General features: G+C 41.8%; 2 protein-coding genes across 5 annotated transcripts in view; one reads left to right on the forward strand and one right to left on the reverse strand.

The window, feature by feature from the left end:
* The first annotated feature begins 1962 nt into the window (after window positions 1-1962).
* LOC121185768 (nuclear factor of activated T-cells, cytoplasmic 3-like) lies at window positions 1963-57433 on the forward strand. The gene is given in 11 exon segments (XM_041044215.1): window positions 1963-2195; window positions 2198-2269; window positions 13116-14298; window positions 19079-19241; window positions 33054-33253; window positions 33776-33948; window positions 34479-34619; window positions 38944-38999; window positions 39180-39306; window positions 41523-42617; window positions 54080-57433. Coding segments are annotated over 11 exon segments (3405 nt in total). The 5' UTR covers window positions 1963-2077; the 3' UTR covers window positions 54157-57433.
* A 1752-nt stretch (window positions 57434-59185) lies between these two features.
* The window catches only part of esrp2 (epithelial splicing regulatory protein 2), a 24526-nt gene continuing 11622 nt past the window's right edge, over window positions 59186-72089 (reverse strand). For 3 of the 4 annotated variants that reach the window (XM_041031485.1, XM_041031561.1, XM_041031408.1), the window contains 9 exons: window positions 72024-72089; window positions 71610-71652; window positions 69596-69897; window positions 68467-68700; window positions 67646-67844; window positions 64851-65055; window positions 64477-64675; window positions 62841-62941; window positions 59186-60915 (listed from right to left, as the gene is read on the reverse strand). The exon at window positions 72024-72089 is cut by the window's right edge and continues 67 nt beyond it. In XM_041031485.1, coding sequence (XP_040887419.1) covers window positions 62855-62941; window positions 64477-64675; window positions 64851-65055; window positions 67646-67844; window positions 68467-68700; window positions 69596-69897; window positions 71610-71652; window positions 72024-72089 — 1335 coding nt within the window. In that variant the 3' untranslated portion in view covers window positions 59186-60915; window positions 62841-62854. The remainder of the gene's footprint in view (window positions 60916-62840; window positions 62942-64476; window positions 64676-64850; window positions 65056-67645; window positions 67845-68466; window positions 68701-69595; window positions 69898-71609; window positions 71653-72023) is intronic. The other variant, XM_041031642.1, reaches the window with a different exon arrangement.

Here is a 72089-nt window from a genome sequence, read left to right on the forward strand (position 1 = left end):
CAGGAACCATAAACTTTCAATCGAGTTTTGACATTTTCAACTAGAGTGGGTGTGTCTTCTCAGCTTGAGGTCCATAGAGAAAAATTATTCTAGTGTATTGGCAAATTTGAATTGAATGGCAGCAGTCATTACTTTGGAATTTTGGTTGACTCAGGTGGAAAAATCTTAGTTCTTTTGTTCCTGTCTATTTGTCCGTTTCCATTTGTTCTTTTCCGTTTACTCATTTCCATTTGTTATTTCCATTTCAAATTTAGAATACTTTCGGGTTTTGGTCGGTTGGTATGGCAAAATAGACTATTTGAAGATGTCATTTTGGGCTTTTTGGACAATTAAGAAGGGCACTTTTCACTATTTTCTGACGTATAGATGATGAGATGTAATAAATTATTAATCAATAAAATATGAATCAGTGAAAACGATTGCTTGTTGCAGCTATACTGTATCCCCATTGCATCCCCACTGTATCTTATTGTGGGGGCAGAATTCTGGGGCAGATATCTCAAAATCTATGCAGATGAATCAGAAGTGTTCGGCATGATTTTAAAAAAAATTGTATGATCTGACTCTTGAAAGAAACTATTATTTTTATTTTTTTTATTAAAAATTATAATTAAAATATTTAAAAACATAAGAGTCATCAAAGTGGAAACACTGCATACTTAATGTTAAGGAGGAATAAAATATATATATAGTTTTACTCTTGTCATACTTTGTGTTCAGTCAAACCTCGCAGTAACCATCCATACGAAATTATCTTTGCTAAAAGGTTTTTTGTTATGAAAAGTAGCTACATATCATGTTATATTTTTCAGTATTTTGTCATTATTAGTTGCGGAAAAATAAGCACTTAGGTGGTCTGCCGTAGATTTACATAGGCAGGGAAAACCATGTGTCAAGAGGTATAAGAGTCGTGCTCTGAGTAACCGTATGAATAACAGCCTTCGGTCCCAGACCTTTTCGCTTTGTACCTCTCAGCTAACTGTCATTGTGAAACAAATGGCACCGAACAAAGCAGTATTAGACTTCTGTGTGATGGTTTCGCTTGCTACGGAGTGTGTCCTCAAATTTGCTTTCATCTATAGTATCAAACGGGGTAAGCCTGTTTGTACATACTATTTATAGAGCATATTTCCCTTGACTGTTTTTGAATGTAGTTTCATATATGAAAATAACATAATAATAGTCCATCTTACACTGTGTTACAACATGTATTTGGGCTCATCCCTTCAAGCACCACTTAGCCCATTTGTGAAACAGTGCATTTTGTGAAGTGACTGTGTGAGTGGCAGAAATAGGTATTGGTGAGTATTGGGTTATGCAGGTCACGAGCAGTGGCCTCATTGGGTGTTGAAGGTGGTATGAGGCAGGGGGGCAGAAGTGCCCTTTATGGGTGGCAGAGTAGTAGATCCATAGCGGAGCTTACTGGCTCTCTGCCCAGACATGCCATGTGGGGTTCAGATGGCAGGGTGGAATAAAAGGAAAGGGGGGCACACTGCTCTCTAGCTGTTGGTAAGGGGAGCATGAACAGCATTTTTGTTCATCCGCCCACCTCGACAAGACCTTTCGTTTTTCTTCATATTCCATATAGGTTGACTTTTTTTTCTTATCTCACATACTGAAAGAAGTCTAATCTTGTGGTTTGTCGGTTGCTGCCATACCAGCACAGAGCGCTGCAGACCCGTCAACAGGACGACTGAGTCTTCTTTCTCTCTCACTGCTTTCTCAGGATATGAAAGAGACCACCAGTGACATCAGAAAGACTGATCTAGGCTAATGAAATCTCCAGATGCCAGCAGTCACCACAACCACTTAGTCACTAGTCAGGTTTGATCTTGCTCTGTTAATGTGCTGTGACATTTCTTCTACCTGTAGGGTTGACTTTGTCCGTCTTGGATATGAGGATATGTCAAGGCACATTTTTATCATAATGAAATAATAAAACTAAGAGCAGCTAGTGGGGAAAGCTATTTTGCCCTTGTCTGTGTTGTTGTCATTGCTCTGCTTCTCTGAACCGAGAGCACGATCCTCTCAGTCCTTGTCGTGGGAAAGACTGAAAGACTGAAATTACATCGCTCTCATGGTGGACTATTTTGAGCTCCCAAAGAGAGTGGCAGAGGGCAGACGGCAGGTTCTAGTGACTCGTTCGTACTTAGAGCAGGAGAACCCCTCTCGCCCCGGCACGTCTGCAGCCTTCAACTTTTTACTGCTGAAGCACTTTGCGATCGTAACGAGGAGAGGAGTGGAAGAATGCTGTGTGCCACATCGCCAGGTGAGTGTGTTGGCACTCCCAGACTCCAGCCAGGTGTGTTTTGTGTGTTCATGTGTGTGTTTGTCTAGACTTTTAGGTTTAGGGGTGGGAGCAACCACTCAGACAAACAGCTGTCATTAGAGTACAGGCTGTTCTAAAGCCTGCGAGATATAATATTAAAGCTTCCCTGAAATGACAACAGAAGATACTACATTTTTCATGGGAAAAAACAACAAAAGAAAAACAACCATAAAGCTAATTTAATTAGAGGTGTTACTCTAAGATTAAACGGTCCAACATTAAATCACTTGACTCAGTCTTTCACTTCCACTTTGCTAATTATTTAATTTTCCTAAAGTTATATTTATATTTATAAATATACTAAATATTTTTTATCATTTTAATTGTTAAGCTTGCTGATATTTGATGTCATGTTGTAAGATCTTGATAATTGTTGATATACATAGGGATTATTATTATAACTGACTTCACCACAAATTATATATAAAAAAAAAACTTGCAAAAAGGAAATAAAATAAGAGAAAACAAAATACATAGAAAATAAACCTTGGGTCATTTTTAAAGAAGAAAAGGACTGTGGAGTGTTTGACAGTCAGCAAATTTCTATAGATTTTGTTAAACTTCTATTTTAGATGAAAGGCTGTATGTGTGAGGAAAAAGATTGTTTATGCACCTACAAATTCTGATGTTTCTATGAAAATGTAAAAAACAAGAGAGAGGTCAAAGGTCAGACAGTCATGCATGAGGTCCACATGTGGGGCTAGATCACCATGTGGGTGCCCCCTAACCTTACTGAACTGAAGGGGTCCCCAGCACCCACTGTGATGAATGAGACGTTTGTTTCCCGGGGCGAGGCATGAGTAACTATGTGTGGCATCTGTCTAGTTTAAATTTAGTGTAACTGAAGCTACCGCTGGCTGCGCTGTATCAACATGTCAGAGGCTGCATTACACCAGAGAGAAAGCCGTTGAACTCCTGCATCTAGTTCTACTTTTTTCTCTCTCTCTCTCTGTGGTCCCCCTTTTACTATGAGGCGCGGCTTGCTACGCAGGGATTAGGGTGGTCTGAGTCCCATTTTATTTTAGGCTAAGCCTCAAAGCTATACTTCAGTCAGGCTAATGCATGGTATTGGCACCTCTGCCCCATACAGTTTTTCTTGTCCCACTCCTTCTATATGTCCAGTGATTGGGTGTGACGTATTCTAAAAAGAGTTATGAAGAAGCAGTGATTGTTGCAACGGCCTTTTATTGGAGGGGAACAATGATAGGAGGTTTGAGATGTAATAAATAGGAAAATGTTAAGTGTTCACACTTTTAAACTTGCGATGCACCAATTGGACTTTCAAGGGGCTGATGGTACACATTCCCACTGGGGCCCATGTGGTTGAGAGGACCCTACTACACGGGTCACAGTTGGAATGTGGACCACGTGGACTTTGACAGCTGTGTGAAAAGGGCATTACACGCCAATTGTAGATAGAGGTTTTAACCCTAACCATAACCATAACAGCTCATCAATTTATCCATATTACGCTCAACAGAGTAAAGCATGAATTGGGTCTCCGTGGTAAAGATACTCTATTTCGTGAAACATGTATAGACTTGCAGAGCTGTGAAAACGTCAAGGAAGGGTTTTCCTACTTCAGGTTTTTTTCTCTATGTGCATCTCTTCCTTTTTTTTTGTTGGAGGGGAAATTGGTGTTTTCCTGTTTTCTCCTTGATTGCTTCCTCCCAGTTTTTTCTGTTGTTTTTGTGTTGGTCTGATTTCAAGCATGATAAAGAGTAACAGGATTGTAAAGAGGTTCTCCCCCCAAGCAGATCAGATGGACCCTTTACTTGAGGACACTGCCTTTCTTTTTATTACCTCATTATATCCTCTTCATCTTTTCCGTTACTGCAAGCAGCATAGAAGATAGGAAGAGGTTCTGCTCGTACAGTTGTGTAGTTAATTTGTGGTTATGTTGTGAAGGTGGGTCAAGGCTAGGAGGTTTGGGTGGCCATTGTTAACATATGGAAATTAGGAAGATGAAAAACATGTCTAATATATACAATTTACAGATTTTTACTTTGTTGATGCTTTGATACAACAAAGAACATTGTACAACAAAGAACATAGCATGATAATCTATATGATTTGTTATGAAGTTTAGTTGGAGGATATTTGTTGACGCCCTTGTGCATTTATTAGTGGTGTCTACTCACCATACTGTAGTATACTTTCTCCGTTCTGTATTTCTTTCTCTTACACTCTGTCTCTCTCAATTTCTAACTTTTTCTCTCACACATGCAGGCACACAATAGCTCTGTTCCCCCTCTCTGTCCCTCTCCTTTGCTCCCTCCCTCTCTCTCTCTCTCTCTCTCTCTCTCTCCCCCGCCTGACTTTTTCAGGCACATGCACAGTCAGCCCTGACAGATTGTTTAAATGTCACCCCTGCTAGCAGTAGCCTCTGATGTTATCTGCTCTGGGTTATTGCAGGCCATCAAGCCGCTTGTGTTCGCCTTGGAGGCCAATATTCTAATGCACTGTGGCTCTCCTGCTTCACTGAAAACCAAAACATACATGAATGATCTGGCCAGTTGTGTGCTCAGATACATGCACGAGGAACCACGTTATCCATGCATTTTAATGCACTGAAATAACCGTTATTTTTAAACCAAGACTGGCATACTTGAAATATGTTTGTTGTGTGTGATGCTGCAGCTGAGAGGACACCTTGTTTAGTTTTTACAAAATCAGTGTGCATGTCTGAATTTTAAAAATAGCCTGCTGTTCAGCTGGAAACAGATTTTTTTTTTTTTTCTGACTATGTTATGTTACTTACATCTACAAGTTATAATCTTGGTCCTGGGTTTTATCATGCAAATGCGTGCATGAAAAAACTTAGAAACCAGGTTTCTTGTCTACATGACATTTAAGAAACCTGGTTACTACAAAAAGCAGACACTAACCCAGTTTCCTAAGTGTATGTAAACACGCTCACAGATACAACAAAGAGGAGGTTTTTTACTGGGCCATTAAATGTCAGACTTATCCGTGAATACAAAGGGCAAATGCAATAGCAACCATTAAATCATTTGGGCATACTTGTGTTAATTTTTGGAGCAGGCTCTTGATATGGTGGATCATCATGGTGCCAGGCAGTGTTGTGGCTCTACTTTGGTTTTGCTCATGGCTGTCAAATATGTGTGTCATTTGCTGTCATGGCAGAAGGAGCATCCTTCTCATCTATCTTACTTTTTTGTGAGGTCTCCCAGGGGTCTGTCTTGAGTCAGTTTCTGTTTTCTAGTCATGTGCTCCTTGTGGGGCAAAGACACGTTATTGAGTTTCATTTCTGCCAACGTTCAGCGGTATGTCCTGATGAACCGTGCGTGACTGACGCGTTCTGTGTATTATCTGGTGTTTGTCTGATATTTTAACTGCTGGATGACAGATGCTTCCAGTGAAATGATTCCAAATCAGCAATCCTGTTTGAATTACTAAGCCTAGTTCTTGAAAATATACCTTTGCTATTTAAGACTTTCTCTCTCAAGAGAGAAGTCATCATTTTCTTCCGTGTTTATGCACATAATTAGAACGATTGTGTACTGAGCTCTGAGAGCTGCCAAACACGGCTGACCAGCGCAGCAACACAGTGCCTGAACATACCTTGCATTGACACTGACAAAGGATTGAGGCTGCTGTTGCTGCTTTCACTACACAATCTGTTTAGACAAAGTATAAGGCTGACTGGTGCTTTGGTGTCAGGACCCCACAACAGTGAAGCTTCAGGTCTAAGGATCTCAGGCATTCACAGTCAGGGCTCTCTTTTCAATGTGGTCCATTCTCATCTTAAGGCATTTTATTTGGTCTTATTTGGTATTCATTTTATGTTGTATTTCTTTTAACTCTTTTCTTCTTTCTTTTTTATAAATGTCATTTTAAATAAAGATTATTATGATTATGATTAAAACATAAGTATTAACCTTTAATGAGATCTTTTTTTTTTTTTTGTAGAGTATGAAATTAATAGATCCTAAACGTAATTAGTGATGTGTTTGAAAGGGATCTTCGTGCCTTGGTGGGTATTTAGTTCAGGTGGTTACTTGGCACTCTGCGTTTATCCCATAATGTTATCTCGGCATGAGATTGTTAATTAGGAGCTTAATTTAGCTGCCGGCATATGTTAACATTGGCTTAGGCTGCCATTGTTAAGCCTCTGCTGGCTGGTGAGTCTGCTGTGGCGGCACAGGAAGGCTTTTTGATGTAACCCTAACATAACATTACAGGATAAGACAATAACAAGCCGGTGCAGATGCCAGATTAAACTGAGACCCATACATCAGGATTCTGGTGTATGTGTGCTGTGTATCTTAGGACTCTACATAAATCCAGCCTTCCTTGTTCTTCCTCACATTTAGACTTTGCTCTTTCTCACTCTCACTAAATTTGATATGTACACAGACCTAGCCACCTACACATACAGGGATCACCAGTAGGTTTGGCAACAAACCCAGTCAGCGAGGTTTAGAGCCACAGGTGTAGGCCAACCCTTACAATACGTGTGTACATGTGCGTCACAGGCTTCGTGTTTAGAAATGTAGGCAACCAGCCAGCCACAGACTTCTTGGAAAACCCAGGGAGTAGGATTTACATTTGCTTTCGTGAGCTTTGCAGGGAATCACTGCAAATACCTATATGAACGCAAATGTTAAAATTACAAAAGAAAATTTGTCATTCTAAAAAAGCAGCATGGAGCATATTTAATGTGTTAATCAAAGTATATGCTCTTCACCAATGTCATGATAAATCTCGTGTTTTCACTCACTTCATTCATTGAGTCATAACAGACTGCCACTTAGTTTTTAGCGCCACAGCAATCCCTGCCCTGTTGGGACCTTCCTAACAAGTTCCACCCAGTGAAGTAAACTGATTTTAAATTTGGAAAAATGGATGTCTGATTGGTAAAATGTATTGGCACATACCATAAGTTAAGGTGTTGGAATTGGTGTTAGCAAAGAAAACATTAGTTCAGTGCGTCCCAACTCTGTGCATAAAAAGGATTGCATATTGTATCGTTGAGTTGACGTGGTATGATAAACAGATGTCTAAAATGCTCAAGAAAGATTTCCCAGTGTTTCATTAGCATTAGCAGGGTTTAGATCTTTCAGTTATTCTACAGACAACCGAATTAAAAAATATCACATTTACTATTTTAAAATGTGTTAATTGGTTATTTATCTGAGTTATGTGCCATTTATCCCATGAGGCTTATAGTACATGACTTGTTGGCACAGTTGTGTTGTGCTCTGTTGGTCAGGAGCTCTTTAGGAGAGCTGAAAGAGGAGACTTGGCTGAACACAAAGCCTTCTGTACAGGGGATGTAAGCAGAGCCGGTTCTAATCAACTTGCTTGCCCACCACAAAGGGAACCCTGGCTTAGGTTACCTTGTTGCTCCAGCACCGCATGGTGTTGGGGCAAGTGGGTAACCTAAGACAGTCATATGAATTGGGGTGCACACACACGAACCCTCACACACGCTAAGGTACACTTACATTTACCCATACAGTATGTGCAAAAAGACACAGGAAGGCACAGAGACACAACCACAGCCACACAGGAACATACACACATTCGTAACACCACCCACACTGTTATACATCCCACCATACACATGCACATATACACACAGAAAGAGTTAAGACAGAAAGATCGTGTGTGCACCAGCAGGAACCTGCAGCAGCAGAGAGCTTGTCATCCTCTCTGGGAGAGAAAAATCCTCCCCTCCCTCAGTAGTAAACTGGGCTTTCTCAGAATGTGGGCCTGTGTGTCACTGCCGGTCACAGGACCCTGACACGCTTTGTGTGCAGTGAGAGTAGGAGGAGGGAGGAACAAAGTCTCTATGGATTATCCCCCAAGTGAGAATCCCCAGGCAGAGTGACGGTCAGCCAGAGGCCTGTTGAGCTTTGTGTCGAGGAGCCAAAGTGAATGCCACCATCACCAGTGGGTCAGGCTGTTCCCAGTGGTTGCCTTGAGAACACACTAGTGTTTGTGGTGTGTCACAAACATCCAACAATCCGTGCTTCACCGAAAACATCTCCCAGTGAGGTAGAGCTATTATTAGCTTAGGTACAGCAAAGCCTCTTAGAGATCTTTATTTAACCGGATTGGCTGTCTGATGTATGGACACTTAAGGCGTGTGTGACGACCGAGGTTTCAGGAACAGTGCTGGGGCTTTGCAACCAAGGCCATTGATAAAACAACAGTACCACTACTTGCTCTCCTCCCCTCTCTTCTCATCTCCTCTCCTCTCCTCTCTTCTCCTCTCCTCTCCTCACCTCATCTCTCCTCTCCTCTCCTCTCCTCTCCTTTCGTCTTGACCTCCTTTCCTAAGGTGACTTGTGTTTGGCTCTGACAGGGGGGTTTCCCACCACCCAGCCCTTTCCCCACACTAGAGGGTTTTAGGTAGCAGGCTAATCTTATCTCAGGGCAGGGAGAGGGCTGTGGGCCAGGTAACATGGTCGTCCCCTGTATGACCCTCATCTGTGCAACACTGCCACTTAACTCTCTCCGCCACGTTATGATGGATACAACAAAAGTAGGAAAGTAGATGGACTGTTTGACTATTTTTTTAACTTTTAACTTTTTTTTCAAATAAGCCTGAAGCTACTATGGAACATTTATCAATTTGAACTGTGAGCATGTTAAATGAACATTATACCACTGGTACTGTAGGGCAACCCAGCAGAGGGATTTCTAATCTGTTACCTTAGGAGACTGGGAAACAGACAGTCCAGAGACAAGTTACTGCTCTCATTACCATCACCAGATCTGATGCATGACATGGCATCAAATTCAAAGTCCAAGACTCTTTCCCATAGCATAATATGTTCTTAAGATGTATATTTGTATGTATTACAAATCTTATCCAAACATAGTAATTATATGATATGCACACACATACACACACACATATACATGATTGAGCTGGTCAACCATTGCCACTGATACAACTTTATTTAAACATGGCAGCAAAAGGCTTCTTTGTTCTAAGTAGACCACTGGCTGATTGGTAGTCCCTTGATTAGCAGTGACTGGCATCAGGTATCTAGACATGAAGATCTGCTTGAAATTTAAATTCATGCCAAATCATATCAGTTTGGGACTACTTGTGGAGGAAATCTGTACGAGGCACAAATTGTGTACTACCATTTAGTCTTGATGTTTAAGAGCAGCGTTTGTTATTTATCACATCCATCTGCAATAAATAAACAAGTAAGTTTTACAACAAAACAATACCACATAAAAAGGAAAATAAAAACACAGTGCCAGATTTATAAACATTAAAGCCCAGGGTAAACTTCAGTGCAACTTGCATTCAATTTGCGCTCTCAATTTGTGTGTGATTAACACCTAATTTACTACGGCAGCGCCTCATTACTCCGTCAGCACCTGGGAATGCCCTGCCCTGCTCTGAATTATCAGTATTTAATGTCATTTTGGTGTGATTCAACAGAGCTAAAATTAGCGAATGACAGTTCATGTAATGTATATCATGGAAATATGCAGGACATTTCCATAGTAGTGAAGATTATGATATGAGTCGTAGGATTGTTTAACGAGGCAGTTGCCTGATCCATAAAAACTTATATTCAACTATTTAGTCTGTGAACTCCTTATTAATCCCTGCAGTTTCTACCTGCCACATGTTGTTGTTACTGGCTCTGCTGCTTCTGTCATGATGATGACTTATTGTGCTGTTGTGCACTTCCTCATCTGCCCCAGTCTTCTCGGAACTGCTTACTTTTTACTTGGAATATATTTTGTATAACAGTGTTGTCATATATGTCTTAAGGGTCCTGTTATTGCTGTTGAGTTTGATTAATCGTTTTTTGGATTTGTAGCTCTACATGTATGTTTGGGTATTAATTATAATGAATCAAATGTGGTGAGATATAGGTTTTGTTATACTCAGGAAAGTTTAACAACACTTCATGGATTTTTTTTTTTACGAAATCGGATAGTATAGTAATGTTGAATTCATTTGTGTGATTTTTTTTACGTGGGAGTTTGGAATAAGACCTCCCTACATTCATTGCATCTGTACAGAATATATGACAAGTTTATGCTGCTATCAATATGCTGGTACTAAGGAAATACCTTATTTCTTCTGGTAGTGTCATGCAATCATGATCACCTGGCTGTACCTCCTTGTGAATATTGTGTTTTGATATCTATTCTACCCTGGGATATCTGCTCTCAACTCACTCTTTTTCTCTGTGAATCAAATATTTTTAAAATGTTTCCCTAAATTAGTCTCTTGGATAAGGGCCATAAGAAGGAAAAATGAATGCAGGCAAAATTGTTTAATTGTGATTTATTTTTACTCTAAATTGATTTTTTCTTTTTTTTATTAGTTGATAGAGGAAGAAGGAATGACGCTTATGAAATGGATTTGCTGTATCATCATTACCACAGATAGGGAACATTTTGCAACCCTGGAAAAAAAAACAAAACAACAAAGGCCACAATGGAAGAAACACATGTCACTAAAGTTACAGGTGATGTTTGTGTTGTCTGTGAGCATGGTATAATGTACAATACAGTGTAGTTGGTGATAAATGGGTGGTGCTTTGGCAAGGCTCATGTGTGGCTCTCTCACTTAAGATGTACGTGTCTGTGTGTCTGTCTTTACTGCCCTGCCCTCTCTGTTTTGTTCTCACTTTTTCTTGCCTTCATTCTTCCTCTGTTCTTGTCATGGTACTGTATTTCCCAATTCAGACTATCAGTGAGTGAAAGGAAACAGCGTTTTTTTTTTTTTCTAATCTTCGCAGCCTCTTTCTCTTCCTCTTGACTCTTTTGTCCTTCTCTTGCTCCCTGTCAGTCAGTCAGAAGCTTTCGTCGCAGGATCCAGGGCTGGGTCTTGTGACAGGCAGGCAGGGCCAGTGCGAAGCCAAGCAGCTATAAATAAAGAGCTTGCTGCTACTGCTTCTGTTGCTGCTGTTGAATAGAGAGGGAGGGCAGAAGCATATCGTAGATACACACTTCATTCCCAAAACTTATTTCCTTTTTATGAACTTCTTAAAGACTAGTCTTAATGTCTGATTTGATAAAGCTGTTGTATTACTAGTATATGGTTATCACTCAGTGTGAGAGGAAACTAATATGGGAACTTATATTGACTTATGACAAAGTAATGACCTATTTAAGCAAAGACTTAATATTTACTCGGTTAAAATGTAACAAAACAGTCTCTTATTTTTATGCAGGTATATTTAAGGATTATGGGGAAGTGTTGTGTAATGATTTCACAACCTTATCCTGTGCAGGCTAGTCTGTGGTTTTAGCTACACTATATGTTTTATGAATGCTCATTGGCCTATATTTTTGCCCTGGCCACTTTGCAGTTTTCTGGAGGATATTAATCTTTTTCTTTTTTTTTGTTTTTCCCTTTCACAGTAAAGCAGAAGTTGTATTGTTGTATCATCATATCTTCAAAGGCCAAAGACAGGACATGGCAGGGAGGATAGTGTTGCATGATGTTTGCTTTGTTTTACTTTTTTGTTGTTTATTTGTGTCTCTTTTAAGGTTTTCGGATTTACTCTTGGTACAAAAATAATAGAAAAATAAAATATCGATTTCTAAATTTCTAATGTGAAAGTGTGTCTGCATGTGAAATTAACTTTTCACATCTGAAACACTCTGGGGGGAGGCGGGGTGGAGGGCTATTCCCAATGGGAGCAGCAGAGCATATCCAGTGGAAGTTTATCAATAACCTCTAACAGAGTAGTGCCAATGTGAACAATGGGCTTTTGTCTGTTTGTTTGTGTGTGGGTGTGTGTGCTTGTGTGTGTACATGCTGCCTGTGCCGGATGACCTTTGGTATAAATAGCCTGCCGGCGCTAGCTGTGATGACAGCCGACAGCACGCACCGTTGTGTGAATTTGTTTCCTGAGTAGTGCTGTTCATCGGTTATCCCTCTTGGAACAATGCCTGTATCACTGCCTGCTACCCAGCAACACTCTGGCCTCTAATTTCCTGAACCTGGGCTCAGTTGCAACCGCAAACTCAGGGTGCAACCGCACATGGGTCTGCAACCAAATAATTCTTGCAGTTTTGGCAACCAGAGGCTCAGGTGTTGTCCAGGTGTAGCTTGGTGTTGGGTGAAAACAAGGCAGGAGCAGGATGAATACATTACTAGTAGGAGGAACGGAGTATCAGCAAGTTGACTCAAGTAATGACCAATTGCATATTTTCTTTATATCCATTTTAAAAGTAGCAAACAGGCTAGGTACCTTTGTGGTTGGCAGTTTTGCCTCATAATTGCTGTTTTATTTTGAATCTGTTGTTTTGGATTGAAAAACCAACGCGAGCTAATCTTAAATGGAACTAAAGTCATTATTCCTTTCTCACAGTCTTGTTTTTGTCTGCTATACTTGTGACTTAGATTTTTGACTGTGATAGGAACGATAAAAGTGTGGTTTGAATTACGGGTGGTTGCTTACTGCTGTATTATCTTGATCTGCATAAACACAACCTTAGATGTGCCACTCTGCTCATAGGTACAGTACCAAAACTGATTACATGAATGTGGCTTGTGGAGCTGTGGTGCAACGGCTAAGGTGAAATCTTTATAGTTAGGACATTTTAACAGTTGGTTACCTTTGTCCAGTGTAACTCATGCAATGTTAATCTTGATCTCATCAAGAAGTGTGTTGTTGATCAGGATTTTGTTTTAAGAATGTATTTGCGCTTCTTCATGAATTCAGTAAAATCAAACTTAGAAACATGAAGAAAAAAACAACAATATTCAAATCATATATTCTCCAGATAGCTGTATCTTAATATTTCCTTCCTTTTCTTCTTCTAGAACTGGAGCCGGATGACAACACATCATTCTACATCCTAAATGTGGGCCAGCCCCAGTCTATGGTCACTAACCACCAGTCTATTAGCCTGCCTCGTCATGGCATGCAGTCTCACTCCCAGGTCATCAGCACTTCCCCACGCCTTCAGTCACACAAACTAGGATCTGAGCCTCCAAGCTATGAGGCACAAGACTCCAAGTATGGCACCTCCCCCCTGCTGCCCTCTGCTCCTGTGGAGGCACCGAAAGCCTTTGAGTGCCCCAGTATCCAGATCACCTCTATCTCCCCTAGTTGCCAGCAGGAGATGGATGCCAATGAGGAGGATCTGAGGGCCAATGGCCCCGATGGGGACTACCAAGGCGATAGGCGCCTGTCCAGAGACCACCTGTATTTGCGGCTGGACCACTCATACCGGGACTCTTCGCTCAGCCCTAGCCCATGCAGCAGCCTCTCCTCTAGGAGCTGGTTCTCTGATGCCTCCTCCTGTGAATCATTCTCACACATCTATGATGATGTTGAATCAGAGCTAAATGAAGCAGCTGCCCGGTTTACCCTGGGCTCTCCACTTACTTCCCCAGGCTGTGCCTCCCCTCAAACCGGTGGTGGAGTTCTGGAGGAGCAGCCCCATTGGCAGCACCACCACCCTGCCTTCGTGCACCACTCCCACTCTGTCAGCCTGTCACCACGACAGTCCCCCTGCCACTCGCCGCGCACCAGTGTCACTGATGAAAATTGGCTTAGCCCTCGGCCACCTTCCAGGCCCTCCTCACGTCCCACCTCACCCTGTGGGAAGAGGCGTCACTCTAGCGCAGACATCTGCTATCCCGGCTCATTGTCTCCACATCACTCACCCACACCCACGCCAGGACCTTCACCTAGGGGCAGCGTTACAGAGGACACCTGGGTTGGCAGTCCTTCAGTAGGCATGTCACCCTTCCAGTGCTGCCCGTCTGAAGCAGACATCCCATCCAAGACAAGGAAGACCTCACAGGATAGAACAGCTATGCAGTCTGGGAAAGGGGAGCTAGTGCTAGATGACCAAGGAAATATGTCTCCTAATCTAGACTCTCCCTCAGATGAGGCCATGCACAGCCTGAAGAAGGATGGGCCTGGGGAACAGTTCCTCTCAGTCCCCTCCCACTTCTCATGGAATAAACCCAAGCCCGGTCATACACCTATATTCAGGTAAATTAGCTGATGTTGAGGAGAATACAAAAAAAGTGGGGATTATCCTGATTAACAATCTTTTCCAAATTCAACTCCATCTCACAGATGTAATCCTGCAATTCTTTCCAGCTAGAGCAAATGATTTATGCAGATGTGGAAGACTCAGTAGGAGATAAAAAGGTTTTAATCTTTTCAGACGTCAGTGAGGACTAATTTCTCAACTGATTAAAGAACTTTCTGTGGCAATCCGCTTGTTTATTCTATTTCCTGTTTGTATTTGAGACAGACTGGGCGACAGTCGTGACTGTATTAGTGGTGAGGAATTGAATCTTGATGGATGACGTCCTAAAGCTTGAAGGTGTTTTTAACTTAGAGCCAAAAACAGAAGGTGGTGTGGCAATAACAGCTTCTTTATCAGTATTTTTGTGAATTATTAATGCAATCGCCGCTTGGCAAGACGGCACATGTTGTCAATCTTAAAAGCAATTAGTAGGTCAAGGCTGAACAATGGACCTCGGTGGTGAATGTTTTTATTGAGTGTTGTGAGCTGTCATAAATACTAAAAGCCCTTTTTGATCTAGGAGACAAGTGTAAACATTGCAGTGCAGTAAATTAGTATCAAATAGCATGTTAGGTGCATAATAAGCCTGTTGATGGAACTCGAACAGATCAATGTTCAGTAACAGGGAACTTTGAGCTTTATATCAGCAGCATAAATCTGACTTAGTTACAGCACAGAGTCATACAAGTTTATTAGTGTGTGGAGGGAAGCACACGGACGCACACCCCCTCCAACTCCTCCAAACACACATATGCATACAAACACACGGACACAATCTCCACATGAAAGAGTGACGGGTGCGATCAGAATCTCATAATGGAGTTTTTTTAGGAGGAGTCTGCTGTCTGTTCTCCAATGTGTGCAGCAGATGAAGACATGGCCTTGTTTGTGTGCACTGGCCCCTAGCGCTGTAAATCAGCACAGGGCACATATGGCAAGGGGGCCAACACACACACGCACACAAACACGTGTATAGACATAACACAAATGCTTGCTCACATAGACCTAACACTCTCCAGACATTAACAGGGGCAGCTCAGTGATGACTCACCATTTGATCTTTGCATCTTTGCCCTTGCAAGTGAAATTTCCAGGACTAAGGCAGTGACAGAACAATGTCTGCATTGTTGTAGAGTTAGTGCTGCAACAGGTACTTCTTTTTTTAACAGTGGTGTTTACTCTAATTTTGTCCTACAAGTATTTCCTTGTAGCCATCCCTGCTAAAGCTACTGTGCTATTGCCCAACCTGCCCTCAGTAGTCACTCACATAAAATACAGGTTAGAACTACATTTGCATTTTCACAGCAGAGTCAAGTGAGGTGGGTTCCTGTCTGCCATAGAAGGTTAAATTGCCTATGCGCATACATACATGTGCTAGTGGTGTTTTGAACAGATGGCCCAGGTGGAATGGGTGGGATTGGGTTAGAGTGGGTGGGATTAAAAATCGGTGGGGTTTTCAGACACTTGCTTTGACGAAGAGTCTGCCCACGCCTTAGCCTATAACGTCTAAGTCTATAATGAGGTATTAAGGGGACTCTTACGCGTTGGTTGCCAAAAGTTTTATTTAAATAAAAAGCCAGATTTAGTCATTGGGAAACACAGTTCATACAGCTCCAGTCAGTAAACAGAGCCTCAGCTGGAAAAAAAGAGAATAATCTAGCAAGCAACGTCAACATCATTGGAATGAATAAAACAACTGTTACTGCTTCGCTAATTTGCTGTGTTTTTTGGGTTTGGATGAAGCAGGATAACCTTTGGGATGAGAAATGCAGTTTCATTAGATGAATCAGCAGATGTATGGTGTCTCGATATAAAACTGCAAAAAACAATATAAACCTATGAGAAGAAAATTTGTTTACAAGGTGCCTTTCTTTGTGACCTAAAATAGGACGGGACCTCACATTCATCAATATGGGTAGATAGAAAATTACCTAATTGAGTGGATGGAAATGATGTTAGTAGAACAATGGAGATTATAGAGAAGACTAGGTTGTGGGAATGTGTTTGGACTTGGAGACACTACACTATGGCTTAGACATTTGAGAAAGGTTATGCTGTGTCAGGACATAGGCTGCTGCTCCTGCTCTGATCAGTCACAAAGCTCGTATTTCCTCTGTCCTCCTCTACTCCTGTTACGGTAGCAGCCATGCAAACCCACACTTCCTGGGTGGTTATGTCATGGCTGCTGGGAGGAAAACATAAGGGTGAAAAGGATGCCCCTGTTACACTGTGTAAGAGTGTTCAATCTTAAATAGAGCTGCTATCAGATTGAAAATTAAACTGAAAAGGGCTGAAAGTGACAGACTATATTACAGCACACTCTACATTCATTGTGGCACTTGCTCTGCACATTAATAACCATATAGTAAAGCAGAAAGAAAAAAAAAAAACAAAGCTAAAAGTGTAGCATCATGAAGACTGCTTGTGGTATATGTGCCTGTCGTCATGTGTGATTTCCTCAACCGGGCTAGTTAGTGTTTACGTAACAAGTTACAACCTCAAGTGGTTTTAGGTGACATTTCCATGTCATATGTGATAGCAGGATCTCCAGGATGTAGCTCAGTTAGATTTCTGACCACAAAGCTCCATTGAGCTGCGCAAAACTTCTACAAAAGATCAGACACATGCCTTTTCTTTCCAAAATGCAGCCTTTCCTTTTGATTTAGGGCAGTTTGCGTAGTTAAATGGCTCCACTCAAAGCCTGACTCACATGTCTTTAATTCAGTTTGATCAGATTGGTCTGCACGTAGCCAGCATTTGACCGGCATTTAGAAAGGGAAGAATTAGGGGAGTCAGCCATGCTGACTAGAACCTTACAAACTTTCACTTTTCAATTCTTGTTATTTTTATTTACATTCACTATGTTTGCATGCTAGGAGCCTGTACTCTTTTGGGTAGAGGCAAATAAATGCCTATGCCACCATGTGACAGGGTACAGAAAGAGCTTACAGTGGTTAATGCTGAGGCAGAGAGCCGTGTGGAGCATAGAGTGTCTGCCACTTAGTCCATGATACAGCACAGAGCCAATTCCCCGACTCAGGCTAAAACGCAGAGCCACAGACTTACAGACACACGTACATGGACAAAGTGGGATTGTACATGGATACATAGACACACATCCAGTTTAATTTATGATTGTGTATATTGCTGTCCTCAGTGGCAATGGCACAATGGCACATTGTAATTGCTGCCAGACAAAACACCTGGATGACACACATATAGCTTGTGCTGCCCTACAGTAGGCCCCCTGGATCATGAATAATGAATAAGATGTGACAAAGGTTTACATTGTCGCTTGTGCTACAACTCAAGTGCCTTGTCAAGTTAAACATATGTACTGTAGTGGTTTGGTACAAATATTACAGTAAAATAAAATAGGAGACTTGTGAAGAAGTAACCATGTGGGGAAAAATAAGCAAATAATAATAATTAAATTAAAAAATAATAATATAAGACAAGTAAATGATTAATCTAAACGACTTATTATTAATTTACATGACTGCAAAGTTTCGTGAGGGTGTGTTGCACAGTTTTGACGTCATTGTGGTGACAAAATCTGTCCACACACAGGCATATAAACCCCTGCCAAAGTACTCAAAACCACCTCTGTGGTAGTTCTTGCTACAGTAGGTGTCTCCAGGACCACATTTTGCCATGATGACACACACGCACACCCAGACTCACAAGGCGAAAAACAATACCAGCCCTGCTGTCGCAGCTGGTAACAAGAGGTTACAGCTAAGTTGATGCTAACGGCTAATGCCAGTGTTTACAAAATGTTGCAGGGGTAAACTGATCTAATGCACTAAGATGGAGAGACCCAGTTCCTCTGTTGAGAAGGCCATTGAGTGTTTTATTTTCGAGTGCAGCTGTTCAAATATGATTGTAGCCTACACAGATAAAAAAAAAAAAAAAAAAAGCCAGGGAGGAAAAACACACAATGCCAGCCACTGTGGTTCACTACACATAGAATATACACTAGTACAGCATGCAGACACACACTCACACACACACACACAGTAATTTACTCACTGTCTGACACACTCTCTCATCTTACCACCCATTCACTGACCCACACAGAAGACTCACAAAGAAAAGTCCCCCTTAGAATATGATTCACCCTTGAAGTCTTAAGTTGACCTATTACAAGTGCTGTGTTTAAGAACAGGACTAATGTATGTGGGCATTCCAGTGATTCACTGTCTGGTGGGGGCTAAGTACACTGTATGCTTACCCCCATTTTACACCTATTATACTGTCTCAGACCATGAAGGGGGGGAAAACCGCCTTTACAGCTTTTGAATGCTTTCAGACAGCCTCACGAAAGATTGCTGTCATCAGCCATGAAGTAGAGAGAGTGGTTGTCCTGCTTGACCTTACACTGTGGTGTCGCAGGTTTGACACATCTGTACAGAATAATTTGAAATATGGAAAATATGAGGGTGTGTGTACCTAAGCAGAGTTTCTGAGGGAAATTCTTACTGTTAAGGCTGTTACAGTGTCTTTTCTGCATCACAAGATTCTGTGCTGTCCCCGTCTTAAGCGTCAGGACAGATTGTTCATATTTACAGTCATAATTACAATAACCCCAACCATTTTGGGCTCAGATGTATTTCTGAGGAAATCTTTTACAGAACACTGTGTTTTGTTGCTGTATTTTAGTTTCATACCAAAGTTGTAATGTACTCTTCCTCTTTGTGTGGGTGTGTGTGCATGCTTGTGGTGTTCTCTCCCCAGAACGTCCTCACTGCCTCCCCTTGACTGGCCGCTGCCAAGCCAGTTTGGCCAGTATGAACTGAAGATAGAGGTGCAACCCAAAGCCCACCACCGAGCACACTATGAGACTGAGGGCAGCCGAGGAGCCGTCAAAGCAGCGTCCGGTGGCCACCCAATCGTCAAGGTAACATATTTGGGCATTTTCCTGCATGTTTGGGGCAGTGTACATGCTGCTGCTCAGCCATCAAATCTCTTTTTACAGAACATAAACTTGTTTTTTTTTGTTCCAAATTTGTTTGTTTTGTATCAAATTTCCCTCTGAGGTCAGGACTGATTTACTGTCTGTGTTAACCTGATGCTGGCCGTGCATTAGTTAAGTTAAACTCTACAGTTCCTTTGACCTCATGATTCTCATTTGCTCTCACATGCACTGTGAGCTTTAAGGTCTTATATAGACAGGTGTGTGGCCTTCCTAATCAAGTCCAATCAGTATAATCAAACACAGCTGGACTCCAATGAAGCTGTAGAACCATCTCAGGGATGATCAGAAGAAATGGACAGCACCCAAGTTAAATATATGAGGGTCACAGCAAAGGATCTGAATACTTATGGCCATGTGATATTTCAGTTTTTCTTTTTGAAGAAATCTGCAAAAATTTCAACAATTTCATGTTTCTCTGTCAATATGTTGTGCTGTGTGTACATTAATGAGGAAAAAAATGAACTTAAATGATTTTAGCAAATGGCTGCAATATAACAAAGAGTGAAAAATTTAAGGGGGTCTGAATACCTTCCGTACCCACTGTATGCACTGAGCACTCCCTCTGCGTTAGGTGCAGCTCTAAGATGTCAGCTCTTGCAGCCTTCAGTGATGAACTCAAAGATGAAAGAAAAGAATCAAGCTGAACCAAACGTATTTGCTGAATTTAGCAGTGGCTTCCCAGGAGCTGTTTTCCACTTTGCAGGGATTGCCCTCTGTATGTGAATGAAATATATTTTTAACTTCACAGTTTGTACTTGTAAACACCCATCATACTTGAAATACAGATGTCGGTATTTGAATGTTAAAAACCTACAGGATCCTGTTGAAGATTTTCTCATCTTCCGCTGTGACCTTAACATCCACCTTCAGTCTGTCGATAGCTGTTGTGACATTATTGAACTATGATTAAGCAATTGTGCACTCTTATAGCATCAGCAGCATCAGCTGGCTGTTGTGAATGAGCATTAGATTTAGGGTTTTATTTTACACATTTGCATGTGTGGATTGTCACATGGATCCTCTCCCACAGCAAGACTGTCAGTCAACCCGTTGAAGCAGGAAGACAAGCAGGCAGGCAAGAGAGCTGTCATTATAGTCCAGTCAGCTGCTCTGTCATTTGATAGCACCTGCGAGAGACTAGGTGAGCCTGCGAAGAGCTATGGCTGCTTTTCTCTGAGAACGAGTGAGAGAAAGAGAGAGAGAGAGAGAGAGAGCAATAGCAGAAGATTTCAGTCCCATTAATATTTCAAGAAGCCAGTGACAAGGTTCCTTTGTGTGTATGATTAAGGCAGGGCTTTAGAGCTGGGCCATGACCAGTGTTGTGGAACCTGACAATGGCTGAGTTCAGACTGACAGTTCGGTCAGCTGTCCAATCAGCCCAGTAGGATCGCCACGAACAGTCCACTCTCCTGAGGACATCTTGAACACTTGTATCAATTTCCTCTTATATTGGATTTATTTTGAAATGCAGAACTGAAAAAGCATTTTATCTAAAAACCAAAATATGGATAAATGCAATCTTAAGCCTGTGAAGTTTAATTTGCCTTCTATCTAAGGCCCTAAATACAGTTTATTATTGGTCCAACTGCACTACTGTGACACCACACATGAAAAGTTAGTAAAAACAAACTAGAAAAAAAGGGATAAAATTAAATAATATATAAATGCAAAATAGTGTATTCTCTCTGTGGTAACGTGTAAAATGCATTGAAAACACAGTGAATTTTTTGTGTAATTATCATTATTTTATTATTGCTGGTTGCAGGAAACATGTTGTCAAAGCTTGGAACTACATATGGGAAGTAGGTTAATCCTAAGGCTGACTCAGTCACCGCTCATTCTGCACAATATACACGAGATATAACAACTTAAAAAAATAAAACACTCAAACACACAGTTTCCTGAAACAACAATGGAGCCCAAATTACTGCCATTTGTTGCTTTAGGAACAGCCTATGTCCTCATACAATCAGTCATGCAGGCTCCCTCTAGGCCAATCATTAGCCATTTCAACCTCAGTTAGACCAAGATGCTATCCTGCCATATGTGACGATGCATAATTTAGCCGTCAGTTTTTTTCAACCAAGCGTTTGCCATGCTTGCCCTCATTCCTCATCCCCAGAGGGAACTGGTTGGTTGGTTGGTTTGGTTATAGCAGTTTCCTTGCAGTAGCTAGCTAGTAGAGGGCTTATATCTTAGGTCAGACAAGGTAATTTCAAAGTTGATTCCAAATCCAGCTGACCCTGACAGTCAGTTCAGTCAGTTCTCTTGTAGTCTGGAGACAGCAGACTCCAGACATATTTCATAGCTGTATTTTTTTTTTAATGTAATTTGTTTTATGTTAATATGGTTGTTACTTTTGTGGGCTAAATCTTGAACAAGACTTGAGTCTTAGAGAAACTCTAGAGTAAAGATCAAGGAGGCAAAACAGACATTTCATGAGAGAAATCAGGTTTTATCCCATTCATGCTTTTTTTTTTTTTTTTTAGATCAGCAAGGTTTAAAAATCACTTTGTTGTGTTCTTGATAAACTTCCAAATACATTACATAATTGCAAAAAGTGAAAGAAGTCTGTGTGTTGAAACTCCCAGTTCTGAAAATTAAAATCAAATGTATTGCTACTGGAATACACCTTCATGATCAAACTGACAAACAGCAATATGTTGTCACAGACAGCATTTGCTTGTCGCAAGCAGCGGTTTGCAGAGCTCTGTGCACAGAGAGAAAATGTGTGGGTGAATGAGTTTTATGAGGGAGAGAAGGAGGGAGGAGCAAGTGAGTCTGTTTTTTCATTTTGCATTTGATTATAGAGCAAAAGCAATATGAAATCTATAAATCATTCTATATTCAGCTATTCAGTTATAAATACAGAAACAGCAACAGTGGTATAGTAATATACAGCTGTAAATTGCTAATCAAAAAATTACTTCAAATTTCCTGTATGTTGAACTCAACAGTAACTCACCTCTCTTACCTTTTACGGAATTTGTTTATGCTCCAGAATAATTTCAAGACATACTCTACTTACACAAACCATTTTTGGTTCCCGACTTCCTGTGTAGACACTTAAAAACACTGACAGTCAACATAAAATTAACAGCTGTGGATAGATAGTATCAGCACTTGTCCAGCAGGTCTAACAGTCAGGCTTTGTTTACTAAATACTCACCCCTTTATTGCTGGTCTTCTTAGCCTCTTTTTGATGCCCTGTGCAAAAAGTACCACATTGAAAGGTCATTTCTTTACCCTGTGATTGTTGTTTTTATAGAAACACGTTTATTTAGTAAAACCAACACACACAGACACACACACACACACACACACAAACACGCACACACACACAGTGCTTTGCATTATTGTTTGAGGTTATCACAAGAGCACACAATGAGATGCTGGATTTGAGGTCAGACATGTTAAATGTAATGTTAAAAAAGCATGAGCAACAACAGCAACAAATAGTAGATATTAGTGGAGGGGAATCTCAAAGTCAGCCACTGCTTTGACCTGGTATACATTGGACATAAAGGGGTCAGACCACTTGAAACCGTTAACAAGCTTGCACATATTATGTTTCCAGGTGCACTGTAGGTGTGAAGCAAGCTATTCCCTGGAGGCAGAATGACACAAGTGCCGGAGTGTGTGAATATAGTTTCTCTGCCACAGACTTTGCATACACAGATTGGATATTTTGACTATATTTCAGATACTACCAACACTAATAGAAAGATTTGTTATGGCAGACTAAACAACAACATGGCATCTGTTTTTTTTTTCTGTATACTTTAACAGGATGTCATATCTTGTTCTAAAGTACAATGATACACAAGCAACTGCCCTTTCTACCGATTGCACTTCCTTTGGTCTCTGCGGGACCCCTTATTTTCCTTGGGTCTTGACTCTGGTGGCGTGACGTCACCAGATGACGCCATAGCTGCCATCTGGACATGGTGATGACTTCCTTTTGTGGCAATGCTGTTGCCCAGATCAATGCACCACTGAGCTGCAGTGTCAACGGAAAAACAAGAAGATATCTGAAGAGGGAGCCTTGGGACTGGTCTTTTACATGTTTACATATGTTAAAGATCTAAAATGACTGTGTCATTCTGTTAACGTTTATGATGAAGAAGAGTGAATTATTATGTCGTCTTCTCCTTGGCCTTTTAATGCCAAATTCTTCTGGCCTTGCATTTTTCATCAGGTGTCAGACGAAACACTGTTTGTATTTGGTGGGGTCAGGGTATTGTCTGTCAGTGTCTCTGGATCCATGTGACTTCTTCTTCCCGGCCTGTTTGATGTCTGCAGACTAGGATCTCTTGGCATAGATATTTGTATTTTGGGACAGGACTACAAAATGTTGGAGCAGGTGGAGCCAGCAGCAGGGAATACCACCCAGGATTATCCTGTATAGTAGTATAGTATAAAGCACACTTTAATCCAGAGGCATTACTGTTAGTAGTGAGCAGTCGAGCTGATAGTGATAGTCGAGAATAGTATTATGTAGTTATGTCCCTTACAAGCACTGAAATGCATGCCAGTATTTCTATGTCACTATTGTTTAAAAATAGGACGTTTGAGAATTTTCAACTGGGTATACTGCACTCTGAAGCTCAAACCACTCTCTTTTAGCTGGTAGTGTACTGGCTTCAAGTACTGTCTCACAGTAACATAACCTGAACCCCACAAGGTATTGGCAAACTCTTGCAGACAAGTCAGGGCCTTGTTTACAAACTCAAGGATGTCTCTGTCCTGCCATGCAGGCCTGTGATCCTGTGGTCAGCCAGCTATGGACTGTTGTTGCTCGATCACTCTGAGTCATCTTTAGGTGGGAGCCCCGACAGCTGTTTCACTCAACAGATTGCGGTGAGACAAACTGTGAGGCCATTGCAATATGGCTTTTTTTTTGTGTTGCCTCTCTGTGTGTAGACAAGATTTGAAACCGGAGTTTTTGGAATATTTTAAATGAAAAAGTTCGCTTTCAAATTAAAAGTGTAAAAAAGAAAATTTGAATAGTTTTGTCTGGTTAAGTCTTGAACGCTGACAGTTGGACACAAGGTTTTCTCTCGTGGTTTTCTCTTATTCTAACCCACATATACACACATCCGCAACACCTATTAGATAAACCTATTAGATAAATAACAATGTTCTATAAAAAATGGTTTCGTTTATATGGTGGTTTGGAGTGAAGAGGGTTCTAGCAGCTGTATTTTTCTGAAGAGCTTTAGGCAGAATTGTTGATTGGCAAGGTAGAGAACTCTCAAAAATTACTATTGCATGTGTGGATTTTAGATATAAATGAAAGAAAATGTTTAAGGCATCTTTCACCCAGTGACATTTCATCCAAAGGATATTGAGGATCTTGTAGGATAGCTATTTCCTCAGAGAGAATGGTTGTGTTAAATTTTCAGCGTGTCTGTGTAGAATTTAATGGCTCAGTTGAGGAGCAATTTTAAGTCAGTGATTTCTAGCCTGCGGTTTTGGGCCCCAGACACAGGATGTAGGAGCTGTAAAGATGTGTAGCCACAGAAAATATGAAGCAAGTGAACCACAGAGGAGAAACTAATGTGGAGTTATTCTAAAGTCAGAATTATTTAGATTTAGTTTAGTGACCTTATTACCATACTCCAGCTTGTTGATGTCGTGAGCTGGTGCTCTGTGTGTGTACTCTGCCACTTGTACTGTATCATTTTGTGACCTTGCAAGTAATAGAGTGCTCTGTGTGGTGTATTATAGTAAGCAGTAAACATGCCTGAATTTTATGTCACAGTAACTTGTGCTCTGGCAACACAAATACATCTCACTCACTCAGAGTGCAGCGACTGCAATGTGTTAGGAGTTTGACACCAGCTAATACTAATAAGAAAGATATGAGGGTGTTGACCAGCTGTTGATCAATGATCTAAAGAGAGACGGGGTGTCATATAACCTTGGCTGGCTGTGGTTGTAACAGTCAGCTCCTTTTCTGTCTGTATGTACGGTAGCCAGACAAACAAAGGCCAGAAAGCGTGACACTGTTTACATTGAATTGTTTTGACAGACGTGGTTTATAGCAGTGGGTTCTGTGAGGAATGTTGTGTATTTATGTGCAGAGACAGATACACTAAGCTAATGGTATTGTTAATAAGCCACAGTGTAGCCCTGTGGAACCATTAGTCAGTAGTATTTGTGGGGGTTTTTATCCATCAGAACAATTACCACTTTTTCACGTTAAGCACAACAAAATAGAAAACTTTTAACAGATGGCCACCCTCCTCATAATAAACTGGTTACCAGAGAAATCTTTGAACTTCCTGATGGTTGAAAGAAATAATTCACAAACTAAAAATTTGTAGAATGAAATATGCTTCATATACAAGTATATTGTATATACAATATACATTTTACTGACTTGAAAAGAAGTATTGTAGTTTTGTAAGTGATGTGCAGGTTATTTAAAAACTGTGCAGGATTCGGTCAGTTCTCAGTATGTTGCATTATTGTTGACCACCTGGCTTTTTAAAAATAATTGTACATTGCAGGATGGTTACGTTTGTGCCTGACTGACTGGCTGTTTTAGCCATTCCACTGGGGCTAGCTGCAGACCATAATTGGTGCACCTGTTGCTAGGAGACATATAAGTCCAAAGCCTCTCTGGCTGGCTGAGGTATCCTTGTGCGTATTTAACCAGCTTAATTGAGTGCTGCTGCACCCACACAAATATAAGGAGCCCCTCTGGTATTACCTGCTGGGATACAGATAGAGACAGGCAGGCACAACAGAAAAAGACTATCAGACACAGAGAAGAAACAATCACAATCACACACACATACACTACACAGTACGCAAACAAAGTGAGGCCATACACACACAGCGTAGGACTGTGCTTTATTACAACACAAGGCTGAAAAAGACAGACAGTTGGAAAAAATATTATGTCCATCTTTAAACCTGTTGCCACAGTTAATAAATCTAAATGAAGCTTTGGTGTCTGGTGACAAGGATTTGAAAGAGAATACGGCAGAAGCTGTCCAAGACGGCCTAATATTTCCACCAGCTTGGATGCATTAAATGATTTTGATCCCAGTGCTTGAATGCATGGCCATGACCTAATTACTGTCTGTCTCTGTCTCTGTCTCTGTCATTCACTCTCAAAATTTCAGTGTCTTTAACCCCTTTCCTTATTCTGTCCATCTCTCTATATATCTGTCCTAACAGCTTTATTTCTTCTTCTTACTTGCCCTCTTGCTTTGTGGCACAGTCAAGCTTTTGTTATACCTGGACAGGTCTCTCTCTCTCTCTCTCTCTCAGTAGACTAGCTGCTCTAATGCACACAGACAACAATGCAGAGCCATACGGTTTGCACTGTGTGGACTGGCTGGAGCCAGTGTAGCTTTGCCCCAGGGCTGTATTTGATGTAAACATGTTGGAAGCTTGGCTCTCATTTGTTGTAATCAGGCTTAGCGCACAGCGAGAAAACAGTCACTGAGAGGGGGAGAAAGAGGTGTGTGTGAGTGTGTGTGTGTGTCTTTGTGTGTGTGTGTGTGTGTGTGTGAGAGAGAGAGAGAGAGAGAGAGAGAGAGAGGGAAAGTGGGAGAAGATAGAATGGGGAATAAGAGGAATTGAGCTTGGACCAGTCTAGCAAGGCCATATACAGCCCTCATGCAGTATACAGTAAACGCTCCTGTGTGTGTGTATTTGTGAGCGCGTGCATGTGCATGTATTGACCTTGTTTAAACAAACAGTCAACCGGCCCCCTGGCTCTCTCTGCCCTCCCTAGTGTGCTGGGCAAACATCAAGCCTGTGTTAGCTGCACTGTGTGTGTGTGTGTGTGTGTGTGTGTGTGTGTGTGTCGATAGATCCCAGGTTGTGGTGCCACAGTGCCACAGTAGGGAAACCACTGCCAGATAAAATGGGCCCACTCGTGACCTTGACCACCATTGCTCCTGTTTTTACATCTGTTGCACACTCTCTCTCTCTGTCTCTCTCTCTCCCTCTCTCTCTCTCTGTCTCTCTCTCTCCCTCTCTCTCTCTCACACACACACACACACACACATCACAAACCTTTCCAACGACCACAGTTTACACCAAAGTCGGTGTGCTTAAATCCACACGTCCTAACTAGCACACACACTCTCCGACATGAGCTTCAGGGCTATAGTTTACACCAATGTGAGTGTACGTAGCTGCTCGCTCATACACAGACACATATACACACACGCGCTCCTGCATACACACGGTAAGGCTCACCATGGCAACAGTGGAGCAACACAGGGAAACAACTTGGCAGAGTCAGGCGCTGGCTGTGAGAAAGTGTCGAGTTACGGCAGAGGGCTGGGGCTGAGGTAGGAGAGAGGCGAGAGGCGAGGACAGGGACGAAGAGGAGAGGAGAGACTTGACAAAAGGGGAAAGAAGCAGGAAGAGCTCAGGGGAGGAAGGGAAGTCAGGAGGATATCAGATGGTGGGAGAGCTGTTAAAGAAAGTTAAAGAAATGAGGACAAGAGAGAGATAAACTGAAAAGGAATGGCAGGAGTGACACTTGCAGGTAGATGTTGATGAAGCACTGTATGTGAAGAGAGACAGTGTTTTGCATGGAGCAAGTGATGTTCTCCCATCAGCCTTGCCTATGTAAATATCTCATTATCAAAACTCTTGGCACTCAGATCATCTCTTACTACTGCTGTGTGTTTTCATTTTTAAATAAAGGTTACAGTGCTTTGGTGTGTGTGGGTGTATGCCTGGGTGCCTGTTGATGTGTGTATGCAGCGATGGGAGATGTTTTTCCCCTCAGCTTGCTAGCCTTATTACTGGATCAGTGGAACAGATGAAGGCCAAAAATAAGTGGGGACTTTATTTAGTGGGAGTTGAGTATGTAACCGTATCCAGCGGTTTTATTTTAGGGGAGAGAGTTCATCCTAAACTCGATCTACAGGCAGAAGCAGCAGCGGCAGCCGTAAGGTAGTTAGAGGCTTCAGGGAGCCCAAGCCCAGGGACATGTGACTGGTTTTAATGTCATTGTGGTTTAATATAAGAACTGATCTCTATCAGGCCTCATGTTACTTGCTGACTGACCAGCTGGGCTCAGTGCAGTCTGGACAGGCAGAAAGGTGAGGAGTTAAAAGTGCAGAGACCACCCTCCTGTGGTATTTCACACTCAAGCATAGATTTGGGGGGGTGGCGGAGGGGTGACTCAGGAATGTGAAACAAGTCAAGGGTGTGTGTTGTGTGCATTTCAATGTCGAGAAGCCTCCTTGGCCAGGACCATGGTACTATCCATGTGTCCATGTTTACGTCCTGCTGTTTGCAGGTGGTGCTTTACCCATTTTCTGAACTCAAGGTGCCAATAGTCCCCCTGAAGTGTACTTAGACTGGTATTTCAGGAGCTCATGATATCATTGTTTGGCAACATTTGTCACACAGTTTTAATGTTGTCTCAGGGATGTAAAAGGCAGTAGTTGCATTACTTTGAAAATTTGGGATCAATAAAAATCAATTAAAATGCACTAAAGTATTGGATAAAGAACTAACAACTTCCCACCTGCTATGACACGTTTCTTTTCCTGTTCAGCTTCCAGCATTTATGTAAATAAGTTTCATGTACTGGACCCTTGTTGCTCAAGTAAATGTTATTCTTTGAGTTAGTGCTATGTTGTAAAGCTTTTTAGTTATAGCTGAATTGGTTTTGTTACTTTTTTGTAAAGCCGCTCTCTGTCTTTTTGAATTAGCTAAATGAATCAAATTCAACTGAATGGATAAACAGAAAATAATTGTGTTTTTACTAACAGTTGTGTCGTGGCAGAGGGACTGAATTAGTCCAGCTGTGTGGTATGTTTCTGTTTGGCCGGGCGTGTTGATTCACTGGGACTGCTGAAGTGAGCCCTTTCTTTCTGGCCCTCTAATCAGGTTTTCCTGGTTGATTATTTGATTTGGAAAGAACTCCTGGCCTGCTAAGTGTATGTTTGTCAACACTCTGGCTCCACACCAAATCCCTCATATGCAGAGAAACTGAGAATATACAAGGGGACACAGAGGGAGGCAGAGATGAAGAGGGTACATGGAAGGAAAGAAAAAAAAAAAAATCTGGGGACTTTTTTTTTTGTTTCATGATGACAGTTCATAGTTTTTGGTAGAACTGACAAACTGGAAAAACAAAATCTTTCTGCTCTACTTTTAAATCACATGGCTGACTTTTTTTTTTTTTTGTTTTTAACGTCCGTTTATCCTCTCTCACAGATGCATTCCTCCAGACACTGTTAACTCATTTTATGCTGTCTGGAACACACATGGTGTTGCGAATAAACATGCCCTGATTTATGGACACACACGCGCACACACGTATACAATGTGCATTGCAGACATGTACACAGACACATGCGAACACTCGCTTTCCACAGTGTGCAGACATGATCATAAAACAAGCAACGCGACCCACAAGACTGTTGATTCCTGTGACTCCATGTTTCTTTGAATCCAGAATAATGGTGTCATTTATAGCCATGGATCCATTCAGGCAGGGGTGCATAATTACCTGTTAGCTTGTTACTAGCAAGATTTATACTTTCATGTGGCTCTTAAGATCTAGTGTGGTTTTCAAAGATGAACCCATTACTGGTTATTATAGGGGCCCCACGCTGTTCCGTTCGTGCAACTTCCTTCCGAATACACTTCATGTGCCACATAGAGTAGTTCTGAACGTTCGGTGGGTTCGTCCCAGTTGGACACGTATGATGGCCAGAAGGCAAAATGACAGTTTAGTTGTTTAGTTTGATTTCAGGCATACAAGCCTTCTCTGTGAATTTACATGTGTTTTTGTGTGAGTCAGTAGCTGCCTTCCCCGGGTTAGTGTCACAGAGATTTCATGTTGTCTCCTGCAGCAATTTCTGCACTATAAGAACCAACAGCGGTTCAAGCTAAGGTACAGCAGAGACAGACACACACCCATAAACATTGTGAATTACTGATCTGTTTAGTCATTCACTCCAATTCAGACATGCCTACATCACTGAGCCGTTAAAACACATTCAGAGGTTGTCGTCGAGGAGTAGAAACATACCTTGGGGCAGGGAGTTTTTGCTTCAAAACAACGCCTAGGGATTAAAAGTTCTATTTTAAAAGCCTAACCAAAAAAAAAGGAAGGAAACTCAGCAGTTGGCAAAGTAATCATTCTTTGGATGTGATGTGTTTACATTTACTTTGAAATTTCAGATCCTGTCGGGTGTAAAATAAATTGCTTGTTTCATTTCAGCGTACGGCTACTAATGTAGAGATTTACTGAAGATGAAAGATTTACTCCTTGTAGGCTGTGCCAGTGTTTTTTTCTTTGCATCTATAAAAGTTTCTTGAATTTCTCAACTGTAGATACTGATATCTGTACTCACTAGCTACATAAATGAACATCAAGTAGTACAGTATGATGACCTGTCTGAACCAGGCAGATTCAAAAGCTCTGTGTTTTTTCCCACAGTTCAGTCTGACACTTTAACCAGCCTGGACCTGCATTTCCCAGCCAGACTTGTGTGTCATCTTAAGCCTCTCCACTCCTAATCAGCCTAAGATACTGGAAGAGCCACAGGGTGAAACAAGTGTTCAGTATTGGATTTAAACAAACAAAGCTTTACATGTTGAAAGGGTTAGATTAAGGCAGCTGTGGCTCTGTTAACTAACTTGGTGTTAAGTAATGAGAAAAAGTGTAATTTTTATTTTTTTTTACTAGCCAGAAATAGATTTTTCATTATATTATTTTTATTTTCATTCAGCACTCTCTTGAGAACCAGTAGGTCTTTACAGAGTTCAGCAACAAAACCCTTCCTAGGGTTGAACGAAACAAGGGTTTTCATTCAGCTCAGAACAGTAAAGCATTATTAAGATTTAAGTTCCACTGCCCTGCCTGTCTAGTATCTGCCTCTGTAAGCTTGTCCTGTCACATATCCCGCTGTAAACACACCATATTTTAATTTCTCACAGCCCGGTACAACCAAGCTACCCCCATACCTTGACTTCTTTGACCACAGGGGACCATCTCAGCGAGAAAGAGAGGAAGATGTGAAAGAGAGCACATGATACCAGTAAATCCAATGACAGCGGTTCCCGTGAGCACCACCACGAATTCCAGTGCACTTTTTACCAGAGCTGGAAAATAAGTTGTGCTCAGTTATCCTGCTGTAAACCAGCATACTTTAATAATTTGCTTCAGAGAAAGTCAATATTTTGAAACCAAGCATGTATTTGTTTGGTAGTGCTTGTCCACTGTGTTTTTCTCGTACTGAATGTTTCCAGGGCTTAATTGTGACAAATCTAAGCCTTTTTATTTTAGCTGGTTTTGGAACAGCACATGACAAATCCAAAGCTACACCCACTTTCTCTCCTTCCACTCACCACACTTTTGTACCAAACATTGACACAGCGGTGTGTGACGCAAACCTGCAGGGAGGAAAGGGTCAGTAGCCAGCTGTGGTGGGGTTGGGACTTGGCAGTTCCTGAGGTGAACCAGCAATGAAAGACCTTGTTCTTTTCTGTTACCCTCAATGGGCTGCCCTCCATCTGAGCTGGAGGTGTGGGTTTGTGAGGGTGAGTAGGGTGGGAGTGTGTATGTGTATGTGTTTTGGGAGGCGGGGAGGGTGGGGGGGCAGGGGTGCCATCCTGCTGTCACAGAGTCTGCCAAGCACAACATTACAACAGTAGTGGCATTGTGTGGCCTGTGTGTTTGTTCTGATCCCCTGAGGAGGAAAGGTCCTGCTCTCCTTTCCATCTTCCTCTTGTCTCTCCCCGACGTGCAACACTTTTTGAACATCTCACCTGTCTGAGTGGAAACAGGGGGTGCCAGCACTCAGGGACTAATGGAGAGAGCAACTGCTGCTAGGTGCTGAATGCCAGCCAGGTTGGCACGCATGAACCACTGGATCTGAAAAGGCCGTTGACATTTTTACCAGCATTTTTTTTTTTTTCCTTTTAACCACAGTGTAACCATTAAAAGCCTTTTTATATGCATGAGACCTCACAGAAAGAGTTGAGTCATATGCATGATGCTATTTGTATAATTTATTGTTAAATTTAATATTTATTAAAGATCAGCTCGGCAGATATCACACTTCCACAGAGTTCTATGTTAGCTTTTCACACTGATGTCCTTTTTGCATTTTAACAACATAGGAACATGATGGAGATCAGTGTTTTTTTCTGTTAATAAGTTATTGCTTGGATTCATTGGCTTATAAATTAACATCATTGTCCTTGTCATCTTGGCAGTGACTTGTAAACTGTCGTTTATCCTTTTTTGGTTAATTGCTATGATGTTATATTATGACACCTTTCTGTGCTTAAAGCCTATTCAGTGTTCTTGCATGCTCTCATTTTTTTCTGTGATACCTAGTGCAGCTGCAATTCAACTAACGTTTTTTTTTTTTCTTGGAACAATTGACTAGACCCGGTTTCAAGGTTTTCTTAAGGTTTCTGGAGGTAACACTGTTCTGCACCGATTCCTGTTAATGGGCAGGCTTGCAAGGGGAAAAAATTATAAGACTATTAGAGGAAAACATCAGTGTCAAACTGGTTGGAGGCCAAAGCGCCAGATGAATCTCCAGTGGCCCTGCCAGAAATATCGCAACACCCTCGACCTGACATTTAGAATCCCTCCAAAAAAGGTGGCCTTCTGAAGGCAGTGGAAATGAAGAGAGTATTCCTTTGTTCACACCTCTCATCTGGACACTAAGAACTCACATCTGCTTTTATTCTGTTTTTCTGTCTTTATCTGTCATGTCTCAGCTCATTGGCTACAGCGAGAAGCCCGTCAACCTGCAGATGTTCATCGGAACAGCGGATGACCGTTACTTGAGGCCGCACGCCTTCTACCAGGTGCACCGGATCACCGGGAAAACCGTAGCCACGGCCAGCCAAGAAATTCTGGTCTCCAGCACCAAAGTTCTCGAAATTCCTCTCCTGCCTGAAAACAACATGTCAGCCAGGTAGGTGTCAGAAGCACTTCAGGGTTACATTACTCAGTTATGAGCTTACCACCGTGAAGGAAACCCTGTCCAATGAAGAAATAACCACTTTTATGATCATACAGGGTTGTAACATCTTCCAAAGGGGATTTTATAGATTTTCTTAATTTAAACCAACAGGAGAATCGGGCGCAGAAGAAAATTTTGAGGGTTTCCCATGGAGCAGAGAAACAAACTTTATTTGAGTATTTATGATTCTACATCACCCAAATGATTATATTTATATAAGGTCTGGTTTCATTTACACTGGAATTCATAGGAAGGGATTTGGTAGGGATTTTCTCATTTACAGTTGTCATAAATCATATTCACAGGTTTTTTTAATTTGTGATTCAACACTTAATTTGCCTCTAACTGCCAATCACCTGCTGAGCTTGTGGTTGGGTTTTATCACTCCCAGGCCTTCCCTACTTGAATATATCTTAGATGATTGCTATCCAAGTGGTGCCGTATGGGGCCAACTATTTTCCCTCTGCCTTGCAGTATCGACTGTGCTGGCATCCTTAAGCTGCGGAACTCAGACATTGAGCTGCGGAAGGGGGAGACGGATATAGGAAGAAAGAACACACGGGTCCGCGTGGTGTTCAGAGTGCACATCCCCCAACCCAACGGGAAGGTGCTGTCGCTGCAGGCTGCCTCCATCCCTGTGGAGTGCTGTGAGTGTCAACTTCCTAGCCAGAGTCTCACACACACACTCAAACATTTTCATTCAGAAAAACCACGTACAGGAAAAACACACACAGATAACCACACACATACAGGCCTTTCCACACACTTCTCTATTAAGCTTGCACTTGAACGATTTAGGATGGCGATGTAATCTGCTGTGTCCCCTCACCTAAAGTCACTTTAGATAAGAACGTCTGATAAAAGTTATAAATGTAAATGCCGTACCCTTCTAGCCTTGCAGTCACCTAATCTGCCTATTCCATTACCATAGCTCTGCGGTAAACACTGCCTTTTCTGTTCCGGCTGATGGAGAGTTGTTGATATGAATCTGCGGACATATTTTTTGACAGTTGTGTATTAAACTGAATGATTTTAGAAGTTCCTATTCATTTGTCTGCTTATACTGTATCACATCCACGCTTCACACAAAAGAAAAAAATTGACTGCAGTGTGAATGAACCCAGCTTAGCAAATGATCATTCTCTTTTCTCCTGAACGCCTGCCGTGTCTCTCCCAGCCCAGCGTTCAGCTCAAGAGCTGCCCCAGGTTGAGAAATCCAGCCTGACCAGTTGTTTGGTCAGCGGAGGAGAAGAGATGGTGATCACAGGCTCCAACTTCTTCCCAGAGTCCAAGGTCATCTTCCTGGAGAAAGGCCCCGGTAAGTGTTGTGTCCATACAGAGGCTTAGCCTTGAACCAGCACTGCAGAAACAGCATGTGCCAATTACATGTGACTTTAACAGAGGGGCCATTGAAAGTAAAACATTTCATGTGTCATTTATGTTGGTCTGTTAGGCAATTAAAAAAAAAAAGAAAACTTACTGAGTTGTTTGTGACTTTAACTTTACACAAGTACACAAACTTTGTAGGCCCTACAGATGTTGCAGGACTGAGCAGGAGGTTATGATTTTACAGGAGTCAGTTGATTGTGTCTGTTGTTTCTGTAATATGACCACTATTGTCAAAAGAAAATGATTTAAATCATAACTTTATTAAAATCAGCCCTGAATTCTACTAACAAAATTGTTTAATACATAGGCATATGTGTGTGTGTTGGTGTTTGTGTGTTTGTGTGTATCATTATCTTAGCCTCTGCAAGTCCTTTATTCCCTGAGGGCATTTTGTTAAATGCACTGTATGTCTGCTAGTAATGTTGTCCGTCAAGTCAGCACGAGACAAACACTCAGATCATGAGGCACTATACAGTCCTGATATGTCTTGATACAGACTTTACAGTACAGTGTAATAGTAAATATAATAATTTCATAATGAAATACACCAAACAGATGCATGCCATGACCATGAATATCAATACACCCATGTTTTGTCTCACGCTTACTAACACGCGTGAACTGCTAAAAGATCAGTGAGGGGGAGCATATGTGCTGCATTCACAGCAATCACAGTCAGTGGTGTTTGCTGTTAGGCAGCCAGTGAGGATCACTGTCACTGCACTCTACCAACTCCTGCTGGTTTCTTGCGCCACCTGTGTAGAGAGAGTGGGAGCTTGGGGGTCAGCATGAATGTAGAGTGAGTCTCTGTTGCCTAAAACCAGTATAGTTGACTTTTAAAGTTGCTGATATCTGCTGAACTAATGCCTAGGATGAAGAGATTACTTCGTTAAACTCCCTGTGCAATTTATCCTCTTTCTTTTAAGTCATTCATCTCTCTCTCTGCCTTATCTGTCTTTTCTGTTTTGTACACCACTCTGTAATCAAAACACATGTAATAGCTGTTCCCTGCGATGGAAATTTTAAATGGATAACATGCGTTGAGCCAGTCGCTGCCTGCCCGAGGTACCTTTGTGATGTCGAGCAACAGAATCAAGTTCACACATGGCAGAAAGTTGAGTGGTGATGTTTTTGTGAGTGAGAAGCCATTCTCTTAAGATTTTCTAGACAAAAAAAAAAAAAAAACAGCTCAAAGGAATGTCTTTAGCTCTTTGAGGTGTAGCAGGTGAAGCATGGCATAGAAAAGTAGCACGGTTGAAACAGCTCACTGATGGTCAAGTCTTTACAGCGCAGCAGCAAGTGGAAACCTTAGGGAGGTGCACCTCGGGTAGGAGAGGAGGGAGGAACGCTGGGCCCCATGGTGCATGAGGGCAGTGGACTGTGGAAGGAGACAGAAAGACTATGAAACGGGAGGGGAGAAGATGATGTTGATTAGGTTTGTGCAAATGATCCCCCTCATCATGACTAATCCGCCTGCTTTAGTGCAGAAAGGCACTGATTGGAGTAAGTACAGGAATGGAAGAAAAGAAAGAAAAAAGAGGCAATGACAGACATTTTTCCACCATCTCTCATAATTGAAAGACAACAGTAGGTTCATGAGGAACTGGAGAGACTGGCCCGTTGTTGCTAGTACACAGAGATTATGGGATGGTACTATAAATGACTTTACTGTTTACAGAAACAGAGATCCTAGCAGTTGTTGTTAATGTTAGACCCTGTTTTCAAGTAGATAAACATAAAACTGTAATAGAACAGTTTAGGTTTACTGTCTTTTGGCATGCCTTAGTGTTTAGTGTAGATCCCTGTGTTCTGCTTTCTTTTACTTGGGTTCTCAGTATTTATATAAGTTTTTTGGACGCTAAACAGTACAAAGAAGAAATTCAGATGGAAAATTGAAGTCAAAGGCCTTTACCTAAAGGAAATACTTTTTAAATCTCTTAATGTCTCTCGTTTCTTCCTGCTTTTACCAATGGTCTGATAATCATCTTTGAGAAAGAGAAAATGTATCTGTTGATTTATTAATTTATTTTATTTATTTATTTGTTTGTTTGTTTTAGGTTATTTGAAGTAGTATTCAGGGGATGAGAAAGTGTGAGAAAGAAGAAGAAGAAGAAAAAAGAAGACAGATAAAGGGGTAGGGTAGGGGCCTGAGGAATTGCCGGCGCTGTATTTATATATAAACTAAACCAAGAGTTATTTTTGTTTTTGGAAGGGGTGTAAAACAGTATAAGCAGTATGTATATTACTATAAATATGTTCTTTACTAAAACTGAGAATAGTATTTCGAGGTTTCCAGACCGCATCAAACATTAAAGTTAAATTTATGTCCATAATTGGTATAAGTATTTCAACTTTACAAGGATGAGTGTTTATAAAGGAGTGGACTTTAAAGGCTGTAACAGTGACTGCCTTGAATAGTGACTAATGCAGCGTGTGTACTCTGTAGTCACTGTGTTGTTTCTGTTGTAAAAGCTAAACAACGGTGGGCTTTTACAAAGATGTAAAAGCCAACTGTTGTAACATAAACAGTAATTACCTTCTTTATTTTTTGTTCAGTCTTCCGGCACGGTAGGTCCACGCTCTTTTCCCCACTGACTCGGGTGCGTAGTGTGTCTGGATGATCCGAGTCATTGTCTTAGTGTGGTATGAGGTTCCTGTCAGTACTTGTTGTCTGACAGAGCATGTGGGGCCCTTGCTCCTGCCTGTTGAATGTCAACAAGCTGCGCTGCAATAATGCACTGCTGTCAGCTGCAAAGACACCCAAGGTCATTTTGCTCATTGGAAATAAATACTCTGTCATCTACAATTTAAGCTCTTCCTTTACAATAAGGAGAATCTCTTTAGGGTTATGACTGCTTAATGTGCCAGTGGATCACTACAGCTAAAGCTACTGTTAGGGCGAGATCAGCTACAGCAGACTCTGGATTTTGGTTTTTAGTAGAAAGCTGAATACCCTAAATGTAACAGGGCTTACAGCTGAGCTCTTACTTAGTTAGAATCTACCTATAATCCAGTCCTCTCTGCAGACATGTTGCAGATGTCTGACGGTGGTATTTGGGGGAATCCTTTGGGTTTTGAGGAGGAGGCCATGCAGGTGCAGAGTATACTTGCACCATGTCAGCACCATGAAACAGACGACTGCAAATGAATTTGCTTCCACTGAGAGCTGACGCAGTCCTAAGTTAGTTGTCAACGTTTTTATTCTTCTCGATACCGTGATGACTGTGATTTCTTCCAACCACACGGCAAGCCTGTTAGTGTTTTCACCCCAACTGCTTCCCTTCAAGCAGCTGCCCCTAAGATGTCTGGCCAAATAATTAGATCCCTCATAGGAAAACTGGAAAGGATGTTTTCTAGCCAGAAACCTGGCAGTGTGTAAAGGCATTTTAAAAATAAATACAATTATTCCACTGCTCTCTCCATAATTTTAACCAGGCAAGACAAACAGCAGGATATTTGGACATTTGATTACTATTTAATCGCTGTTAAGATTTTCTCCATGGGGCTTCTGGGCCTTTAAAAATGACATCATTTTGATGTCTCTCGGTTCTCCAGAACAAAGTGAAATCGTGTGCTTTTCTGAAGCCTCATGTGGTTCTTAAGCCCTGTCTGGTTGAGAAAGCACTCTACTGACATCATCTTTAGGAAAATAGAAAATAGAGAAAAAGAGCTACTCCAGATGGGGAAAGCTACTTTGAAAAATATCACACTCTGCTTCAAAAGGGGTCTAAATTAAAAAGCTTAAATTAAAAGTGATCATGTGTGGCCTGGGCTTCTTAGTACTTCTGTTTTAGCTATTTATTTTCACTCCAGGAAAAAAAAAAAAAGTTTTTATGCTTATTTTATAGGTGTAGTTTCAAGTTCCATACCTGAACGATTTAGGCAGCTGTGTTGGTCTAAAAATTAGCAAGTGGGTGAGAATGTGATAAAAATATTGCTTCATCACAAGTTTGTCTTAGAGTTCTGCCTGTAGATCTCTCAGTCTCTTCCTCATTCAAAACTCATTACTCCTATGTCTTTAGCCAGGCCTGCACTCAAGAACTGTTTGTCTTTTCTCATATACTTGTCTGTGAAATGTAACTTTAAGGTTACTGATATGCTTTATGTAATGAAACAGAGTTGAGATTGACAGGAATGATGTGTGTGTGTGTGAACTTGTGTGTTGTGTCTTTTCCTGTTTGTGGCACTATGATTATTACTGGCTTAAACATTTAATCTTTTGGGGGGTTTTTTTTCCTCCTAATGCAAATTAGATGGACGACCACAATGGGAAGTTGAGGCAAAAATAATGCGTGAGAAAACTCAAGGGGTAAGTAGTAATTTGTTTACCTGCACTCTAAGTCTATAGCATTTTTTCTGTAATATTTGCAGTTAAACATACTTGTTTGTTTTAAGATTCTGCATCAGTATTTGTATTTTAATGTCTGTAAATTGCAAGATATTTTGTTGGCATTATGTGTATGTAAATGGTACCAAATGTTTTTTGTAGTCGTGCATCGTGGTGGAGGTTCCTCCCTACCACAGTAAGACTGTGGGTTCAGCTGTGCAGGTGCAGTTTTATGTCTGCAATGGCAAGCGGAAAAGGAGCCAATCGCAACGCTTCACTTATCTTTCAGGTGAGATGGCAGGTTCTAATGATTTTTTTTAGAAAGAAAAAATCATAAAAGTACGTTTTCTTTTTTTTGTTGTTCAATTTATAACTACAAAATTTAAAAAAAAAATCCCTGGGGAAAAAAACAAGTGAGGCAAGGTAGCACAGTCTTGCTAATCTTATGCTGTTTTTAGATGCTAAAGTATTTGAAACCCTGAGTAATTTCTCTGCAACTCAATTTACGGACATTGGCACGACAACATTCTCTGAAGCTTCACTTTGCATTCCTTGGGGTGTATTTCTTCCTGCTGTAGTGAATCTCCCTAGGCAATGACAAGAAGTTTGACTGACAGCAGAGACAGTTGTAAGATGCTTGTTGTGTTGCAGAATTCTCCACAGGGGCTTCACTAACCCAATTTCTCTTTCTCTCTCCAAAGAAAGCATTGCTGTGGTTTGAAGGGGGCTCTTCCACTAACAATAACACTAACACCTGCCAACTGCTTATTTTGTAAACCCTCCTCAAACTCCCAAGCCAACTTTTTCTTTTTCCTCACATGTACTGTATTTGCATGGGGTTCTCTCATGCAAATCTTTTGCTATCCAGGAAACTTTTACTACACTTAGCCCCTGAGTTGTGGTTTGATTTAATTACTTTAGCAATAAGGAAACTCAGTGTTCAAGATATTTTGATCTTAAAGTTTCCTTAACGGTTTTCATTAAAATCAAATTCCTACCTTGCTATTTGATATTAGTATTGTATTTTTTTTTCCCCTCCTCTTGAAGCCAGTCAAACTGAAAACACCGTTGGCGGAATATAATAACGTGAGCATTTGTGCTACATATCCAAAACCCTGAGTTTTACCGCAACAGTGTATATGCTTGTGTGTGTGTATACACATATAAGCGGCCTTGCCCCTCCACCCACCCAGCTTTTCTGTTTGCAAGCACGCCCACTCGGCACAAGCAGTTCCTGTTTTCCCCGTTTACAGATTAGGGCAGCCAATCAAAGCAGAGTAAAACAACCCTGCTCTGTCAGTCAGGCTGGGTCGCTGACACCACTAGTGTCACCACGGACACCGCCTGCTTTATTGTGGCGAGAAAGAAAAAAAATCTGCCAATCAGTCGTGTTTCATGTTTCATTTTTCATCGTGGGCTGAGCTGCAACGGCCCTGGCCCAATTTAAGGATGAATTCTGAGAAGATTGACTGGAATAAAGAAACATGTTTATACCAAAAATTGGGGATCAAAATACCCTTTGTTCCTGCTTTGTATTTTGAAATTGCTGCATTGTCAGACAGGCATTAGTATTTTTCAAACATAAGGAGAACACTGCTTCTTAAACCTCACAGTTATGCTCAATTTTGAGGCTGCATTAATGTTGGATAAAAAATGAAAAGACCCTGACTTCAATTATATACAAGGATGTTTAAATATACAGTATATTACCCTTCCCTTACCCTTGATGTCCCTTTGGCTCCATTTTCACCCTAAATAAACCCCATTTGGCCTTTTCGTGCCTTTTGCTTCTCAGTCCCAAAGGCATGACGGGGTGAGTAGAGGGCATGATCAGTGAACTCATTTGTTCTGTTGGTCTGATCTGGGCTGGGGGGCATTCAGCTCCTCTTCCCACACAGCATTTCACATGATGGCACCCAGACTGACAACATATGCTCTCCCTCTGATTCAGAGCCGGATAAAAATAAAACTCACTGTCACAAGGCACCAGATTGGGAAATAGGTTACCGATTGGCATAGCAGTGCTGTGAGCTCTCACAGTAAAAGGGAATGGCCCCATTTATTATCAAAATGTCACTCAGTGTTTGAGAGGCTTTTTTTTTCCAAGGAGGAGACCCATTTCACAATCTACACCGTTCAAAGACTGTTCACTTACTTTTACAGCTTTCATTCGACATATTACAAAATTAAAGCCAAAGATTGAGCTTGAATTAGTGGAAGTTAAGAATGTGGAAAAACTTGAAACATCTTCTTCCTTTTTTAGTGTGTTGAAGTCTCTGGACTACTGTACCTGAAGCAAAAATAGCAGCAACACAGTCAATGTTGCACTGCAGTGACTTGACAAATTCATACATTATGAGTCATTTCTTTCTCTCCTTTCTGTATTTGATTGATAGACATAACTGACAACGTGTTTTTTTTTCTCTTTCATCCTGCCTGTCTTTCCTCTTTCGTCACATCTTTCTTCCTGCCTCTCTCTCTGTATACCTCTCTCCCTCTCCGTAGTCATGGTGAAACAGGAGCACAGAGATGAGCTGGACCTTCCTGCAGTACCCCCTATGTCCATGCCCCTGGCACATGCTGCCAGTCTGGTGCGCACCCAGCTGCCCTCTCCTGAGCAGGGCCACCCATCGGACAACCTTCTGTCCAGCTCCCCTCACGGCCTGGCCACGGGCTCTGGACCCGGCCTGCTACCCCTGCAGGCCTCCTGCCCCTCCCTGGGCTCCCCATCTTTCCAGCACCTGCCTCACCTCCAGAGTCGCGGTTTGCATCACCCCCCTGCAGATTGCCACATGACATTCCACCCAAGCTCTGCTCCTGCTCCTCTTCCAGCTCCTCTTCCTGCTCCTCCCCGACCCTCTTACCAGCTTATGCAGCACAGCCACAATCATGGTCACAGCCTGCCCTTCAATGGCCAGTCCAGCCTTCCTCCTCAGGCCTATGAGAGGCTACCCTTTCAGCAGAGCCCCAACGCAGCATCACACCAAGTGGGTATGGGGATGGTGTACCCCTCCTCCCCTTGCTCCTCACCGTCAGCTCCCTCCTCTTCAACCACCAATCCCATTGCTGGGTCTCCTCAGAGCCAACAACCCCTACTCACCCCCTCATCCCCACACCTCCACACACTCGGTGGTTATCACTGCTCTCCAAATCCCACCCAGGTTCCCTCTCCCGGTGGCCACCCCCTGGTAGGGCAGCACTCCGCCCAGCTGCAGAGGGCTATGGGCTACCACCCGGTAGGTCAAAGGTCAGCCTCTTGCCCCACACCGTCCAGTGCCCCTGCGCCGCGGATGATCCCATCTCCACACTCCGGGCCTTCCTCCCCTCAGCTCCACTCGCTGCCCTACCAGTCTCCCACCTCCTCCTCCCCCACTTCTGGTGGCAGTCCTTTGGGGCCCCTTCAACAGCAGCCTTCTCCCCAGGCTACAAGTCCAGTCATGACCAGCCTGTCCCCTGCAGCAGCAGGCCCTCTGGTTCACCCTCTAAGCCCTCAGGGACCATTCCCTTTAGACGGGGAGAGGCTGAACATCAAGCAGGAGCCAGAGGACAGGGAGCCCACTTTTCGCTCTATCGGCCTGCAGGACATCACGCTGGATGATGGTAAGACTACAGCAAAAATCTTTTGCTTTTTTTGTCTAAGGGTCAATGTCCACCTGGTGTCTTTAATAAACCAGAGGTCACTGAGAGCTGTAGCATCAACCAGATTAGGATTTCCTCTACTGTGATTGTTCAGTGCATGAAAAGTGAAAAAGAAGAGACAGGATGCAAATTAAAACTTGAATCTCATGGAGGCAGTCACACACAAAGCCATCAGAAAGAGACAATCTAAAATAGTTAAAAACAAATAAAAGAGAAGGTGGACCTTCGTTCTTTTTTGCCCATCTACAGTATGTCTGTCTTGCTCTGTGCATAACTAAATGTCTCTTTTTTTCTTCAACTCTCATTCTCCAGTTTTCTGTCAGTCCAGTCTTTCTGCTTTCATTATCACATTTTCCTTCCTCACCCTGTCCTTTTACACGAGATATTTAGAGCGCACCCATCTGTGATCAATCTCATTTTCAGTCTAAAACAAGCGACCGCTGAGGGATTAAATTCACCCTACAATACGTGACTCGCAAGATAAATTTGTATCTGATGATGTAAAACAATACAGAGCACCAGTTGCTGTATTTTCAAGGGGCTGAAACCTTGATGCCTGATTACGGTGATAGCGTTTCATCTGTCATTGCAGTGCACAGTTGTGTACACAGGTTCATTACTGGGGGGGGGGGGGGGGGCGTCCTGTGACTTAGTATTGGGTAACATAGAGACAATAGGACTGATAACTATAGTATCATATTAAAGGGCCTAATTGTAAAGCGCTAAACCCCTATATCTCTGGCAGCAGTTTGGAGATTAATTACACTTTGTGTTTTTTGACTTCTTAGAACTGGGGAGAGGGAAAGGATTGCATCATTTTGTGCTACTTGCAAAGCCTGAACACAGAGGCTACAGTTGTGTGCTGCTGCAGTAATTATATCCTCTGTGTGTGTGTGTGTGTGTACAAGTACTAACAAGTCTAATTAGGATGCTCAGGAGAACTTGTTCACTTAACAATTGACCATAAAGTCAGTGCGTGCATTTAGCAGCTTTTCTCTCTTCCATGAACTCGACTTCTTTACTGAAAATATGTTCCTCCAAGCTGCTCTAAATCATCTACCTCCTTATCTACCATTCAGAGCCTCGCATGGTTTTGTTAACCCCAGTGCCACATTCAAATGAGGGTTCCAAAGGTTCGGGGTTAATAAATAGCCTGGTGAAGCCGTGTCAGGGAGGTGTGATATTGTGTGCTAGCAAGGGTCAGCCTAATTAACACAGGGCCACTGTCAATAAGTCACGTGTGAAAGACCAACAACCACTTCATTCATCAGTGCATAATACTGATGCATACACACGCTCTAATACACATTTAAGCATGTAACCTGGGGGAAAAAAAAAAGGCTGATGACAAAGCTTCTCTCAGCCTCATTTTTCACAGCCTCAGATGTGAACGCATGTATGCACACATCAAATGTGTTTACTCAGAAATTTTTCACATTTAACAGTAACTCCGATTTAGTCAGTCTCTCCCGCTGTCACACAGACAGACGCACCGCCGCTGTGAAAGTAGCTGCACTCGCACTCAAAAAGTGTGAGAAAAGTTTGTGAGTGACACGGTTCAGCCGGGAATGTAAGCTCTCCCTTTGAGCCTGTGGCTAAAAATAGCTTTCTGTGCCAGCCCAGCTCTGTAGGCCATATTTTGAAGTAGCAACGTGGAGCTTCACCCAGCTCTGAGTTTTAGGAGGTCGCAGCACACTCTCTTAAGTAGACCACATTCATCCCAGTTTGACAGACAGGCGGATCAGGATGGACAAACATACGTAAACGCTGAGTACCACAAGTGCACATAGATTCATGTAGCATTAAAGATGCACATGTATGCAGGCTATATAAAATTGTTATGCACACACAAATAATCCAGATTGATGCCTTAAAGCAGCTATGCATAATTAACATTTTAAGGCAGAATATATAACCACCAGGGCTGGCTGCTTGATTAGTTTTGCTAAAGTAGGGGATACCAACCTTCTGATTTACAGAGGCTTTTTGTTAAAAAGTAAAATATTCAAACAGCTTTCTGCCCTGTAGAAATCTCAGGCTGAATCATGCATGATATCATAGGTTCATCATACATGAAATAAACCACTGCAGTAGGACTGCAGACAGACTTGTGTCAGCGGCATGAGAGGGAATACGACTGTGAGTGTGTTGAAAACTGTTCTGGTTAACAAACAGATGGCCCTTGTGACGCACACCAGAGCATGCTTGAGATGTGTGCCTTGGTGTGTGCGTGTGTGTGTGTGTGACAGAAAGATGGTATATTGTGTTTGTGTGTATCTGTTTGATGTTGTGAGTGTATGTGTGCGCAAATCAGGAGACACAGGAGGTGAGAAGACAGACTGACAGACAGATGGACAGACAAGTTCAGGATCCAACCCCACTGCAGGGTCACTCGGCCGAGACATTCAAACTGAAATGTACTTGGCATTTGGGAGTAAAGTGAAGTGTACAGGGGATAATTTAATGTTCTTTACATTAAAATACAAAATACACAAAAAAAGTATACATATGTAAGATTCTCCTTTACAGTGTGACAGTTACAGTGATCGTCATATCTACTACATATAAAATAAATATAAAAGGACTGCTTTGAAATTACAGCTGGCAGCCAGCAAGGATTTATTTTTAGTAGGTTTCGCAATGAAAAAAAGAAAAAGAAAAAACGAAAGAAGGTGTTAACAAAGGCAGTGAACTGGAAAGCAAAGAAGGAACTTTCCAACAAAGCAGCATGAGATGTATCTCAATGTCACCAAAATGTGCAGCTTTGTGTATTTCTTCTGCTTTGATGTCTGAGTCAAAACAGATCAAAGTTGGACTGGGTGCTGCCGTCATGAAATATTATCAAAGACAGGTTTTTCATGGTCACTGTTTGGCACATTTGGTGTAGAGACCATGGTGTGTCAGCACCTCAACAACAACAACAACAAAAAACAAAACAAAACAAACAGAGGCTCTGTTCACTTCAGTCCTATTAAAGGATTTAGGATCAGTAGGTATAGATATTTGATAGAATATTATTGTTTTTATATTAATTAATGTTTACTGTCTATCCCCACTGTGATTGTCAGCCAGGCTTACTAAACCCCTGTAAACTTATGCATTTGACTCTTCCATGAACACAGTAGTGGACTGAAGACTGTGCCCTCCTGTGAGGATGATCAACAAGCAGCCATGGTGTCATAAGGGGGAGGCAAGGACTTGAACCCAAACGCAAAAACCCCAAAGACAGACAGAATGAGCGAACTAAAAGTCTTTCAATAAAGCAAAATCACTGGAAATGTCCAGGGCAAGGGAACAAAACAACCAAAAATCATCCACGAGGGAGAAAAAACACTTAGGAACGAAACTAAACAAAAATACAATAGTCCTTACTTAAAACGAAACCAAGATAAGTCCATGAGGGGGACAAACACAAGACACAGGAACTTGAACAAACACAAGGACTTGACGTGGTGCAAACTCGAGCATGGACACTGACATGGAAACAGACAAACAAGAACACAGGGAAACGACGAGACTTAAATACACAAGGCAATGGGCAACAGGTGAAACCAATTAGGGCAGGGCAGACAATCACAAATGGAGGGAAACAAGACAAAGACAGGAAGTAGAACAAGACAAGATACACAAGGGCAATGACTTCAAAATAAAACAGGAACTATAAACAAAACTTAACTAAACAAAACATAACAAAAGGGTTCCGAAAACAGCCCCCTTATATGACTCCTTAGTCATGACACATGGTGACAGAATCCGAAGTCCTTGTGCTGCTGACCCGTGCATTTAACTACGTGACGATGCCTTTGTTTACAGAGTATGGATGGGAAGGGATAGCATGTGTGTGTTATGTCTGTGCGTGCTTGTAAGCAGTTACTGTAGTGTCGCTAGTATGAGCAGAGTGTGTCCACAACAAAAGCTGGTCTTTTGTTGTCCCTGCCCTGCCCAAATACACAGCTGCCTCAAACTGCGAGCACAGCTTTTAGGGGTTAAGAATAGGCCGAGCCCTGCTGCCTGCACGCCTTGAGAGAGACACTGACACACTAATGGCCCAAATGCACATACACACACACACACACACACGCACACACAGGGAGCGACACACATTATCCTGTAGATGTAATCAAATATACGAGGCAGTGTCCATGCAGTGAACACATCTTTCAAGTATACTTTTTTTAATTGTTCTGTTTTTCTGTCTTTACAAGGTCACAGGCTGTGTAGAAATAGACTCTTGTCTGAAAGTTACATGTGAGGCTACATCCACGTTAGCCAGCTTAGCTTAGCACAAACACTAGACACAGTGGGAAAGAGCTAGACTGGCTCCCTCTAAAGGTAACAGAGACCACCTGCCACCACATTGAAAGCTTTCTATTTAACATGGTATGTGTTGTTTCTTAAATCCATACAAAAAAAAAACCTTTAAGTGTAAAAATGACACATTGTGGTTTTTCGGGGGTTACGTGCCAGATTATTTCTCGGTGGTAAGCAGTCACTTCATGAACTGATTGCCCTTGTAAAACCACAACTTGTTGTTTTAACAAGATATCACGTGTTAATTAGTGAGATGTAGAGGTGCCAGTATGCAGATTTTCTTCAGAGAGAACCAGGCCAGCTGTTCCCCCTGTTTCCAGTCACTATGCTAAGCTAAGCTAACTGCTGACTGTGGCTTTATATTTAGCAGACAGATATGAGGGTGGGCTTGATTTTCTCATGTGACTCCTGCAAAGTTGAACTGTTGATTTAACATCAAGACAAGCGGGTCTTTTTAGTGAGAAAGGTTTGCCAGCAGTGCCAGTCCCACTGAGAATCATCAGCAGCATCCCAGTCTTCACAGTTTTAAGTCTCCTTCAGCTCATGGGCAGCTGCTCTCTGAGCATCCGCTCCCTGAATGCTGCAAAATGACTCAGAGACGTAAATGAGTAAAACAAGTGAGCGACGAAGACGCCAAGTTCAAACAATCCATAAAAAGACTTTGATATTTTTCTCAGGAGTTGGACGAACAGTCCACAGAGAAAATGCCAGTGAATACTGGACTTACCTTTGACAGGTGGTGAGAAATATGACTCCAGGTGTATCTCAAATGAAATTAAACATGAAATTAGACTTGGAAATGACCTTTTATTGTTGGCTACCTTTATAAATTATCTCCATTCACATTTTTTCCTTTGGAAAGACCTGAAAAGGTGGTTTGAACTTGGTAGGTGTTTTTTTTTCTTTTTCCTAGTGCAAACCCACCTGCTTCATTCGTTGCTATTTTAACAATCAACAACCATAATTCAGCAAAAGTGTAAAATTAAAGCCATTTACAGTAAAAGCATTGAATAGCTGGCAGTGCAGGCTGAGCAGCTTTTGTAATGAATCATTTGAGTCACTGGTGAAATTGCATCAGACAGACTAGTTCTTTATAAACAGATATTTTCATATGTGTGTACACAACCAGGAAAAAAATGTAAACATAACTGTAATTCATTTAACGGTGATTATTTGTATGAAAAAAATCAGATATAAATCTGTTCTCTTTTCTTTTTTAATTTTTTGCATGTTTGTGTATGGGACCATCTTGGTCAGAGGTTGCATGCAACATCTAGCCAGTCACGATAGAGTAATAACACAGAACTCCTGATTTGACGGCATGAAAAAACAACAGTGGAAGGAACATTTGTTTCCATCGAATGCTGCTGCTGCTGCTGCTGCTGCTCATTAAAAACAATGGCAAACATTCACTGGCCTTTTCCTCAGAAACAAGGGGAAACTGACTTTCTGTGTCATCTTTCCATACAATTAAAGTTTTAAAGAGTATACTGCAGAAGTCTTGGCAGAAGCCGGAGCCTGGTGTAGAGACTGTGCCAGTGCTGCCTTTTTCGTTAGACAGGAGAAGGGGAAGCCTGGAAATCCCTCGGTGGGGAACTTATTGACTCTTAGGTCATGTTTCTGAATGTACACGTGCCAAATTATTATGAAAATCAACAGTGCTGTCTTTGATAAAGATTTTGGCAAGATTTTGTTTGTTGCGCTGGCTGCTCTTGTTACTCTTCCTGAGTGTCAGTGTTGATTTGTGCGAGTCAGCCCGGCGTGGAGCGCCGGTGCTCGACTGGAAAGTGAATACTAGTCACCACATTTCTCATGGTGCACAAACGAGAACTTGACAGAGCGCTGAAATGTGTGTGTGCAAGTGTGTGTAAACAGTACGTTTTTCTGTGTGAGTCAGTTTATCACGTTGCTGTGAAGTTGCTGCTGTATCTTGTATGATATCGCTGTATTGGGGAAAGTACTATTTTTCTAAACTCTACTTTTACACTTTCTTGAAAAGCAAGCGATTAGGTGATCAACAGCAAATCAATCTGTTTTTCAAGCAAAAAAAGTGCCAGCTTCTCATGTGGGAAGATTTGCTGCTTTCTTTGCTTTCTTTTTTGTGTGGTAATAAATTGAATATCTTTGGATGATGGACTGGCAACAAGCTATTTGAAGACTTAAGAAAATCTAATACTATTTTCTGAATTTTCATGGATGAACAAATGATAGTTAATGAAAATAATCATTCGTTGCACCTGTTCTGTTCTACGTGGAACAGGAACTCTCTGCTAAAGTGAAAAAAAAAACACATCAGGTTGTTTTTTTTCTTGACCCACCACCAGTGGCAGGAAAAGACAAAGCTTATTATGGTTTTGACACCAGACACTCATTAGCATCATCCTCTCTGCCGATAAGTCCTAGTTTGTCTTATTAACCAGTGGAGTGGGCTTTGCTGATCTCTCCAGGTGCCCATTTGGACTCCAGTGGGTTTTTTTTTTCCCCTTCTGAAAGCCCAGTCCTGTGGTCATCTGCTGAGCGGAGCAAAGACTGGAGTCTTGCGAATCACTTACCGTCACATCAAATGGGAAATCCAGCGATGAATCACAGAGATGAGTGACTTTGAGAAACTGACTTTTTAACGAGCCTCTCCGGTGTACTCTGTGCTCTCACCCACTCATTCACTGCTCCAAAAGTGAAATTAAAATTAAACAGAAAAGGGTCACAGAGCAGCTGCAGAGTCAGAAGAGTGAAGCAGAGAAGGCTTTACCGAGCAGCTCTGGAAGATTTCATCAACTGACCATCTATTTCCAATGTGTGCGATCGCTCAGTGGATTTTTTTTTTTTTTTTTTTTTTTTCATGTTTGCTCTCATACCCAAGGCTTTGTGAAGACGTGTGCATGTCATTACAGGGCCCTGCAAGTGGAAACTGTGTGCTTTGATATTCCCTCTTGCAGGCAAACCAAGTCTTACCTCTTTCTGTTCCCTTTGCACAAATGTTTTCCATTGTGGCATGTTGTCTTCATTTGCTGGACTGAAAAATCACTCAGTCTTCAAGTTATTTGCTTAAGCTGCCCTGCCAGAGTAACTTCTTTTTTTTTTTTTTTTTCCCTGGGTCAGGAAACTTTTTTCAATGTGACATAGAGGGTTTTGATAATTACCTATTTTCCATTTCGACAGTAGACGTGTTTATCATACCGAATGTCCGTCTGCGCATTTTACTTCTGTTTTGCATTATGGAAATCCTTTCAATATACCTCTGTGGAGATGCACTTTGAGAAGCGTGATTACCCAATCACTGTGGTCTGTAGCTGGATGTGAAGCCCTCTTTTAGGGAAATTAAAGAATCCCCACCAGTTCATTTAGCAAAGCTATATTTTACAATTAATTCATTTCTATTATAAGAATTTATTTTTAAAAGCTTAAGAAAAGTGTCTGTGTGACATTTTGTTGCCACATTTTTTGTGAATAAGAGATTTTTTCTTTTAGTGTCTAGGGGTTATGTTATTACTGTAGCTTGCCCAGCTTACAGAGATTTAATCCTTCTCCTGCTTCCACTGCAGTGAAAGGCAGAGGTTCCTCTGTGTTTACTAAGCTGTGTGAGGAGTGTACATCACCACCACTGCTAGAAAAAACATGTTACATTACTTTGAAAAGCTGAATTCCTAAAGATTAGGATTAACACTTCTACAGTAAGATGTGTCTGCACAGTTGCCTTGCTGCCTAACCAACATCTTAAACCATGTAAACTCCCAGGGGAAGGAGCAATCTGATGGAAGCCTAGCAGTTAAAGGCAACTAGCAATTGCACCTGCAGCAGTAGTAGTAGTAGTAATAGTCGGCTGACTGCAGATGTAAATTTTGACAAGGGAGCCCCCCTCCCAGTCATCTGCAGAGGATCTCCCTTCGATGGAGCCATTCAGAGCTACACTTACTACACCGGCTTTCTGTTGCACTGTCATGAACAATACCAGTAAATGTGAGAAAACACTATCAGCATATGAAACTAGTCACCGGCCGTGTTCGACTCAAACCTCTCTTTCACTTCTGGATCATTGATGTGTGAAGCTCCACCTTAAATTGAATAATTGTATCTGAGCCTACATTATCTGTTGCTCACCGAGGGGAATTTAAACTTCTGTTTCATGTAAAATATTTAAATACTTTTTATGTCAAACGATGGAACTTTTGCAGTGGTTTTAAACTTTTTGTTTTTGTTTTGTTTTTGAGAGAAACGTTTGTAGATTAGTGAAGCTTATTTTGTGCTTTGTATATTTAGCTTTTCCTCCAAACTTGCCGATTTTTGCTATAAATTGATTCTTTCCTCAGTGGGTCATTGGCATCCAATCGGAGGGAAAACAAGAAAGAATAACAGACATAAACGCTCTCCTCCTCCTTTGCATTTCAAGTCTGTTTTTGAGACCGAGATGGAAACTGTCTTCCAAAATAAGTTCAGCGTTTTTCAAACAGCCAGGCAAATCAGATTTGTAAATTTACATTTAGCGCAGCTGTAATATCGAGAGTGAGGCCTGAAAATGTTTTCTGACAGACTTTGTGGGGAAACCTCTTCCTCCACCTTTTTTTTTTTTTAAAGAGAAAACCGAGTGAATCAAATTGAGAGGAATTAGTCTAAAGTTGCACTCGATCGAGTCATGGGTTTTCAGGTTGGTCTATGCTAATTGCCCCTCAGTGCGTATCTCCTGCGTTATATTATCAGTCGATAGGTTAATGTTTCCCTCTGCAACAATCTAATCAGTACAGCGGAAAGTGATATGTTTTTGCAGACGCCCACTTGATGTCGGTCTGTCGCGCTTCACACTACTTTGCTCATATTCCTGTGGTGTTAGAGCAGATTCACTCCCATGAATAAACAGTGCTACAGAGTTTACCACATACACATTTCAGCTGCGCAGGAGGCTTAAGACAGGCCCGTAAATATCACACTGCGATTGACCCGGTAATTTAATTTATCAAAGTGTTGAAATGAGAGCCTTTTTACAGGACATGATCCATTTTGAAAGGAAAGTGTGTGTTTTATACATTTGTTGTGTGTCAACAGTGTTAGGAGTGAAATGTAAGAGATTTCTTAGCTGGATTTCACTAAGTCAGTGTGGCGCTTGGACAAAAGGAGCCCAGTTATTAGCTTTTTCATTTTATCAACACAGCTTCTTTTGTTGTGCCAGTGGTTCTTTAACAGCTGTAAGATGCTGTTTATTTTGACCACAGTTGCACACGTGTTTTTCTAAAGGTCATGCCCTTTGAAGGAGATCTGTAGTCCTCCATCATGTTTTTTATTCCACCAGTTGTCAGGCAAATGGATAAACTGGGCCAGACTTGTTGCATATTATATTCTGCATCAGCCTTCTATACACCAAAGGTAAACGTTAGCTTTGATAGTCACAGTGTAGTCTCGTAAGTGCGTGGTGGTGCTGTTAGTGTGACTGTGTGTGTGAACATGGTTGACATGGGAAAGGAAGAGCCTCCCACGCTAACAGGATGATGTGAGTGATGGTGGCCAGACACAAAAGCAAGCAGCAGAAAACACAAATAAAACAACAGAACGCACACAAAGACTCTGAGTTGAACACTGTCGGTCCTGTGACAAAGAACGTGGAGGATGAACGAACTGTTTAACGCAAAATATGTAGCTCATACCCACGAGACACTCAGGGCGAGCTGTGGTTTGAGGAAGAGCTGATGAAATAGTGAAACAGATTACTTTAGCGACACTTTCAAAGCAGAGACGACAGTGAGATTTTATTGTAAAGTTTTAGTAAACGGATGAAGGTTGTATTCATAATACATCTATGAATGTGTTTCATAGATGTGTCATCAAATTTAAATACGGTTCCTTTTTTCTGATGAAACACAATTGCCTGGGTTCATTTGCTCATCAATGACTGAGTCACCCTCTGTCACCTTTTTTTTAAAAATTTGTTTTAAACTGAGTTACAGTAAAACATTTGCTTATTACGCCCTGAGCGCTGTGTGATTAACAGCACAGTTGCACAAATGGACAGAGATAGATGGTGAGGTGAAGAACGGAGCTTAGGATTTGACTGTCGTGTACAGACAGGCCTGCTCGTAAATTCACCCTGGTGTCAAACTGGGCCAAAGGTCTACGCGGTACCCTCCCAAACCAGTTTGCTCAGCCTGATTTCTGCGCTCCATGTCTCTGACCCGTCCTCATCACTTTTAAAACATTTAGGCGAAGTCACGTAAAGAAGTCACGGAATGAAAACTAAACACAAACATATTGTAACAGTAGGAAAAAAAACAAAAAAACATTCACATCATATTTTCCATAAATTCCAAACAAATAAAAGTTTCCCCTCTCTCTGTCTGTCTCTGTCCTCGTGTCTTTCCTCACCACGTCAAAGTATCTGAAGCTGATTTACTTCACGGCTGCAGTTTTTTACTTGCTCCCTGTCGTGTCTCTTGTGGTCCCAGTGTGAATGCTGAATGGAGGCTGCAGATGTAAAACAATCACGCATGCAAAACAATAAATAAAAAAAAAAAAGAAAAACGGGCAAGAGCGTAGAGAAAGAGTTATCTGCTATTTATTTAAAATCTGGCTCTAACTGAGTCGGTGGAGTAATTAACCTCACTCTGCCTGAGTGCGTCTCTGTGCTTTGTTTTTTTTTTTTTTTTAACAATGGATTGGTTTTACACGGCTCTTTTGCCGTGCTTACAAACCCCATAAACAGGCCTGAGGAAATGTACTGAACCACCATTAAAAATCTAATGAAGTAACGGACAGCCCCCGGCCGTTGGCCCGGTCCCTCAGGAGTTTGTTTATAGATGTCAGTGTTCTGTGGTAACTGGTAACGTTTTGTTGGACTCAGACAAACGTCTGAACTGGCACATTCAGTGAATGGAATAGTTTCTCTCATTTGTTCTGTCAGGAGTTGTTATAATCTCACGTCAGAGCCATTACTTTGTGAACTTTGGGTTTGTCAGTCTGTTTGAGTTTTTCCACTTTGAGCTCATGGCTGTTTGAGTCCATGAGGAACTGGGTGTGGAACAACACTGCCCTCTGCTGGAAGGAAATGTGTAACGCAAATCATGTAAAATACAAATGCAGTCAGTTCTAGAAAGTAATGAATGTTTTTCTGTGTGTTTTTCTTTTCACAGTGAATGAAATCATCGGCAGAGACATGTCCCAGTCCCCCAGCGCTCACGGTCCCCCGTCGGCACACAGCCAGTCGTAGCTCAGTCCTCTCACAGTCCCCCCAGCCCCTCCCCGACGCAGCTTTTTTGGCTCATGAACGGTCCCCTCCAGCTCTTAACCTCCTGCAACGCCCACAGCACAAACATGGACCCTGCTCCTGGCTACGGGTCCTGGTCCTGTGTGCGGGGACAAGAGAGCAAGAAGAGACAAGACTGTGGTCAAAGACTGAACACGGCTGGAGATTCTGTTAAAGGCTTCATGGACCTGCTAGACCACCAGCCTGACAAGAAGACACTCTCATCTGATTTCATTTAGAACTATACCGTTTCTCCTACTTAGAGACAAAGACACACAGCTCAATTCTCAGATGTCAAGGTCCCCTGTCCCTCTTCTTCAGGTGTGTGCCTGACCCTTCAAAGCCCCGCTGTCTGTGAGTTCAGAGCACTCACTTTTCAACACGACTTTCTGTAGCGGAGACGAGACAGCGGCGCGTGTCCTCGCCCCCCTTTCACCAGCATTGACCTTCATGAATGAAGACGTCTTGAGAGGCACTTAAGAATAAAAGCGATTCAGGAGTGCACAGTGCTGCCACAGCGAGCCAGAGCTGGGATGCAGAAGTTCTGTTGCAATACTCTGAAGTTAAATGAGTTTCTCAGACAGCATTTTTTAAAGAAATGATCATCAGTGTACTGCAACTCCCAGGATGCCACACAACATTCTGGGTTTGCCCGAGCGAACAGCAGAGAAAAAGGTGTGGTACGACGTGAGACGATGTGGCAAAACTAATCACACTTTGAAGCTGAAGACTTGTTGACCTTAAAAAAACCAAACTGAATTATTATCTGTAAAATTTGATTCAAATCAAACCAAACTGTCAGGCTAAGTAAGTGAAACTCCCACGTTTTTGTTTTTTTCCACTCATGGCTTAGTGATGACGACACTGTCCAGTCTGGGTTTTTTTTTTTCTTTCTTTTTTTTTTTGTCTCCCTTTTAAATAATGAAACCATTCAGGTCTGGAGTGCAGGGGGCCTGGCAGAGAGGAACGAGCTCCTCTGGCGCTGCTCTGGGATCTGCAACCTGCAACATTCCACAACTTTTAGTAAACTTGCAGCCGTGTAGATATCTGTACATGACTCCCCACCCTCTACCTCCGCCCCCACCCACCACCCCCTTCCCTCTCTCTTCCTCCTTCTGTCTCCTCTGTTTGTCCTCCCTCTCCTGCTTTTCTTTATCGTCACGTTGAACAAATGCCTTATTAACATTTAGCAGCTTTGAATGGTAGCGAAAGCTTTTCGTCGTTGTTTTGCACAGCTGGCTTTGAGTTTGACTTTAATATTGTTATTTCACAAACAGATGTTGCGACCCGGGGTCGTGCGGCCGTTATTACTCGTATCCCGACGAGGGATGAGTGGGATTCAGGAGAGAGAGGTAGCCCCTCCCGACCAGTTTCAGTCAAAGACCTTTGAAGATCCACGTTACAGAGAAGTGTTTTTATTCCTCCTCAGAGACAAACATCTGAATTTTTTTTTTTTTTTCATGCAATAACTGCCCACATCTCCCCGGGGGCCTTTGTGTGCCTTCTATTTCCTAACAGGCACCAGCGTAGGTGACATATAATGGGAAATAATCTGACTAAAGTTTTAAAAGTATTTTATACACAAGAATGTCTAGACGATGCATTTTATAAATTGACCCCCCCCTCCTCCACTCTCTTATGTAATGAACAAGGTAAAATCCCAAAGTCTAGAGAACAACATCTGGATGTGACAGGGTCTTCCACATCCCCCCGTTTGCAACAATCAATATTTGCTGTTCACAATCAAAGACGCGACCTCTCCTCAACGGCGTGATGTATTCAATCATATTTCCTGTTGTGACAGATATGCAGTGCCTGTATGGCAGCAATAAAGAAAAAGAGTATTTTCAGGCAGGTTTTTCTAGTCAGACATGACGAGGACGTGAACAGATACAGATTCTGGTTTGAAGAGTTCCACTGGCTTTTCCTTTTTTTATTTTTTGCCTTAAGCTTGACAATGATGCTCCTGCGTGTGAGAGCTGAGGAGCGTCGCTTACGACGGTTTAAAGTCAGTTTTCCAGGTGAAAATGATTCTGCTATGCATTAAAATTCTGCCTAATGCCTTTAATAATGAGGGAAAAAATTAAAAAAGACAAAAAAAAAAGACCTTGATGCCTATAGAAGTAGACTGTAGACTCATAGATGCTTGATTGATTCTGTTTGCATCCTGGATTTGTCCCTCAGCCAATCTGCCTTGTCAAGGACACATTACAAGCATCTTAATAGGTTCAGTTATAAGTGTGAGTGAGTGAGTGAGTGAGTGTGTGTGTGTGTGTGTGTGTGTGTGTGTGTGTGTGTGTGTGTGTGTGTGTGTGTGTGTGTGTGGATGGTTGGTGTTTGTACCAAATATGCTGTACAGAAGACAGGAATTTTTGTAAAGGTCCTATTTTCAACAACAGAAGCACACACACATGTATTTAGGCTATGCAAACTATAAGAAGCAAAATGTGAGACATGACGTTAAATATGAGAAATGAGATTATAAACTATTTGTAATGGAAAAAAAAGAAACATTCAGATAGTGAGAGTATCACATCACTATGTAAACTATTAGGATGCCTTAACTCTTGTTTGAAAACCAGTTTGTCGGTGTGTCTGTATGCTGTTCTGGGTTGATTATTTTTTTCCATGACTAAGACATAAGTCAGCAAATATTATAATTATTATTATTATTATTTCTTGTTTGTTTTTTTTTGGGGGGGGGGGGGGGGCACAGGGTGGACACTGAGGGTTAGGTGAGAGAAGGGAGATGGCTATATATGACTATTTTTTTTTGCATATAAAGCTGGTTCTGCAGCTTGAAAGACTTGAGTCAAAAAAGAAAATGAAACAAAACCAGCATTGACAGTAAACTCTGGCTGCCGTCCTCTTCTGTCACAACCAAAGACCGAACAATATGTTCCCCTTTTTACGTTATGGTGAAGCAACAGAGACTGTACAACTCTATTTTTGATACTTTGAAATGGATGTCATTCCTAAAAAAAAAAAAAAAAAAAAAAGGTTGGGGACATGTATGAGTGTTGAGAATATGAAATTGTTTTGTAAAATAAAAAAGGGAAATACAGGTTTAGCTGATGTTTACCGAGCCTTGTATTGTCATTTCTTGTATATTTTGTATGTTAAAATTTTTTTTTTTTTGTAATTTTTAAGACTGCAGTGCTTTTTGAAATTATTCAAAGGGAATACCTTGCATCATACTGTAGGCTCTAAAGTAGTGTATATCAATAAAACAGAAAACTCAGCCGTGGCTTTGTGTTTTCTTTTTCCACGTCTATGATACAAAAGCTGCCTTTTCTTTTCCAGCTCTGTTCTCTCACTCTAATCACTCATCAACCCTTGTTCTCAGCTCAGCGCACCACGAGTGTTTTACCCACAGGTGCTGACACTGGCTTTAATGAAGTGGTTCTACACTCGCCAGCCACTTTATTAGGTACACCTTGCTAGTACCAGGCTGGACCCCTCTTTGCTCTCAGAACTGCCTTAGTTCTCCGTGGCAGAGATTCAACAAGGTGCTGGAAACATTCCTCAGAGATTTTGATCCATATTGACGTGATGATCACACAATGGCTGCAGATTCATCAGCTGCACAGTCATGATGAGAGTGTCCCATTCCACCACAGCCCAAAGGTGATCTGTTAACTGTGGAGGTCATTTGAGTACAGTGAACTCACTGTCATGTTCAAGAAACCTAGTTTGAGATGATTTGAGCTTTGTGGCATGGCGTGTTACAGTGGGTACGGAAAGTATTCAGACCCCCTTAAATTTTTCACTCTTTGTTATATTGGAGCCATTTGCTAAAATCATTTAAGTTCTTTTTTTCCCTCAATGTACACACAGCACCCCATATTGACAGAGAAACACAAAATTGTTAAAATTTTTGCAGATTTATTAAAAAAAAAAAACAAAACTGAAATATCACAAGGTCCGTCCCAAACATCTTCCATTTAAGGATTATAGAGGCCACTGTGTTCTTAGGAACCTTAAGTGCAGCAGAAATTTTTTTTTGTAACCTTGGCCAGATCTGTGCCTTCCCACAATTCTGTCTCTGAGCTCTTCAAGCAGGTCCTTTGACCTCATGATTCTCATTTGCTCTGACATGCACTGTGAGCTGTAAGGTCTTATATAGACAGGTGTGTGGCCTTCCTAATCAAGTCCAATCAGTATAATCAAACACAGCTGGACTCCAGTGAAGGTGTAGAACCATCTCAAGGATGATCAGAAGAAATGGACAGCACCCAAGTTAAATATATGAGGGTCACAGCAAAGGGTCTGAATACTTTTGGCCATATTTCAGTTTTTCTTTTTTAAGAAATCTGCAAAAATTTCAACAATTCCGTGTTTCTCTGTCAATATGCTGTGCTGTGTGTACATTAATGAGGAAAAAAATCAACTTAAATGATTTTAGCAAATGGCTGCAATATAACAAAGAGTGAAAAATTTAAGGGGGTCTGAATACTTTCCGTATCCACCGTATCCTACTGGAAGCAGCCATCAGAACATGGGTACACTGTGGCTATAAGGGGATGGACGTAACGTAACAATTTCCCTTAGGGGATCAATAAAGTATATCTATCAGCCCGAAGAAATCCGGGCCGTCCTCCTCTGACCTCTGGCATCAATAAGGCATTTTGAACTATCCAATGAGAGCTGCCACTCACTGGATGTTTTCTTTTTTTTGGACCATTTTCTCTGCAGTTTCTGAAATACAGCAGCCACATGTGGCAACAACAATCGTGCCACTTTAAAAGCCACTTAAATCACCTTCCTTCCTCATTCTGACGCTCGGTTTGAACTTCAGCAGGTCGTCTGGACCGTGTCTACATGTCTAAATACACTGAGATGCTGCCATGTGACTGGCTGATTAGATATTTGCATTAACAGGCAGTTGAACGGGTGTACCTAATAAAGTGACCTTTTTTATTCCTTTCAAATTTCAACTTTTATTTTTGCTATGGTTTCTTTGACAGCAGCTTCTTCTCATCTGCCGATGTGCTTTTTTTTTTTTTTTTTTTTTTTTACCTTTATTAATAACTGCATTACACACTGCATGCTAAGCTAAAGACTGTCCATACATCTTTTAAAGTGTATTTCTTCCCTTTATGGAAAGATTTTTTTTAATGTGGGGGTAACATGTTATCATTAGTTTTACTGATGTCTTATGAATTCATCTCTTTAAATGAGACCAAATGCAACATGGATCATTTTCAACATTTTTATCATTTACAGTGTTTATCTAATTTACACAGAGCTAAATTCAAGCAAGTTTCAACCTTGCAACAAAAAGGAAGTATCTCCTCTGCCACCAGAGGTTGACCTAGCCCTGTTTGGACCAGTATTGCACTCTGGGTAATGTAGGCACAGTATAGATGAGGAAAAAAACTAAGACGGGTGTCAACAGGTCTCATCAGAGGAAAATTCATGCAGGTTTACCACAGTACTCCGGTCATAAGCAGGAATTAAAGATGCTACAGACTGATATTTATAAATAGTCTGGAAACAAACCAAAAAAAAAACACACAGAAAAGAAACTGTACACCAGCTGAGGTTGATCATTATAAAAGACTTCAGGATACATCTGTGTCCTTTTTAGATTTAATAACAAAATATCTACTTTTGTAAAGAAATGGGATTAATAAAAAGTTCATCATGCTACTCGGACGAGCAGTTCTTTAACTCATTGATTGGAGCAAGAAAAAAAAAAACAAATCTGTAGTGCTTGGAAAAGGTCTCAATGGGATGATATACGTCAGACATAAATGCTTTATACAGAGTTTTATACAGTTTTAACTAACAGTCCCTGCAGCTCAAGGTTAGTTCAAATGAATTCAAATGATAGCTAAAGAGTCTGAGATACACTCCTCATTTCAGTAGTCCGTCAGTCTTTATGGCTTTTTTTTTTTTTTTTTTTTTTTAAATCAGCTTTTCAATGGCACCACTGGAGACCATCAAATGAATAAACATTGTGCACGCACATACACGCATCTGTGTTTGTTGCACAGAGCGAACACAAATAGCAACAACTATCATAAACCAAAATCTAGTGGTCAAGAGTGAAAATTCAGCAACGTACAGAAAAGAGTATGAGCAGAAGTGGTTTGTATAGCCTCAAGCATTTCAGGATGGAAATCTGTCCAGTTATACGGGAGCACAAATACAGTGTATAGAGCATTTAAATTCACAGAGCCACTGTTCAGGATTTGTCCAGGCTCCACACCATCTCCTTTCCACAACCAGCTATTACAGTAGGTGCAAACACACAGTAATGCTATGCACAACATCCACAAAGTCATTAGCACGAGGCAAAGCTTTAATGACCTGTGCTGCTTCACCTGTGGATGATCAAACTCCAACAACAGCTTCTGGAGTGTCAGGGCCAGCAGTGTGAGGTGTCTATTAACGAATGGCAGATCACAGAAATGGTAAAAGTTTCAGTAGGTGTTTTATGTAAAACTGGGATCAAACTCATCGAGTTTGTTCAGGTTTTATGGGGAAGCTGGGAGATGAATGCTCTTCGATGGGAGGTTAAATCGAGGGAGGAGGAGACAGACAGTGGGCTAGTGGTCAGTTACAGAAGACCAAGTGGACCTGCTGGCCGTAGAAGGGGTGGTTGGAGCGCTCGGCTACAGCCTGCCTGGCGATCTCCTCACTAGGGAAGGTGATCAAGGCCTCGCCGCTGCACTGGCCACTGAAGTTGTACAAGATGAGAACGGCATCTGGTTGGAGCTGCAGATAAATAAAAGCGGGAAAAAAAAAAAAAAAAAACAGAACAAAACAGTGACGCGTGAAAATAAGTAACATTTTATTTCATGCAGTTGCAGCATGAAAACACCAGGGGGAGCCCCCACAAAACTGAGGATGAGCAAATGCCTAGGGAAACCTCATCTCATCAGACCGGTCCAGTTAGGTTGGGGGGGGGGGGGGTTAATGGGCAGAGCTTAAAGGGTAAAAGTAGAGTACATGCTGTTCCCAGAGGACCTGAAAGCCACTGTGATGCCACACACATTAATTATCCGTTAGTTTTCATGCATCCACATCTTGCATCAAAATCAAGTTCAAAAAACACTTTCATGCACATATGAGACAACACACTGATCATAGCAATGACAGCAGTAAAATCTGTAACGTCAACATGTTAGACAATCACATGTCAGAGCAGGAGAGAAGGAGACAGAGTGAAATAATGCGTTTAGGATACCATCCACTGGAAATGGCCGAGGTAGCGAAGTAGGATCTGATTGAGAAGCCATTGTCATGCGGGGGTTTAGTGTAGGAGTGCTGAATCAGGACCAACTAATACTGCACTGCTGTTTGTATGTTGTCATGATCCAAGATCTATGCTTCTGTTAGAAGAAGCAATGTTCAGTCTGGCTTGGTATTTTAACTGTGTAATTTGGTGAACTATAACATGGATTCATCCTACTGACTTAATTCTTTAGATAATATTAATAATTAATATCAAAATATTAAGATGAACTTGAAAAAAAAAAAAAAGATCTGTAATGTACCACATTTGGAAGTTCTAAGGTTAATAAACTTCCTTGAGGATGAGGATACAAATAGTTTTCACCCTCATGGAGGAGCAGGGACGGGTCATGATGTCCCAGAAGTCTGTGTTTGGTTTCAATGGAAAACTGTGGGCCCTGTATGGGACGACTATCTGTCCCTGCTGCAGAACAGTGTCCACCACACACAGAACATACAAAACATTATGGACATCTACATCTAAGAGCATCTGTTTTACACAAATGCCTCAAAGATGCAGAGAAACTGACCCTCAATCTGATCATTTGATCTTTAGATAATACATTTTCATATTTATTTATAGCGACACCCAAACCTCACAGTGCTAAAACCAAACTTCCTGCTTAGAGTGGGATTCAAATCATACGACATGCAAATTATTTGCAGGAGGCAGTGGTGCCGCAAAAATTAGCTGTAAAACTGAACTGATTATCAGTTCTTTTGGTTTTTTTTAAAGGATAAGATACGGCAGTGGCACAGAGTCAGTCAGCCACCACAACCGCATCAAAGGTAAAAAAAATTATGACTGTGTAATTTCATACATTCTGTGTTTTATGTACAGCATATTCAGTCCCATTTAGACATCTGTCAGGAATCCAGACTCAGCACTCCTCTAACAGGCCTCACAGGAAAGACTTGAGTTATGAAGCAGCTTTGTTTGGGAAGCAGCAGGCTGACATGCCGGGTCAGGAGCTCAGAACCTCGATGGCTAGATCGGGCATTCCTACTCAGACTAGTCCTGTCAAATTATAATGTGGCTGATTTGAGTATGATGAGTTATGTCGTGGTGCTTTAATCTCATCAGAAACATTGCTCCACTGCAGCAGTAATAACGTTTTCGAGCTGCAGTTTCAGTCCCATGAATTGTCCATAGTGGCCGTAATATTTATTTAGGGAGCTGTGTCTCTGTAAGATGGACTGCAATTCATTTTGAACCAGTGGGTTTACAAGTTAGGTGTTTTGACTTGCAAATCACTGGCTCTGTGTTTACTGACTATTTTTGAAGTGAGTCCATTATCCTCTTATTTCTGAATGTTGTGCATTAAACTAAACATAGAGTTGATAGTTAAGTCTAGGACATGCCCTTTCTGTCCACCCGGGTTCTCTGGTCCAGAGGCTCTTCTTACCTTGGGGTGAGTCCCTAAAGACAGAGCCACTCTTTGGGCTGAATCAGACTCCTGGCCTGTTCGCTCATCTGAACCACGCCGCTGTACTCGTCAGGGGCGTACTACAGACAGCATAATAATGAACGAACAGTCAGCGTGGGAAGGCCTCCGCGTTGTCTCACAAATGACAGTACACAGTTTTAGATACACAAAAGATGCAAAAGTGTGCACTCAAAAATACTCCAGGTTTTGGAGGAAGACATAAACACACCAAACCAGAGAGAGACACACATATACACACCAAATACTGTCAGAACAGCCTTCATTTAAACCACAAAGGGTGATTTGGTACGGGATTGTGTGGTAAAGGACACCAGCGCTGGTGTGGGAACGGTTTTCTCACCCAGGGCCAGTGTGTGAGACATGACTGCAGCCAGAAAAACACACACTCACTCCATTCAGGATACAATTACGGCAGTTCAGCCAACAGTCAGGACTGGAGTCAGCATTACTTTCCCTCTCTAACACACACACACACACACACACACACACACACACACACACACACACACACACACACACACACACACACACACACACACACACACACACACACACACACACACTTGCATTTATCCTAGCATGTACAGTTCTCCCATGTTCGACTCAAAAGGAGTTTGAAAGAAAGAAATTTGATGCTGTCAAGCCCCTAAATAAGGTCTCTCTCTCTCTCTCTCTCTCTCTCTCTCTCTCTCTCTCTCTCTCTCTCTCTCTCTCTCTCTCTCTCTCTCTCTCTCTCTCTCTCTCTCTCTCTCTCTCACACACACACACACACACACACACACACACACACAGACAGACAGACACACAAACACACACACACACAATCTTGATAGCATTGGAGTTTAACCAGTGACATGAGCCATGAAGACCAAAAGGAGAATCAAGTTCTGTGCCACAACAACACAACCCCTCCACCTCAAACCCCACCCCTCTCCCTCCCTGACTTGCCAAAACGTCTGAAACCACAGTTGTCAGGGTTCATACCTGCTTCAGAGGACTCCATCTAATTTGAGCTAGCAGTGAAAAAAAAAGGGAAACACAGAGAAGGATGGGGTTGTGGTGGTGGTGGTCGGGGGTGGGGGGTGCCCAGACACACACATCCCTTATCTGAATACTACTGTGGTGTGATTTTAGCAATAAAAAGCACCAGTGGAAATGAGCTCACTGGTCCTACCACCTGGGGTTGCAGACTGTGCGACGAGATCATCATCAATGAAATATAAATACACACATTGTGTATTGTTATACAGCATTTAAAGTCACCATCATCGTCAAGTGGCTGCTATGAATGGTTGGCACAGTTTACTGTAACATGGCACTGGGCCTTCTGGAAAGAAGGTGCAGCTTTAATCCAAAGTGTGAGCATTTTATAAATACAGATAGAATCATTCGTTCAGTGGAAAAACCTTTCCTCACCTACAAACATTACCGTGATAACAACATGGCATTCTATTTTCTCTATGCCAGTAAACCTGAGTGCCAAGCCTTTTCAGTATATGGCTGTAAATTTCCGTACTAAATCATCTTTATGTGACACCTACAGCCCTGCACACAACAATGCACTTTATTAATCTGTGGCCTCATTCGCACTGACCTGGTATCCCTGGAAGAAGCTGAGGATGTCCTTGACTCCGGTGTTGTAGGGCAGACCCTGCATCCTGACCAGGGCGCCAGGCTGGGGCAGCACAGGAGAGGCGGCGGCCGAGACGGGGTGGGGCGGGGCTGTCACTGCCGCTGCCACTGCTCCAGGTGGAGCTGCAAAGTAGCTAACTGTGGAGGGAGAAACTGGGGGACTAGAGAGAGAGAGAGAGAGAGAGAGAGAGAGAGAGAGAGAGAGAGAGAGAGAGAGAGAGAGGCCCAGGAAAAGAAAAGCAGAAAAGTGAGAGAAGTTAGAAGAAGAAGTTCAAAGCAGAAGATGACAGATATTTTGTCCTTTTTTACCCAGTTAGCTGATGAAGATGCACTAACCTGGGGTAGTAAGCCGTGTAGTTCATGTTCATATTCATGTACAGGTGTGGTTGAGGAGGGTAGTAAGCCAGAGTGTGAGCAGGGCTGTGTGCAGTGGTCTGAGGAGGTCTGGGAGCAGCCAGCAGGGGGGGCTGGTAGAGGGCAGCCTCAGAGAGAATGGCAGGTGGGGTGGGGAAGGCAGCATAGGCTGTGGGGGGAGACAGACCTATAGGGAGAGACAGAGATCCATCCAAAGTCTGGTCATTTACATGTTGTGTTCACGCTCACGCACAATCCTGCCAGTAGAGAAGTGTAGTATGAAGAAGTATAGGATAAGTTTCGACATTCTGTGAGGGGATTTCAACATGCATCTTGTGTTACAATATATTCCTCAGTATTGACGGATGTCACGTTTCAGACTTAAGATGGACAAATGAAAATTGCACAAAACCTTGAGAAATAAACTCAGTATTCTCAGAAAAAGATTGAGAATAACTTGCCAAAAAAAATAAGTGAACACACTGAAATACGTAGTATGGTTAAGGCTGCTACTGACAAAAACAGATCATAAGAGATTTTTCCTTTGAACAACAAATCAGAATGGAAAGCTCCAAAAACCACCTTCTGTGTGCCGGGCATTTACTTAACCAAAACTTCCTGTGTCCTTCACGTTGTCGGACTCACAATGTAAACACACACAAATGATGGTATGGAGGTATTTACATACAAACAGCCACTATCAGTGTGAAGCTGTGGGCAGCTGTGGTTTCCCTCAGTGCTGACTGGAACACGGTGACACACATCACTGCCGACCTTGCAGTGGATGAGTTATTTCCAGGTCAGTTCGGGTGAAATTACTTGAAAAAAAGAAATGACCTCAACTCTAATTCTCGTTAGAACATGGGTCAAAACGAAACACCACATTCCAGAGGCAACTACTTAAAGTGGCAAGCTCAAAGTTTGTGATTTAAACACGTCTGTTAAGTCACAATCTATCGTCAAATTAGGTAACACAACGGTGACTGAACCTACGGCCCACTGATCAAACTTTTGCAGAATTTATATATTTTCAGTTTCACAAAGAGGATGACTGTGGCGACAATGCCAGGAAAAAAAAAACATGCTGTTTTAAGTTTCTGCAAATGCAAACCAAACATTTCCTATTGATGAAGCTTCACATTAAAAGCACTGAACTTGCAACACACAAGTTAACTTTATTATGAAGTAGTTTTACGGAGAAAAGTTGCCAACAAAATGTTGAGTATTTCAGAAATGACGAGACATGTTGCTGAGAAAGGTAATTCCCACCATCTCCAGCTCAAGCTGCATGTCTTGACACTTGAATGGAGTTTGACAAACAGAGCGGGACTCGTTATTTGCCAAAAAAGTGAGCAGATGTGTAATAAACATTTTTGGGGTTAGAAGAACATATCGTGGGATAACTTTTACAGCAATCCCACCAAAATACTGCAGGGAGTAATGGAACAAGAAGCAGCAGGCACAGTGAGCTGTTAGCTGAAGGCGACGGGCTGCACACTTCCAACTGCTCAGCAAGGTGCCCAACTCCTTTCACTGTTCGCAGACTCATGGTGTGTGCAGCATGAAACCAGATCATGGTTGCTCACAGACCAATTATTACTTGACTTTGTTATCAAAATTACCATAGTTTGTTTTGTTTGACCCAGAATCCTGTGACTTGTGGTGTTAAAAAAACATTAGCTGTTATTACCAGTAAGTACAGGTGTCTAAAAAAGATCTTAAAAAAAAAAATGGTACAGAAATGTTTATTCGTAATTGTTAAAAAGAAATGCACACGGAAAAGTAATAACTGAACGTGCTCTTGTGTGGCTGCCAATCCCAATCTAATCTCCATTCAGCACTAAGGACAGATATGAGCCATAAACGAGCAAAGTGCATAGTTAAAAATTGTATTCAGTCCAGTCTTCACTGGCATCACGGTTTCAGAAGGAGACAGAGACACAGACATATAGAGTACGATTAAAGAAATAAACAGATTACAGTTACTTATTACATTGAAGGTTTAAACACACTCATTTAATAAAAGCTCCAAAAATCAAGAGCTGTATTAATTGGTCCATTGCTTTGGTTAGTGCAGAGGCCAACTGTAGAGGCAAAGCTGAGTCATCTGGTTTCATTTTGGGCTTTCTGAGTATGTGAAACTTTGTGATAATTGTGTGACTTTTTGTTTCTAGGTTACGACATTGGAGAATTAAGTTTGTTTTCATCCAGATCGACTGGAGCCGAGTGGCACATTGCAGGCAGCAACAGTGCGTCTGCTAGTTCATGCACCATTTCTTCTTTCTCAGCAGGTGGAAAACAAAAGGTTTATACAATAACACTAAGACTCCACAGTCACGCCAGCGGCTCAGTGAGGGTGTACCCAGGAACAATAGCAGGTAAAAACAAATGTCACCATGCTAACAGGCCAAGAATGACAACATGCTGGTGTTAAGCAGGTGTAATGTTTACTATGTTCACCATCTTAGTTTAGTGTGTTAGCAAACTATCACTGGCTTATTTGCACTAAACGAAATGTTCAGCGGAGGTTAATGGAAATGTCATTAGTTTTGTAGGTATTCAGTCAAAAACCACAACACTGGATAAAAAGGATGAAAAGTTAAGCTATCACCAAAGTTATTACGGTCCACCCTGAGGGGGGACATAAAGGTTTGTACTAAATTTCTTGGCAATCCACCCAAAAGTTGTTGACATGTTTCAGCCTGAACCAAAGTGGTGTAACGACCAAACAACCACCAGTGTGGCTACAAATCCAAACGTCCCTCAACATCACTTACAGGGAAGTTTGCAGGGTGGAGGAGAGAGGCCGCTGCGGTTCAGGGTTCCTCCCATCAGCACGATGCTCATCTCCTCTGTGGAGCACTGGAACACCTCGACATACCGGTCCTTCATTGTCTTTTTATGGCACTTCTGGGCCACCATAAATGCTTTGTCAGGTGACTTCATTTGGATGAAGGCATCGCCAGAGGGTCGACCCTGCAGAGAAGCGGGAGGAGGAAAACCAGAATAAATAAAAGAACAGTGTGCATGAGAATACAGCACAAATCTGAAAAACCAATTCCAAAGGAGGTGGAATTTTTTTAAAGCAAAAGTTACGTGTTAAATTTGGTTAAAAATTGTTCAAGGATCAGGAAATAAAGTTAAATTTACCAAAATCTGTCAAAGATTGAGATCCAGAATACTTGTTAAAATACATAATAGAACCACTACATTTTTATAAGTATAATGCTGCATTTGTGTGGTTCTTGGACAGTGTGAATGGCATCATATTTACAGGATGTGTGAGTTTGTCTGGAGGAAAAAAAGATAATTAAGTTTGTAAAGCAAACGATATTCATAAAGTAGTAAAGTGAGCTGCACTTCCACGTTTTTCTCCTTTTCTTTTAGTTTTTGCTGCACTTGGGAAACAATATCAGGATGTAGATTTACTTTAAATGCTTTCAGAATTTAAATTTGTTCAGACTCTTTCCTCCTACTATAGTCATTCAAGACAAAGAGATACTTTACAGACGGTGACTGGGGATGACATTTAACTTAGTTGTAAAACGAGGGACTTTACAGTGACGTGCCTGAGCCCACAAGTCCCAACCAGTCTGACCTGTTGGTTGAGGACCATGTGGACTCCGTGGGGTTTGATGTCAATGGTGTGCTCTCCCATGAACTCCAGGATGTCTTCAATGCCGGCGGTGTAGGGCAGACCACGCAGACGAACACAGTCGCGAGTGCTGCTGGCCGCTGGAAGGAAGGGAGGCGTGGCGAGGACTGGGACAGGCACGATGGGAGAAGGGGGCAGTGTGGAGATTAAAGGTGTGGACATGTAGCGGTTCAGGACCTAGCAAATACACAAGAGGAAGGACAATACATTACCCTTTTCTTCAAATGCCTGAAATCTCCACCAACTAACACGCCAATGAGACGAGGACATCAAAGTTAATTTCACACATCTCCAGCAGTGATAACAGAAGGCTTGATTTTTAACTTATCTGGACGTGCAGCGCAAAGTTTAATACAGAAAATACCGAAAAATGAACAAGGGTTGAGTCGAGAATGGTTATTTACATTTCACAACCAACAGGAAAAGGCTGAGGGACAAAAACCTGTTTCTCAGGGTGATTAAAAACAATGAACATATACATTGTGCAATAATACAGATGTTTTGAGTTGCGCAAACTCCACAACCATCTGATTTATTGGCTGTCTGGGTTTTCACTACCATGTTTGTGCACTTCTCTACGTTGTCATGACATCAGTTGTTTTGAAACTTTCTGACAGGGGAAGCTGATGTTGTGGACCTTTTTATAACAGCTTTTCCAAGAACCTAAATTTCAAGAAAATAAAATACATGGATTTGTCTATATATTTATTACGATAGTTTGTTATGTATAAAAGAGAAATCACGAACAACATGCCCTTGCTTTACGTCTAAAACAGAAAACCACAAGTTCCCCACTTCATGTTTCCAGTCTTAATGTATTCTGAAACAGATATTTATGCAAGTGCTCAACACAAACACATCTCCCCAACATTTTGCACAGAGGAGCTTAAAACAACTCTTTCACACCAACAGGCCCTTTGTGTCTTATATTACATCTGTTTTGAATCCTTTGATGCAGCACATCTGTACATTTTTCCAGCAGTAAGCTTTAAAATCTGACATGTTTTTTTCATGTAATGACAAAAGTTAAAGCTCAAACATTTCTCCAGCCCATACAACTAAAAGAATTCACCTGTTGCACCTCAGCCGCAGTGCTCCGAAACAGCTCGATATACCGCTTCCCCAGGATCTGCTTGTGCTTCTTTAGGGCATTCTGGGCGTATTCTTCGCAGGAGAAGAGCACAAACGCGTCACCGGTGGGTCGTCCGTCGGGGTACTTGACAAAGAGCAGACCCTCGGCACCATCTGTAACTGGGCTCTCGGGACCGAGGAAGGACAGCACTTCCTGGGATGTGGCAGTGAACGGCAGCCCCCGCATACGGATAATCACCTGGTTCTCTTTGGACAGGAACTGGGCCACCTCATTAGATGTACCTAGAGGCAGAGGACAGCTATGATCAAACACTTGGCTTCAGCTAGTGGGCAAAATAAGACCATCTCAGTGTCAGTGTTAACAAGCCAAGTTTGTAGTTATTTCATATTTTTGTTTTTAACTACGGTCTGCTGAGTGAACATGCCCAACCCACTAGCAGTGGCTGATATGTATAAAATCCTCTATCAAAATATGTTCAGTTTTATATTGCAAAATAGTAAATGAAATAACTAATGTCAGCCTCATGGTGGACCTGGACAAAAGACAGAGGGTTTTAGCTCCTGGGGCCATGAACATCTCTACACAAATTTGCGGCGGTCTGGTCTGATATCCCTGAAGCTAATAAATGACCAGACAGGAATGTATGTATGTGGCTAATCTGGCAAATTAAATATCTGACCAATCAAGCTATTATATAACATTGATGCAATGATCACAGAAATCCAATTTAGCCATGGTAGCATAGGAGAGTCCTGTCTCTATATATGCAACATTTCCCAAAATGCCTTAGTAGTTCGGGGCGAGAGTTTTAATTTAAAAAAAAAATTAAATAAAATAAAGGAAGAAAAACCAACCAGTCCTAAACCAACTGACCTTAAGGACGTTCACAGAAATTAATGTATACATTTCCTTTGATCGCTTTCTCAGCAAGTAAAAAGTATACAGTACGATTAAACACTAAACTACGACTTACTAGAGAGTTCCTCTCACAAGATGTGACTGTCATCTATTGGGCCAGTTTCACCAACTAGTCAGAATTACTGTTCCTGTTCCTCTACTGTAAACCAGACTCAGGGCCCATAGTTATTATTTGAACTCAATGGTAAAAAGTCAAACAAATCCTCAAATTAAACAGCTACAATATCAAATTTCACATTCCAAAACAGCAATGTCGCTGCCTAATACACTAAATATTTAATATATTTTGTATTACACATCTATTTACATGTTTACGGTTTCCTTTTCAATTGATAAATGGTGCTGTGTCTTGTCTGCTTGAACTATTTGCTTAAAGTCCAATGTGCTGTCAATCTATATTGATCTTAACTCATCTGAGTAAAGTCCAGAGTTAGACTGGCAGGCACTGTAAACTATCTGCTTCAGGTGACTGCGTTTCTTTGTCTGCTATCTCTGCTCTGTGTTACTGCTGGCCGCTGTTCTAGGGTCCAGAGGCCCCGGGCTATGCCTTTGTCTCTTCACACCATCTTTGTATCAGCACTGAGCCGGTCTTTTTGCCGGCCGTCAGCCCTCTCTGTCTCAGGGGAGTGGAGCTCGAGGCTGAGCAGAACAGGTGAGCTGCTGTTAGAATTGAGAACAGGTGAGCTGCTGCTGTAAGAACAAAATTTCTCTCTAACTGGCCTCTGAGGGGGTTGGGCTGGGGACAAGGAGGTGAGGAAGCAATGGGGGGAAGTGAGGGAAGCTCCTCACAAAGCGTCTTTCATTAGTCCAAGATAATCTCCTGGAGAGTCACTGGGATGAGGCAAAGACACAGGTAACAGGAGAGAGACCCGAAGCGCAAATGAGATCCTCTCTTTTACAGTCACTAAAGAGCTGCTCTTTTACAGATGTGGAAGGGTTTTGTTTTTCCTCAGAGATGCGGGAAAGCCATGAAACAGAAGGCTACCACACACTAAAAGAAGTCCTTTCACCATGAGACTTCATACAAACATGGTGAGAAGAGAGGAGAGGAAAAAAAATAAATCTGAAATCTGACCTCCTGCAATCTTGAGGAATTCCTCTCCTGTGGCCTTGTAGACCTGAGAAGACAAGAGGAAAACCACAAAGAACAATTTTACTCATACAGATACACGATCAGATTCAACCTGAAAGTGACAAGTGATAGATCTCCACAGCGATAAACAAACTAAACAGCCATGTGGTGATCTGTGGTGATCACAGTTTCAAAGTAATACTGAGCCAGAGGTCCTTCATTAAATGCCTCATCAGAAACCCCAAAGTGGCTTTAGGATAGTTTAGTTTGACTCAAGACTTTTTTTTGGGATTCACACTGACTCCCCAAGGACATATCAAAAAATGGACCACTGTTCAGCTATACATTTTTTAAAAACACACAAAGCAAAACTACACATTACAAATGAGCGAACAAGAGGTAAATGCTGAACCTAACCTCGATGTAGCGGCTGCCCATGTGGTGCTTGTGGCGCTCCAGGGCAAGGTCCCTGTGTTCTGAGTT

Source organism: Toxotes jaculatrix, chromosome 1 (genome assembly GCF_017976425.1).
Source record: "Toxotes jaculatrix isolate fToxJac2 chromosome 1, fToxJac2.pri, whole genome shotgun sequence".
NCBI classification, from domain to species: domain Eukaryota; kingdom Metazoa; phylum Chordata; class Actinopteri; family Toxotidae; genus Toxotes; species Toxotes jaculatrix.